The sequence below is a fragment of the Neovison vison genome, chromosome 6 (assembly GCF_020171115.1).
Source record: "Neovison vison isolate M4711 chromosome 6, ASM_NN_V1, whole genome shotgun sequence".
Classification (NCBI taxonomy): domain Eukaryota; kingdom Metazoa; phylum Chordata; class Mammalia; order Carnivora; family Mustelidae; genus Neogale; species Neogale vison.
The window spans coordinates 181213140-181285228 of record NC_058096.1 but is presented as its reverse complement, the minus strand read 5'-3'; positions in this window follow the sequence as shown (position 1 = coordinate 181285228).

Sequence of the window (72089 nt, the reverse complement as noted above, 5' to 3'; positions counted from 1 at the left end):
AAACATGTATAATTGTCTATTGCTTTACTCACATGATATGAATCTTTGAGTACAATCCATTTTTATTTTTTCCAAAGAGATATAAACTTAAGGATTTTCTTAGATATGATAATTCTCAGTATCCTAGAATCACTGAGGTATGATTAACTTCCAAATAAATTTGAGAATTCAAGTGTCAATGACAAAACAGTAACATATGTATGAATTCAAATCATAATATAATTCTTTTATGACTTAGAAGTTTTTTTCATTGGGGAACATTATAAAAATAATGTTAAATCTATAATAAAATGGATACTTGTGTGTTTTTTTTTTTTTTAAAGATTTTATTTATTTATTTGACAGAGAGAGAGATCACAAGTAGGCAGAGAGTCAGGCAGAGATAGAAGGGGAAGCAGGCTCCCTGCTGAGCAGAGAGCCCGATACAGGGCTCGATCCCAGGACACTGGGATCATGACCTGAGCCGAAGGCAGCGGCCTAATCCACTGAGCCACCCAGGCGCCCCGATACTTGTGTTTTTTTAATTTCTGCTTTTTTGAGAGTATGTAATATTTGACTTATTTGTTAAATGTAGATTATCTTAAAAAGATTATGCTGAGTGAAATAAGTCAAGCAGAGAGAGTCAATTATCATATGGTTTCACTTAATTGTGGAGCATAACAAATAACATGGAGGACATGGGGAGTTAGAGAGAAGAAGGGAGTTGGGGGAAATTGGAAGGGGAGGTGAACCACAAGAGACTATGGACTCTGAAAAACAATCTGAGGGGTTTGAAGTGGCGGGGGGGTGGGAGGTTGGGGGAACCAGGTGGTGGGTATTGGAGAGGGCACGGATTGCATGGAGCACTGGGTGTGGTGAAAAAAATAGTGAATACTGTTATGCTGAAAATAAATTAAAAAAAATAACAAAATAACAAAAACAAAAAACATAGTTAATTTTTCTTTAAAGATTTTATTTATTTATTTGACAGAGATCACAAGTAGGCAGAGAGGCCGGCAGAGAGAGAGGAAGGGAAGCAGGCTCCCCAGTGAGCAGGCCCGGTGCGGGGCTCGATCCCAGGACCATGAGATCATGAACTGAGCTGAGGGCAGAGGCTTTAACCCACTGAGCTACCCAGGCACCCCAGTTTATGTTTTAATTGAAAAATAACCCCTAGTACATATAGAAAACTTGGGAGTTTTAGTGCTTGAATTAATTAATTTTGAGGCAACGGTGAAGGAATCCTACTTTGCTTTATTAAAATAGTGCTATACTTTGTTGTGTTAAACTACTGAAACAACAAATAGGGACCTTTGTTCTTTAAATTAATGAGTGTCTTGAGAATAGAATAAATGCTGCTGTCACTGGACTTTTAAAAGGACATTATTTAAAGAAACCCTTTTCGCTAGCAAAAAAAGAAAGGTTTTTTTTTTTGTTGTTGTTGTTGTTTTTTTTTCATTCTCGGTAGATGCTGTGCCTTTATCTCCAGAAGATAAACTAATATTACATGAAAGTACTTTAAATTTTTCACTCAGAACAGTCATGTTGACATAAAAAAATAATACAAATAAATAAATAGGCCCTTCTGGAAACCTGTTGTATATTTTATCATAGGTCTAAGAAAACACGCCTTTATCTTCTTCATTCTGAATAGGAATGAGCTTTCCTAGCCTTGACATTTATCATGCATGTCAGTGACAAAATAGTGAATCACAATTAGGAGCAAAAATATTTCCAAATTCTGAAAACTAAAAAGAAAGTGAGAGTATAAGGCAGATTGAATTAAGTATCAGTAAATTAGGACTGCGTTAGCTGGTAGATTCCAGTTAGACCTAGAACCATTTCCTTCTTTAGAACTAGAAGATTCAGCCATCTCACCTACAATTCATATTGATTCTCTCATTGGAAAAGCTACTATATTCATTATCCTAAAAATCCTATTATCATTCTAGTAATACCAGATTTGCAAAACTAAAACTGAAGACTTGTCCAGCTGCTTTTGGATTTCTAAAGGGAAATACCAAGTTCTATATCACATACTCTGACTCTAATAATTCTCTTTTTTTCTGCTATATGTCATTTAAATATTAATACAATACTACCAAGTCCTTTATTAGACAATAATTGTTGGAATAAGATCCCTAATTATATCAGTATAATCAAAAAGTAAACATAAACTTTTAGTTATTTATTTATTTTTAAAGATTTTTTTTAATTTATTTGACAGAGAGAGGGAGGCAGCGAGAGAGGGAACAAAGCAGAGTGAGTGGGAAAGGGAGAAGCAGGCTGGGATCAGGACCCAAGCTGAAGGCAGGCACTCAATGACTGAGACACGCAGGTCCCCCTCAACACAAAATTTAAAACTTACCTAGAACATAAGTTCTTTTAAAAAAGTTTTAGGTTGGTTTCCAAAATCAAATAGTATTTACTACAATGAACAAATCTCTATCATCCTAAAACTATCCCTTTAATACTTCTCAGAATTCATTAGTCTTCATGGGTTGGGGCCACTATCTTTAACATAAGATGTGAAATTTACTTAAAAATTTTAAAAAAGAGCCAAATATATCCAAGTACCTCTGTGTATTTAATCTGCAAATGAAACTGAATGAGGAAAAGAGCAAGAAATAAGCAACAGCAACAACAAAGAGTGAGAAAGAAATATGCAGAGTCCAAGTAAACTTAAGAGACTCAGATGAGTTTTTCCATTGGGGAATAGGTGAAAGAATTGATTAATTTGTCTCTAGGTTTGGACCTTCTCGGAGTTCTTGATAAATCACAAGTATCCTTATATGATCTGTCAATTTTGTTCACTTTGGTACCCATTCCAGATGCGTATTTCTCTCTTTTATGTGTTCTTATTTTTATTCTTTTTTTTTTTTTAATGTACCTCTGATGTTGTATGGAAACCTTGCATTGCTCTATAAGCCTCTAGTAGAAATGGCCTCTTCTCTTTTTTCCTTAACTCTTCTTTCCTGTTTTGCCTTTAATCTCTCTCCCTGGTTAATTGATTACAATTTCTAAAATCAAGAAACTTGACCTCCTGATTATTAGTAAACCAAGAAAAAAAAATTCTCGGTTGTTCTGTTACCATGTTACCTCTGACAGTCCATGGCAACACCATTTGACTCCAGTCAGTTTCAATAGCATTTGGATTCAGGAGTGATTCTTTGCATCTTTCATTGATTATTTTCTCCAAAGCAGTACAAAATGAAATTTGGTATACATACAGAATCACTGTTTCTTATACATATTCATATAGACACATTATTATGTACTCACATCTTTACATTGTACAAACAACTTTGTAATGAATCTTCTATTTAATTAAATTTATTTCCACTTGAATATTCTACTTATTACTGTTAATGGTCTCAATTCAAATAAAGCACTAGTCAGAATTTAGACCAACTAGTCTTTATAACATTTTTGAGAATATTTAATGTTATAAGTGATCTTGTTTTTATCTAATCTTCTCATGTTTTACACATTTAAATTCAATTTTTTCATTGGGTCAAGCAGAAGATGTGTTCATGCTTATCATTTCAGAAAACTAAACCAAATATTAATGGTCTTCAGGAAAGCCCCATTGTGAATGCAGATCAAGTTATCCACAGTCTGTATCTTCTCTTTATATTCTGTAGTGCCTCTTAGAACCTTGGGAGATGTTTCTAATGTATCTAGTATTTATACTCATTAATGGTAACAGCATGTACTACCTTTTTTTTTTTTTTTTTTTTACTCTCCAGTTCCTGGAACGAAAACATAGAATGCACCAGATAAATTTTAGATGTATGTGTGGATGGATGATTTTAAATCTCAAAACTCAGTTTTATAAGTTTATGCCTTCAAGTCAGTCTTTATTTTTTTCAAACATACTGTGTATCTTAGTTCTCTATTTATATTTAGGAATGAATAGCTGAGCAAATTTAGGAAACCACTGTGGATTTTCTCTTTACATACTGACCTCTACCTCTACTAAAAAACAAGATTGTCAACATGCACTAGCAATTGCTAGTTTTAGTGGTATAAGTGGAGAGTAAGCAGTCACATTCCTCCCTTACTCATTGTAAAAATGATATTGATTCTATTCCATGTTACAACACCCTCTCTAGGAGTCCCTACCTCAGATGTGTAGATGCGTTTCTTTGGAATATGTTATTACTCTGGCCCCAGTGAACGAGAGCACATCTCTACTATCAAGTACAGCTGGGGAAGCAGCATAGTGTAGCTAACTTAGGTACCTACGTCCACCCATCTCTATCTTCTTAACTACCATTTACCAACTCCCAAAGTCTCTTTGGTAAGCAACTCTTATCTGTTCTGTTTTCTGCTGGTTTTCTGAACATTCTGGTTCGTTCATAAATGTGATCTAATTTGTCTTCTACTACCCAGAATGTGTCAGAGTCTGTCTCCTACTAACTTCTTTGCTCCCTTTCCACATAGGCTTAGCATCTGCATTCGCCCGTAGGAAGCGCTCTTTATATTTGGATCGCATTACATTCTTCACTTTTCACTTTGTGTTTCTGCCTGTTGTACTTGTGCATCTATGTTCTGTTCCTAGCAGGCAAACCATTCACTTAGGTTAACAGCTATAACCACCTCTTCAGTTTCAGTCAAAAATAAATTCCATTGCATTTAAATATGACTAATGATGAAAACATCTGCTTACTGAAGGGTATTTCTCATGCTGAAGAAATACACTGTGTATCTAAAGATCCCTCCTTACAGAAGAGCTTGTATGTGGATCTCACTCTCAACCCTTCATATAAATTTTTTAAAAGATTTTATTTATTTATTTGACACACACAGAGAGAACAAGAGAGCACAGGCAAGGAGAGAGGGAGAGGGACAAGCAGGCCCCCAGCAGAGCAGGGAGCCTGATGTGGGATTCCATCCCAGGACCCTGAATCATGACCTGAACTGAAGTCAGTCGCTTAATGACTGAGCCACCCAGGTGGCCCTTCATATAAATTTCTTTATTTAAATTGGCCTTCATGGCCCTGGCTCCCATTAGCTGCTTGTTTTATAATAAAAGATATCACTAACATTTCCTGTGTTTATGCATGCATACTAACATACCTTTCTGAAATTCTTTAAACACTATTAGAGTCTATTATTAAATAGAACTTTTTCCATATATTGAACACTAGTTAGTTGTTCATGTGAATATAAGGGTCACAGTTAGGTATTACACATTTGTCAACTTCCTTTAGAATACAATTTTTTTAAAAAGGTAAGTGAGCTTTTTTTTAACACAGTTCTTTAAACAAATGAAAATGTTAGTCTTGCCTTTGAGAGAAATTTTAAAAATATTTTTATCAAAATTCTTGAGAAAATTATAGAATCATTTGTAAGAAATAATACAAATCCTATAAATATTTTACCTGGTTCTCAATGGTAGTATTTTATAAAACTGTTGTATAATATTACAATCAGAGCATTGACAATCCATTGATAAATACTTCATCTTATTCAGATTAGTTCAGTTTGATTTGTCCTCTGTGTATTCAATTCTATTCACTATTGTCACCTGTATAGGTTTATGTATCTACCATCATGGCAATGTATAGAAAAGGTTCATAAACACAGGGTTTCTGATCTTGCTCTTTTTATAATCATGTGATAGCTTTTTTAATATAAGTATTTTTACATTTTACATTTAGGGAAGGGTCAAAAATCTTTTTGTCACCCCAGTTTCTGTCCAGATAATTTAAATTAATCGTCTCCCTGTTCTTCCATAGAGGGCATCACTACTTGAATTATAGACTCCAGGGTGCTGTCCTCTTCCTTTTTCAGCACTGTGATATATTGCACATCCGTACATCATCAAAGCAAATTGCCTCTTCAATGATGTGTAAGTATAATACATCATCAAAATGGGATGCAGTGATAATGCATTACCCAGAAAAAAATGGCTATCATACTTGACAGACAAGGTCAAGGAGCAAATTCAGACAGCTTAAGCACAGCTCATGCAGAGCATTCTGGGCCTGGAAGTGAGTTTGTTTACTTAGAATAATCTGCTTGAAATGTGGACAAAGCTAAAGATGTATGTGGGCTCTGGTTTGATTCCTTTGGTAAATTGAAAATGAGGTGGTTGAACTTACACTAAAATGACATCTGGATGACATGTGAATGGGTTTCTGTCCACAGGGTGTTTTGAATCATGTGTATTTCTTACTCATTAGCAGCAAATTGTTTTTTAGAGGAAGCTCTTCAACAAGATTGCAAACACCTTCAGGGTAGTAACTGTCTTATATTTCCTTTGTTTCTTCCATGGTGTTTAAAACATTACCAAGTACATGGAAGACACTCAATAAATGCTTGTTTAATGGAATTGAATTTGTAAACACCAGAGACTCGTGATTCTTCTCAACATAGCTTGACACTTGGCTGCCCAGAATCTTTGTATGCTAGGTAGTAAGGGTACAGTGCTAGAATTCACTTGGCTTACTATTCCATTTGCTGCCTACTTTTTTTTTTCTTTTTAAAGTAAAGATTTTTGGCCAGGAGCTATTTTTATGAAGGATTTCATTCTAGCTCATGTGGGATTAAACTTTTAAGTTTGGCTTTGGGTTGTGAGAAAAGTAGAACTCATGAAGGTTGTTCTGCACTGCAAAAAGCATAGGATTTCAGGAAGGGCTGTTTTTGACATTGGCACAGCAGTGTTTTCTCCCCATTTGCTGCCAAATTAGCTTCTTTAAAACATACTGTATTTATTTCTCTACTCCTTGGTTCATAGCAGTTTTATTTCAGTGTCACCAGTGAAGGAGAGCACAATATTTTGTCTAAGAGTGGGATCTAAAAATGAATCCTCTGAGGATACAAGCAATATACGTATTATATGCTGGAAAAAATAGATCATTTTTTTATATTGCTGTAAGACACATATGTCTCAAAAACATACATACTACAATGCAGCAAATATATAGCTCACTTTAGCCAGCTCTAAAAATAACCAAACCAAATTTCTTACAATTGACTCTGACAGTGGGTGTTGAGATAGGAATATATTATACTTGTCCTCTTGGCCAGGGTGGTGAAATAAAGAGAAAGCCTGTGCCAGTTCTGATTGCTCAGGGACTGTTATTTCAATACTTTGTTGATAAAGGTTATGAGTTAGGGATCAGTTAGCAATGTCTGTCAGGGACCTAAGTAGAGACATGTTATATGCTGACTTGTGGAGGGAAAAGAGGTAGAGTAATAAGGCCTGAGCCTAATAAAGGTATTGTACCTGGTAAATTTGGGGTCTATGGGCGAATTACTTAATAAAAATATATGACTGGATATTTTGAAATCATAATATATAATATGTTTTTTTATTATTCTGCTCATTATATATGGATTACAAAATGAAAACAATCATTAAATATTTAGAAACAAAAGGAACAATAACAGCAAATACCTTTAGCAAAAATTATAATCCCAGTCATCCAGAGATAATTTATTGATATCTTTTACATATCTTTGTGTATATTATCAACTTATATGTTACACCATATGTATTATTTAATTTAGTTTCCTCTTGTGTGCCATGGATATTTTTCAAATCAGAAGATAAGTTTTACAAAGCTTTTAAAATATTTGCATATTTGCATATGCATATTTGCATAGTCAATTATAGGAGTTTACCATCATTTATTAAACCACATACTTATACATTAAAGGAGAACCTAACTTTTGTATGTTTAAATTATATTAACACTAATGATGGGTAGATAGAAAGAAAGAAAGAATGAAATACCATTGACACAATGTTGCATTACATTCAGGTGTAAAACAGAGTGACTCAACAACTGTATACCTTATGCTATGCTAACTACAAGTGTAACTATCATCTGTCACCATACAGCACTATTACTTGACTGTGTTTCCTTGACTATTTCCCTGCTGTAACTTTCATCCCCATGATTTATTCATTGCATAACTGAAGTCTTAATCTTCACTCCCCTTCACCTATTTTGCCCATTCCCCCCCCTGCCTGGAACCATCAACTTGTTCCCTGTGTTTATAGGTCTTTTTTTGCTTCTTTGTTCATTTTTTAAAAAATTTCACTTATAAGTGGAATCATAAGGTATCTGTCTTTATCTGCCTGACTTATTTCACTTAGCATAATACCCTCTACATGCATCCATACTGTTGCAAATGATAAAATCTCATTCTTTTTATGGCTGAGATATATCCAGCTGTATACATATAGATGCCACTTCTTCTTTATCTATTCATCTATTAATGGATAATTAGGTTGCTTCCATATCTTGACTATTGCACATAGTGCTGCAATAAACATAGGGATGAATTTATCTTTTCAAATTACTGTTTCCATTTCCTTTGGATAAATAACCAGCAGTGGGATTACTGGATTGTATGGTATTTCAATTTTTTAATTTTTGAGGAAAATTCATACTGTTTTCCACAATGGCCGTGCCAACTTACATTTTCACCAACAGTGCAAGGGTATTCTTTTTCCTCCAATCCTCACCAGCACTTGTTGTTTCTTGTCTTTTTGATACTAGCCATTCAGACAGGTATAAGGTGGTATCTCATTATGGTTTTGATTTGTATTTCCCTGATGATTAGTGATGTTGAATATCTTTTTGTGTGTCTGTTGTCCATCTGCGTATCTTCTTTGCAAAAATGTCTATTCAGATCCTCTGCCCATTTTTAATCAGATTGGTTTAGGAGGGTTGAGTTGTATGAGTTCTTTATATACCACAGATATTAGCCCCTTATCAGATATATCATTTGCAAATATCTTTTCCCATTCAGTACGTTGCCTTTTTGTTTTGTTGATGGTTTCCTTCATGGTGCAGAAGGCTTTTATTTTGGTGTAGATCCAGTAGTTTATTTTTGTTTTTGTTTCTTAATGATCTCAGGTCTCATGTTTATCCCTTATCCATTTTGAGTTTACTATTGTATATGGTGTAAGAAAGTAGTCTAGTTTTCCCAGCACCATTTATTGATGAGACTTTCATTTCTCCATTATATATTCTTCTCAACTTTGCCATAGATTAATTGATCATATAAGCATAATTTATTTCTGGCTTTCTATGGTATTTTCTTGATCTTTGTATCTGTTTTTGTGCTAGTACCATACTAATTTCATTATTATAGCGTCATAGTTTATCTTGAAATTTGGGATTGTGATACCTCTAACTTTGTTCTTCTTTTTCAAGGTTGCTTTGGCAATTTGGGGTCTTTTATGTTTCCATAAAAATTTTAGGATTATTTGTTCTGTTTCTGTGAAAAACTGCTTTTGGTATTTTGATAGGGATTGCGTTGAATCTTCAGATTACTTTGGGTGGTAGAGACACTGTAGTAATATTAATTCCTCCAATCCATAAGCATAATATGTCTTTTTTGTTTCGTCACACTAAGTATATTTGAAATAAGTTGGTTTTAACTCTTTCATAAATCTTCATAAGTTAATATGTTAGATCAAAAGAAATACGAATTTGTGGGATTTCTTTTTCTTTTTTTTTTTTAGGCAAGCGATCATGAGGGGGTTGTGGAGGGAGTGGGAGAGAAAGAATCTTAAGCAGGCTCCACTACCCACCATGCAGCCCAGGGCTTGATCTCATGAACCTGAGATTATGAGCTGAAATCAAGAATGGAACATTTAAATGACTGACCCACCCAGGTACCCCTAAAAGGAATTATTTCAAATTACACTATGGAATGTCTATCACTACGTAGGTCTTTGCAAAGAAACATAACTGATTATGAAAAGTAGGTACAGTCAGTTCTGCTAAACCAGTTATTTTAAAGAAATGAATTTGTTTCAATACTACTGATATATTAAGGGGCAATTTGGGCATAACATAAATTCCATATTTTCCTACTTGCTACTTTTACTTTCTTTGAGAAACCCTAGGTGTATGTGTGAAACAACATCTGATTCAATGAAGATCTGTGGGAATATATACAACATAAGTACGTGCATACCTCAAACATCTGCCAGCTGTCTCAATTCAGCACATGTGTTATGAGCTTTCCTGTACATATCTAGTGTTTCAATTCTGTACTCCTTTCAGATCATCCCTTCCGCACCAGTTCATAGTTCCTCATAAGCTGAGAACCTCTGACATTCACAAGCAAACTTCAGGGGTTTTTTGAAGTATTTATTTATTTTTTTGATGTATTTATTTTTGTAATTATATGTTTCTTAACCATTTAACATGCATAAGTATGCTAACATTTTTGTTTCATATCTCACAAAGTTTATAAGTATTATATAAAAAATCCAAGTTTCCCATAAGCTTTAGATCATTACTTTGTATAGTTATTGCAATTTGTAGGAACACAGAGGCCATATTATAATAGATCTGTTATTGTGTGTGTGTGTGTGTTTGTGTGTGTGTGTGTGTGTGTGTTTAAGGGGACTTTCTGAAATACTGCCCTAATTTAAAGTTTGTATCAGGGGCGCCTGGGTGACTCAGTGGTTTAAGCCTCTGCCTTTGGCTCAGGTCATGAACTCAGGGTCCTGGGATCGAGCCCCGCATCGGGCTCTCTGCTCAGTGGGGAGCCTGCTTCCCCACTCTCTCTGCCTGCCTCTGTGCCTACTTGTGATCTCTTTCTATCAAAAAAATAAATAAATAAAATCTTAAAAAAAATTAAAGTTTGTATCACTCAAGGCTAATGCTGATAAAGGATGGTAGCTGCTACTTTTCACTCATTAAGGAGCCAGAGCTATATATGATTAATTTACCACTTGTGTTTCTTTTATTGTGACTTGCTTAGGTCATAAATATCCCCCTTTTTCCCTTTAAATAGACATGTATATAGACATTTAATTTTTTATTGCTTTGCATGAGCCCATAATATACAATATTACAGAACTATTCTCAATTGGTTAAATAATTAATCCTTGGACAAATGAAGTAAATATTTCCCCAACTATTATAAGAATACCATTAATAATATTTTTATAAACACACATAAACACTGAGTGAAACTTAAGCAGTATAAACCCAAAAAATTCATGCCAAGAGACATTACACTTAGCATACTGATAACTAAAGATAAGGAAAAAGAATCCTGGAAGCATCCTGAGAAAAATGACACCTTGCTTTGAGGAAGAAAGCAGGACAAAACAACAGATTTCTCTTAGAAACCACAGGAGCCAAAAAAAAGTGACACAGTAATTTAAAAAACTGAAAGAAAAGGCCTTTCAACCAAGAATTTCATACCTTTAAAAAATACCCTTAATGATGAAAGGGGAAATCAAGACATTCTCAGATGAAGTAAAATTATTTTATTACTTGCAGACCAACCATGAAAGAATGGCTAATGGAAGTTAATATCTAAACAAAAAGGAAGTGATAAAGCAAGGAAACTTGGGACATCAGGAAAACAGAAAGAATATAGTAAGCAAAATTATTTTAAACACAGTAAGATTCTTTTCTCCTCTGGATTTTCTAAAATATATTTAATAATTAAAGAAAAATATTATAAATTTGTCTGATGTGATTCTAAATGTATGTAAAGAAAATATTTGAGACAAATATTTATAAACATGAGAGAGTAAAAGGCCAAAAAAACAGGGAAATTTTCTGTACTTCACTCAGACTGGTAAAATTACAATAGTAGACTCTAATAAATGCGTATGAATAACATAAAACCCAGAGCTACCCCTACCAGTGAGAAGGTATAAAGTAAAGTGAGAAACAAAACACACAGAGAAAAACAGACAAGAAAAAATAAGCTGGCAGAGGAGCAAGATGGCAGAGGTGTACTAGAAGTCCAAGCCTCAGCAATCAGATAATAAAAAGAAATAAAAGGCATCTGAATTGGCAAAGAAGAAGTCAAACTCTCACTCTTTGCAGATGATATGATATTTTATGTGGGAAACCCAAAGACTCCACTCCAAAACTGCCAGAACTCATACAGGAATTCAGCAAAGTGTCAGGATATAAAATCAATGCACAGAAATCAGTTGTATTTCTATACACCAACAACAAGACAGAAGAAAGAGAAACTAAGGACTCGATCCCATTTACAACTGCACCCAAAACCATAGAGTACGTAGGAATAAATCTAACCAAACATGCAAAGATCCTGTACTCAGAAAACAATAGAGTACTCATGAAAGAAACTGAGGAAGACCCAAATGGAAAAACGTTCCATGCTCATGAATTGGAAGAATAAATAATATGAAAATGTCTATGCTACCTAAAACAATCTACACACTTAATGCAATCCCTATCAAAATACCATCAACTTTTTTCAAAGAAATGGAACAAATAATCCTAAAATTTTTATGGAACCAGAAAAGACCCCAAATAGCCAGAAGAATGTTAAAAAAGAAAACCAGTGTTGTCGGCATCACAATTCCAGACTTCAAGCTCTATTACAAAGCCATAATCATCAAGACAGTATGGTACTGGCACAAAAACAGACATATAGATCAGTGGAGCAGAATAGAGAGCCCAGAAATGGACCCTCAGCTCTATGGTCAACTAATCTTCAACAAATAGGAAAGAATGCCCAGGGGAAAAAAGATAGTCTCTTCAACAAATAGTGTTGGGAAAATTGGACAGCCACATGTAGAAGAATGAAACTGAGGATTTCCTTACATCACACACAAAAACAGACTCAAAATGGATGAAAGATCTCAACGTGAGACAGGAATCCATCAAAATCCTTGAGAACACCGGCAAACCTCTTCAACCTGAGCTGCAGCAACTTCTTCTTAGAAACATCGCCAAAGGCAAGGGAAGCAAGGACAAAAATGTACTATTGGGACTTCATCAAGATCAAAAGCTTTTGCACAGCAAAGGAAACAGTCAACAAAACCAAAGACAACCGACAGAATGGGAGCAGATATTTGCAAATGACATATCAGATAAAGGGCTAGTATCCAAAATCCATACAGAACTTGATTAAATTCAACATTCAAAGAACAAATAATCCAATCAAGAAAAGGACAGAAGACATGTACAGACATTTCTCCAAAGAAGACTTCCAAATGGCCAACAGACACGTGAAAAAGTGCTTAATATCACCTGGTATTAGGGAAATACAAATCAAAACCACAGTGAGATACCCCCTCACACCAGTCAGAATGGCTAAAATTAATAAGTCAGGAAATGAGAGATGTTGGCGAGGATGTGGAGAAAGGGGAGCCCTCCTACACTGTTGGTGGGAATTGCAAGCTGGTGCAGCCACTCTGGAAAACCTCTGGAGGTTCCTCAAAATGTTGAAAATAAAGCTACCGTGTGATCCAGCAATCACACTACTGGGTATTTACCCTAAGGATACAAATGCAGTGATTTGAAGGGGCATATGCACCCAAATGTTTATGGCAGCAATGTCCACAATAGCCAAACTATAGAAAGAGTCTAGATGTCCTTCAAGAGATGAATGGATAAAGAAGGTGTGAGATAATATATCTATATATATGCAGCTATCAAAAAAATGACATCTTGCCATTTGCGATGATGTGGATGGAACTAGAGGGTATTATGCTAAGGGAAATAAGTCTCAATCAAAGAAAGGCAATCATATGATCTCACTGATATGAAGAATTTGAGAAATAAGACAGAGGTTCATAGGGGAAGGGAGGGAAAAATGAAACAAGATGAAACCAGAGATGGTGACAAACCATAAGAGACTCTTAATCTCAGGAAACAAACTGAAGGTTGCTGGAGAGTAGGGGGTTGGGAGGGACAGGGTGGCTGTGTGATTGACATTGGGAGGGTATGTGGCGTGGTGAGTGCTGTGAATTGTGTAAAACTGATAAATTACAGACCTGTACCCCTGAAACAAATCGTATAGTATATGTTAATTTAAAAATATTAAATAAATAAATGAAAATAAACAAATAAACAAACTGGTAGGCATAAACCCTAATGTATCCATAATGACATTAAATGTGAATTGTTTAAATATACCAATTAAAAGGCAGAGAAGAGCAAAGTCAGTTTTAAAACATCAGTTAACTCTGTGTCTTTAGAAGAAAATCACTTAAAATGTAATATAAGTATTGAACATAAAAGAATGGGGTATTACCTACCATACAAACATTGATCAAAGAAGATGGCTAAATTAATATCAGACAAAATAGGGAAAAGGCGATTATTAGACAGAAAGGGTGATATATGTGTTAATCCACAGAAAAGGTCTAGCAACCCAAAAAGTGTATGCATCAAACAGAGCTGCAAAATATATAACTCAGAATATATAATAACCCAAAATACATAACTCAAAAACCAATGGAGCTAAAAGGAAAAGTAGATAAATTTGCATAATAACTGGAGACTTCTCAATAATTGAAAGAACTGTTAGAGGGAAAATTAACAACAGTATAGGGAAAACTCAGCAAAAATTTCACCAACAGGATCTGTATGAAATACACAATCCAACAAGAGCATGTCATGTATAGTTTTTTTGCAAGTGTCCATGGAACATATACCATAAACCATATGTGGGCTATATAACAGGCCTCAATATAACAGGCCTCAACAAATATAAAAGAATTAAAATCATAGAGAATGATCTCTGATGAAAAATGAAATCCAAATAGGAATCCCTAACAGAAAGGTAAAAGAAAAGTCTCTGAACATATGAAAACAAAACAACACACTTCTAAATAATCCTTGGGTTAAAGAGGAAGTTGCAAAAGAAAATTGAAGAAAACAAAACAAAACAAAACAATGAACTATATAAATATTAAAATACAATATTATCAAAATTTGTTGGAATAACATTGATGTGTTTAGAGAATAAAAGTCTCATATCAATAATCTAAGATCACAAACACAACAACCTAAAAAAAGAAAAGCAAAATTAACCCAAAGCAAGCAGAAGGAAGGAAATAATAAAGAGAAGAAAATAACTATATGAAATTAAAAATAGAAAAAGAACAGAGAAAATCATTGAAAGAATGCACACCAAAATTAGAAGTTTAATATCACTTACATATATTAAAAATTAAATAATATGAAAGTCTGTAATAAAGTAGTATATTAATATATAAAAATAAATATAATGTAATATATTTGTTTTATATTTATATATTATATATATTTTATATAAAATATAATAAAATAAATAGTAAATGTTTCATCAGTAAATCTGATGTGAAAACTACACAATGCTGATTAAAGTAATCAAAGACAATCTAGTGGAGAAAAATTGTGTTGTTAAATTGAAAGAGTCAACATAGGAAAGACTTCAGTTTGTCCCCAAAGGATATGTCACTTAACAAAATTCCTATAAAGTCCCAGCAAAACTGCAGACATAGACATTATTTTAAAATCTATGTGGAAAGACAAGTGAACAAAACAGTTATGTAAAAGAAGAAGAAAGTGGGAGGAAGTAGTTTACTCAATTTCAGGACTGATTAATCAAGATGGTTTGGTATTTGCTGAGCAGTAGACACATAGATCAATGCAACCAGACATAAAACCCTGACTCTGATTCACCTTCACACATCCAACTGATCTTATACAAATGTGCAAAGTAGTTCAAAGGAACAAAGACAGCCTTTTCAACAAATGATGCTCAAGAAATAGAATTTTCATAAACAAAATTAAAAAACATAAAAGAATACCTAAGTCTCACACGCTACAAAAATTAACTCACAATGGATCATGGACTTCAGTATAAATGTGAATTCATAAAACTTTTAGAAAACATATAGGAGAAATTATTGGGGCTCTAGAACTAGGCAGAGTTCTTAGATTCGATACTGAAATTATCCATAAAAGGTAAAATAAATTTAAAAACACTTTCTTAGCAGAAGTTCTTATTAAGAGGACAGAAAGAAAAGTCAGAGATGGAAAGAAAATATTTGCAATTCATATATCAATGGATGGCTATATAGAAAATATAGACAATACTCAGGACTCAACTTTCAAATAGCAAACAATCCAGTTAAAAATGAGCAAAAGATACTGGGTGCCTGGGTGGCTCAGTGGGTTAAGTGTCTGACTCTTAATTTCATGTCAGGTCATGATCTCAGAGTTGTGATACTGAGCCTTGTGTTGGGCTCCATTCTGTGCATGGAGCATACTTAAGATTCTCTCTTTCCCTCTCCCTCTGTTCCTCCCCTCCTCTAAAGAAAATAAAAGAATTAACCCCCTCCAACATACATCTATATATACTTGACTCCTGTTTCAAAAGCTGTTGTTTTAGCAGATTTATAGTACATTTTCTGATCTTCCACAATAAAATGTGATTACTTTTCATTTTTTTCTGTTCTAAACAGTTTGCTTCTTGTGCAAGGATCTATGAAAAAATAAAAGGTACTATTCAGATTAGAGTTGTTGCGAAATGCACCGTGTGTATTTATCATACGATGAAGGATTATCATAAATCATAAAAATGTAGTTGTTAAGAAAATGAAAAAGAAATGTAGTCAAAAAAGAAGATTGCATTTGCCTAATTTTCAAAGGTCAGCGTAATACAACATGAACCTTGAACTTTAAAAATTTGGCAAAAATGCAGGCATCGTACTTGCCTAAGATAACAGTTTTCTTTCTTCCTTTCTCTCTTCTCTTCCCATCTCTCCCCTCTGCTCTCCCTCCTCCCCTCCTTCCTGTCAATCTCTCTTTATCTCTTCTATCCCCCACCTTTTGTGTGCTATTCATTCTGTTATAGTAACAAGGTGATGCATATTTATATAGTTTAGAAAAAAAAAACCTATAGGTGATTTAGGTTATTGAACCCTCTGCTTCATACTTAGGGAACTAAAATAAAGAGAAGTCCCATTGCATTTTCATTAAAACATTCTATTATATTTGAGTAAGTCTTAAGGTAAGAGTTGTTATATTCTTTAAAAACTTCTAAATGCCCCCTTACCAAAAGTTGTTGGTAGAATTCAATTTTTTTGTGGTAAACAGGGCTATTTGGGGAAAAGGGTAGGTGAGTATATAAAGATTAAAATCTTTTACATTCTGTTTATGTTATTTGATGATTTTCACTACATTTTACTACATTACATTTGGTGGTTTATTAAATTGTTTAATTATTCAGGATTGGGTAGGTTCCTAGCGATTCCAACCCTCCTTAACTAGCTTAGTAATTCTTAATCTGGTTGCATATTTGAATTACTAAGGGAGTTTCCCAAATCACAACCCAAAGCAACCATTGATTTAACTTTAGAAATTTAATTGTGTTTTGTGCCATAATGACTAAAATGTCCAGTTGTATGTCCACTTGGTTTCAGGCTTAACTAGATCCGGTAATTCAATTATGAGGTTCGAGTGTTTTATCTTCTTTTATGACTCATTTCTGTCCACACGTTGACTACATTCTCTTATAAATAATTTTTTGCATGTGGTTGGAAGTGACCACTGCCGTCTCTACCTCATGCATGGTTCTTAGTGTTCTTAGTGTAAGAATGTTCATGTCTTGTAAAGTCAGATTAGGTGACATGACTGTATGTGAGGCAGAGCTAATGCCATTAATTACATGAAATGGGACAGAGGAGATTTTTCCAAAGACAGGAACCCCGGATGTATCTATTCATTTATTTCATCAATCAGCAGTCAGTCAGTTGGTCAACTTTAGAAGCAGATTCTCTTCAGAGAAATTAATGATGTTTTGTAGAAAAAGTAAAAGCCGTTTCTGTTTATTTTTACTCTTTTTTTGCATTCTTCTCGCAATTATATTTTGAACAGAAAGTTTACTTTTCTTAAATTGATTGTTTTAATACTTACAAAGTGCAGTCTTCACAAATCTTCAGACACATCTCTCTGGTTAATTATGTTTCATGTGTGAAAAAATAATTATGAATACAAAGTGAGCAATTTTTGTATTGTGTTATCTTGTTTAACTGCATATTTGGGTACTTAGGCCTGGTATAACAAAGTACCACAAACTGGGCCACTTAAAACAAGAGTAGTTTATTGTATCGTGTTTTTGGAAGCTTTAAGTGCAAAATCAAGGTGTCAGTTGGGCAGAGTTCCCTCTGAAATCCTTTGGGGAATGCTTCCTTGGTTCTTTATAGCTTTGAATGAAGCTATTTAATTCTTGGCATTTCTTAAAGCTGTATAACTCCAGTCTCTACCTTCAGCATCTCTCAGAGTTCTGTCTGTGTGTATTTTTGTCTCTGTAAGGCATCTTTTTATAAGGACACTAGTCATTTGGGGTCAGGAGCCTACCCTACCCCAGTATGACCTCATATTAACTAATTAACTCTGTAACAACCCTGTTTCCAAATAAGGTCACATTCCATGGTACTGTGGGTTAAGACTTCAACATATCTTTTTTGGGAGAGAGGATACAATTCAGCCCATAAAACTGTATGAAACTGTTATTACATTTTTCAGATGAAGAAATGTGTGTATGTTGAGTCATTTGCATAGTACTACGAGTATCGGAACCAGGATTTCAACAGAATTCCATCTCCAGAATACCAAGCAAAGATGAGTTATTCACCTCACTTCTTGAAGCTGATTACAGTTTTCCTTTGCCTGAGTGTGGTGTCACTGTCTAATATGAGTGTAAGAAAAACCTACCAAACAAGAGCATAGCATAAGGAGATTAGTGCTGAATAGAATCTCTCACACTACATCTCACAAAGCAGATAATAGGAATTTGTTGAATGAATGTTAGCCAACTGGAAAATAAAATGTGATGTAGAAATTTCTACCATATATTTCTTCTCCTGATTGATGATCATCCATAATTCATTTGCCCATATAAAATATGATCAAGATTTATAATAATTATCCTAAAAATCTAAAACTGTGAGGAATCTGTCATATTGTATTACTTTATAAAATTATTAAGATGAATCTGATATAGCTTAATTTTAGAGAAAAATAGTCTTATGTCAAAAATTATAAATAGGAAAGAACAATATTACTGTTATTTAACTAATTGTCAAAATAAAGTAGAACTTGCTACCCTTTAAGTATATCTTGGTTAACTTATCCATATGTGGATGAAAAGAGAGATAAGCTAAACAAATTCTATTTTAGAATATTTCAGAGGTTTATTTTGCCCTATATTTTAAGATATATGAAGAAGATTTTTTAAATTTTATTTTATTTTATTTTATTTTTAAAGATTTTATTTATTTATTTGAGAGATAGAGATCACAAATAGGCAGAGAGAGAGGGAAGCAGGCTCTCTGCTGAGCAGAAAGCCAGATGCGGGACTCAATCCTAGGACCCTGAGATCATGACCTGAGCCGAAGGCAGTGGCTTAACCCACTGAGCCACCCAGGCGCCCCAAACAAAAAAATTTTTTTAAACTTACCTAGCCACCTATTTATAAATGCTTTCTAGAAAGTGTGTGTGTGTGTGTGTGTGTGTGTGTGTGTAGTTCTCAGTTCCTTACCATGTCTGCGTTGCTCTGATAGCCATTCTAGTAGTTGGGGGAAGGGAAAATTAGGAGTGGCACCTGCCAATGTTAGACTCATGGAAGGATGCTTTGTAATACAGACTTAATATTAGGTAGAAGACAGATACAGTTTTAACACAGCCAACTACTAAAATTATACTAAGGATGGGGCTGGAGAAAAAGAAAAGACATTTAGTTTTTGAATAAATCTAGAGAGGACTACTGGAAAGAGATGAAATTCATATGCTGATGTTTCTAAACATACCTATTCAATTTGTTTTAAAAAATTCTGCTGAGTAGATCTGAAGATCTAATTGGCTTTACGAAGTGATTCATGGAATCAGCATCCTATGTAGCAAATAGAGGGGAGCTTCAAGGAGCTGTACAATACAGAAGGTTTTAGAAAGGAGGATGGAACAAAATGTTTTTAGTGAAAGAAAAGAAAGGATTATTTCAGGCAAGGTTACCTTTCCCTAGGAGGAAAGATAGGGGAAATCTTACCAAGCACATTATCTCATTTCGTTTAGGGGATAGAGAAAGCCTATGAGACAGATTTACCTCATTGGTGCAGAGAAGAAATTCCAGATTGATTGGCATAAAGTTCCACTCACTGAAATTAACTTTGGTATGCTGGCTGAAGGGCAAGTGACTCCACTTTGGGCCTTTACTTACCTTTTTAACAATTCAAAGGAAATGAAAGCACTCTTCTAAGATAAAAGGAGAAGCTGGTGATGTGTTAACTGCTACAGATATGGAAGAAAAAGCAGCATTGATGAAAGAAGGATTTTTTAAAAAATTGATGGACTGGAGAAGAGAGAAGTTTCACATAAATAAGACACTTTATGTGTGGTAGAGAAAACAAGTTGTCCATGAGAGATGCTCTTCAGACATGGCCAAGCCTTGAACATTAACCACTGTACCTTTGTTTGACGAATAAAAATATGCTGTCCAGACCCTTGCCACTCAGAGTTGATTTGTAAACCATCAGTACTGGTGTCACCTTGGAGCTTGTTAGAAATGCAGACTCTTGGGCTCCATCCCATGCTTATTGAATTGGAATCTGCATTTTAAGAAGATACCCAGTGCACATTGAATTGGAGATTGAGCCAGGCTATAGAAAGCTAACCTACAGGGTCTGTGTAGAGACTGTTTGGCCCAAGACACAGTACTGCTGACTCTTCTCACCATTTTATTCTCTGTCAACATATTGACTATGGACAAAAGAAGAACCCTGAAACCTAGTTTATTACAGCTTTACATAAATGGCACACTGAAGGAGACTAGTACAGAGGAAAGGAAAACCGGCAACTCTTAAACTTTCACCTCTTTTCAATATTCTTAAAAATTTAGAGAGCTATCTTTTAAAGCACATTTTCTCCCTGGCAGTTAATCTTTGTAGTCCAACCTGTGAGAGGATCTCCAAGACTCCCTCATGCATGATTGAGCTGTACTAGCTGACGGGCTATGAGCCCTGCCATCCCAGCCCACCTCTTTGCTAACCTACTCCCCCATGTGCTTTATTGGAAGGACCTCAAACCTGTGGAAAACAGCTAGTGACTTGACACTGACCATCAAATCCTCAAAGATGCACAATTTACTTTTGCACTTCCACACAGAATTTGCATTTCTAAAGGAGGGTGGGAACAGCATTGACTGCAACCTCGACTTTTCTTCCCAGAAGGAAAAGTGTATTACCAAAACGTGTTAAAGAGGAGGCTTGTACCTATTTCTTGAGATCATAATATTTTGTGTCACTATGTGCCCTGTTGAATACATTTTCAAATCTCTGAGGATTTTGTTTTTATCTTATATCCAGAGTTTCCACTAAAAAGCAAAAAGTACATTTCAGCTCGCTTTCCTGTCCCCTGTACATGGATTAATTTAATGATCAATTGAATGACATGGACATGTATCTCTTTTAAATCTATGTAGGTAGAAAGTACAATTGGGCAGGGCTAATCTTTCAAAAGCAAAATGAAATTTTCAATTTGGAATTGATTTGGATTGTTAGGGGATTAAGCCCTCTGTTGGTAATGCTCTGTGGCTTGCTCTGTGGCTTGGGCAGTTAGAAGGTAAAGGATTTGGGTTTCTGCTTTGTAAATAAATCTGTAAAGTTTTAAAAGGATTTGCTATGTCTTTGGGGAGTTACCATTGTACTTGGTGACTGTCAAGATCTGGCATTTTTCTTCTTGGGAGGAAAGCAAGATGGACCTCAGATCTTTTCCTCAGATTATCAACATCTTTTGAAAAATGAATTGATTCTTTGGCTTTAGTGGCACCTAATGACCAAAGAAAATCAAGAAAAAGGACAAGGAAAAGTAAAGTAAGAATAAAAATTTAGTAAATGTTATGTAGGACACTAAGCAAACATAATAGTATAAGGGGGATATATAGATGCTTGCACAAAAGAAATATCCACTATTTAATTTTTTAAAATTTTGTAATAGTTTTAGATTTATAGAAAAATTACAAAGCTCTTACAAAGGGTTTTTCTCCCCCACCCAATGTCCCCTATTAACATCTTACATTAAGATGGTACCTTTGTTTCGATTAATGTAATAGGATCGATGGTACCTTTGTTTGATTAATATAGTAGTATCGATACATTATTAGTAATTTAAGTCTATGTTTTATTCAGATTTCTTTGGTTTTAATCTGGAGTCCTTTTTCTGTTTCAAGATATGTTACATTTTGTTGTTGGGGAGGAGTAACAATTCTTGTCCCCTCAAGGGTCCTTCTAGGTGGACTAAGAATCAAATTGTCGTGAGACAAATTAACAGGAAAAACTCAAATTTAATAGTCATGCATATGGGAAAATTCACATAGACATGGAAATTCCAAAGATAGGCAAAATGAGGTATATATGTCCATCTGAACTAAGGAAAAGGGGGTCAGGGTCTGGGATTTCAGAGGAAAGGAATGCACTTCACAGGGTGACAGAAAGTACAGATGTTTGATAAATTAGATGTTAGCCCTGTCATATAGATGATCACTCAGATAAAGTTTATCTTTCTTAATAACCCTTATTCTGGGAAAGACCACAAATTTAGATTCTTCTGTATGGTTGAGGAGGGACAGAATTTCCTCTTGAGCCATAGGGTCTCAAGTGCTTTTAGTTTAAAATAATGCACACGCCAAAGTGACACAATCTGAGGGAGGCTGTTCTGAACCCCTTCGTTGTCATGTTTTCTTAAGCGCCTCTTGACTGTGAGTGTTTCTCAGACTTATATTTAATGACCTTAACATTTTTCAGTAACAGTCATTAAGTATTTTGTAGAATATCACTCATTTGACATATATATATAATGTTTTCCACATGATTAGAATGAGATCCAGGTTTTTGAGATAGATAAAAATGCCATGCTCATCACATCATCCCCAGGATAAACGCTGTCAACATGACATCTCTTTTACATTGACCTTGATCACTTGACTGAGGTGATGTCTGTCAGGTTTCTCTACTGTGAAGCTAGTTTATTCCCCTTTACACACTGTACACTTTGGAAAGAAGTTACTATACACAACCCATATTTAAGGAGTAGAGCATTATGTTCCACTTCTTGAGGTATAGGGAGAAGAGTATCTACAAAAATTTTTTGACATTCTTCTACACAGGAACTGTGTTTATTCTCCTTACTCATTGATTAATTTATCTGTTAAATATAATTAAATCACTACTTCATGTATTTTATTATGGACTCATGAATATTTATTATAATTTGGATTATAGTGTTAGATTTTTCTGGGGATGCCTGGGTGGTTCAGTCAGTTAAACATCTACCTTCAGCTCAGGTCATAATTCTGAGGTCAGAGTCCTGCATTGGGCTCCTTGCTCAATGGGGAGCCTTCTTCTCCCTCTTCCTGCCATATCCCCTGCTTGTACTCTCTCTCTCTCTCTGATAAATAAATAAATAAAGTAAGTAAGTAAGTAAATAAATAAATAAAGTAAATGAAACCTTTAAAAAATATTAGATCATTCTGGCTTTGGCCATTGGGGATATTTTAGATGGCTCCTGGAATATGCCATTCTTAAAAGCACAATGGAACAGTGATGAGAAACCAGAAAGTTGGAAAGCCATAGTTTCTAAGGGGCAATATATAGTAAAAAGAGCCTAGCATCTATGGACAAAAGTCTAGTTTAGAATTTCTGGTTGACCAAGCTCTGTTAACCACCAGCAGTAGAATCATGCTTCATGTCAGTGGTGTGGACACTAGGAATACTATTAAGGCCTGGCTGTACTCAAAACTAAGATTAAAGAACGCTTCATCTTTGCTAAAATATATAATGAGTCATTGTTAAAACACACTAAGTAGGAATTCACTCTGCAAATGTGATATTTTATAATGATATCCAATGAGTAGTAAGCATGATTTACCAAGAATAGACTACAAATCTCAATATTGCTTTTCCATAGGATTGCTGATAGAAATGTAACAAAAGGAAAGGAATTGAATAAGTGAATGGACAGGAGGCTTTCAGATATCGCAGAGTTGTGATAGGCATGGGGAGAAGCAATTCAGATTAGCAAAGTTCCAAAGATTCCACTGACAGATCTGTATGGCAAAACTTCATATTCTAAAGAGCAGGAGTTGCTAGGAACCTTTGATGTGAAGAACACTGTAACAAGGGAAAAAATAAAAATAAAATTAAAAAATGCCTTGGGAGAAGCTTTTATGGACTAATGGTATTCCTCATGGGACACGGGTGGGTGAGTGAAAAGTTATAACTTTTATTTATATTTAAAAGAATTTAACATAATTCAACAGAATTCTGTTATATATTTAACAGAATTCAACAGAAGAATTTCATATTTTAGTTTACGAAAACCAGGAATTTATTAGACTGTAACATTGTTTGTTAAATTCAGTGTTTAATTTGGAAATGAATTGTACTAAACGGTCGGGTGCCATATTGTATAGAAAATGCTTTCATGAGTTAAGCCAGTGCTTATTGAACATGAACTTAATCAGCATGTCATTGTCACTGAAACTTTTAGTCTCTACCAATGTTAACTTGGAGTTGGACATGATGGGCACCCAAATGAAGCTATAGCACTTCTTAAGGCATTTTGTGAATGCTATTCATGCAAACTGCGAATAGGTTTTCACCCCTGTAAACTTAACAGTTACTCTAGAAAAGATGTTCAGGTTACCATTTGCCCCAGACTGCCTGGTTTCTACTTTATTGCCACCTTTGTTACAATCCAGGACTCATTAGTTCTTTGCAGATAAGGATAGAATAGTAAATAACATTCAAATCAGTGATACAATGATTTAGCTTTCCATGGGCATGTGCCAAAAATCCGTGTTTAATTATCTTTATAATTTCTTATGCATACAGAGCCTCTCCATCTGCAGTTTCTCTCTAGTGGTAGTAGGGTGGCAATAAAATTACATACCTTACTTCAGGTACTGTTCTAATTACATCCAATATACCCATGCAATCATAGTTTTAAGAAGTAACTTTTGCTCAGTAGTAATCTGTAATTTATAAAGATCTTTCACATGTTTTGAAAATGTGAATCTCAGCCTCTGTACATAGCAAAACAAACAAAAGCAAACAAACAAAACAGTGACATACTTTTTTATATTATTTGTATCTAAATCTCACCAAGAATTTGGAAATTTTAACCTCAGGTTTTTTTTTTTTTTTCAGGGTTTCTCCAAACTTGAAATATGCTTTGGAGATGTATGGAATCTTAAGTAGTGCCAAGATGAACCATGGGCTCTAGGTCAGTGAGTCATCTGCACCAGTTAATAATAAGGCATAATATCAGGGCTTGTGGTTCTCTGAGTTATCTATGGCTTTTGCCTTTATCCATCTTTATTCACTACTTACCCTTACCCTCAAGTCTTACCCTTACCCTACTTACTTACCCTCAAGTCTTCATACCTTTTCTGAATCACCACCCTGGACCTACTATTATCTGTTTTCAACATTCCCCATCATTTTTGCTATGTCTCTGTTTTTGAGACAAGCACTTGGTTTATGCATAATACATTGCCTCTGTTCAGCCAGGCTTAGAAAGAGTCAGGTAGCCATTTTGACTCTTTCAAGTTTGTTCTCAGGTATATTCACCTACTAAACCAACAAGCACAAGCTCATTGAGTGGACAAATGTAATATACAGACAGAGAAAAATAGCATATATATCTGAAAATATAATCCCACTACATATCACTTTATTTGATTTACACAAAATGCAGATTAGGTCTTTTTTGCCCCCCACTTTACAGAAAAATACATTTGGAATTGATGAAACTCACAGAGCCTGTTAGTCTCAGCGTCAGACTTGGAAACTCATTCCTCTGGGACTATATTTTACACAGTCCTTTCCATTTTATCATCCTGCCTCTTTTAGTTCGGAAGTTAATTCTTTCAGTATTCCACAAATGTTTATGAAAGCCTACTATATTAAAAGTATGATGTTAGGCACTGCAGACTAGATATCGGATCATTTTGATGAAGCACCTTCATTTTATAGATGGGAAATTGGGATTTAGGATCATTAAGGGCTTTAACTATGAGCATAAAGATAGTGAGTGGCAGTCACGATTCATAGTCTAAAACTCATTAAGCTCTATCTGGCTTGATAGAGTTTCAGTTTGAAGAAAACATACTTCTGAACTTCGGGGAAATTTGATGATGGTTTAAAGAGATGAACAGTTGTTAGTAATACTGCAAAATTTTACTGTCTGAGATAATATCTTCTGTGAATGACAAGAGGTAAGGTGGAGATGAATGACAAAACCTTTCAGCTGGAGGGATCAAGGGCGCAGTCAAAGAGGAAGTGGAATTTGATTTGGGACTGATGAATGTTTGGGATTTCAACAAGTGGGAATCTCAGCTAAAGATGCTCCAAGCAGAAGAAAGGGCATAGCAAGAAATTCCACAAAATCTTCCTGATGATTGGAAGAATCTGTTTATCATAAATGGAATAGAGAACATCTGAAAGAAAGTGAGATTAAGACTCATAGTTATGATGAGGCACATGTAGCCTCAAGGCATCAAGGATAAGTGAGTTGTCATGGTCTTTAGGAATTTACAAGAATTCCATGTTGTTTTCCAGTTGAATTTGGATACCAAAGTAAATACTTTGTCTTGCCTTTTTCTTCTTAGACCTACTTTCCTTCATCTCTTTAGGGCCTCTCTGTTTATCTCCTTTCTTCCTGACATACTCTTCATCTTCTCCAATCTTTGCTACACATTTTTCCATCTCTGGGTGCAGTGGAAAGAAACAGAAGGTGAGAATTTCTCATGAATTACTTTTCCCTATGGAGAGGGAAGGGGAGACTTTGAACTGATGACATCTTTCAGAGAAATTATATAGTCCCAAGTATATTTCTTCTTTTGGGAGGAAAAATCTGAATGTGTTTCTCAAGTAAAATAAGAAATTGAGATTCATTTTTTTCTAATGTGATTAATGCTGTGTTTCGGAAATGCAAATGAGATGTACTTAGTTTTTGAACACAGGCTAATTTGCACCCCTCTCTTGTTTTCCTCCCTTTTTGCTTTTGTTCTTTTGCGAAACCAAAATTTCTAGAATTTGAAACCTCCATGAGGGGCGGTACTTTATCTACTTTGTTCACTGCTGTATCCAGGGGACCAATATATGTCTTGCACACAGTTCACACAATGAAGCTGGTTGTTTTTAGCTCAGTCTGGATTGTACTTAATGCTCTTTTTCGAAGGTCTAAGTCTGATTGTGTAATCAATTGTTTAGATAAGAGATGCATAAATTAGGGACGCCTCGGTGGCTCAGTTGGTTGGACGACTGCCTTCGGCTCAGGGCGTGATCCTGGAGTCCCGGGATCGAGTCCCACATCGGGCTCCCAGCTCCATGGGGAGTCTGCTTCGCTCTCTGACCTTCTCCTCGCTCATGCTCTCTCTCACTGTCTCTCTCTCTCAAATAAATAAATAAAATCTTTAAAAAAAAAAAAAAGAGATGCATAAATTAATGGAATTAGATAATCCCTATGGCCTCTCCAGGATTAAATAACAAAACTATAATTATACTCCATTAGCTGAACTTTTATATAACAACAGCATATTAAAACATGTTTGTTTAGATTGTTATCAGTAAGGTTGGAAGTCAGCTAAACGAGGAAACAAAACATGGCATCTGATGGCTGTACAAGTCCTTTTATTGTTTCAAATACACTCTAACACCAGGCAAATCATTTACATTTTATGACAAGATGCAATAACCAGCCACCTGTGAAGATAAAATATATTTTTCCAAATAAAATTTCTTCCTAACAAGCTTTATTATGCATATTCCGTTTGTGGTCTTGTCATACTAGCCATGGGTGTCACATGTTAGGCATAATGAAGAGAATTATCTTCAGGATAGTTTTGCAAGAAAAACTATATCCCAAAGAAGGATTTATGCCAAACCAGAAAACGATTTATTATGAATCAAACTACTCTGAATCTTTCACAACAGGACTGGGATTAGAGACAACTAGGAGAGAGTAACACAAATGATCCATCAGAATTCATCTACATTTCATAAATAAGAGTCAAAATAAGTGGTTTCTGTTGGGCTGAAAGTTTCCAGGTAAAGTCTATTTTAATCAAATTAATTCAATGATTAATCTCCTTAAATTAAGGTACATTTCACACTGGTATAAATTCAGTGGTTGCAATGCAGTCAATAATAAAATAACACTCATGGTATCTACATCTCTCTCCCATCCATTTTTCTCCACAGAAGTAGTCTTCTGATTTTAGTTTTTATGAATGTTACATCTATAAAAGAGTGGACAAAGAGGAGATTATTTTCTTTTTACTTGTGTCTGAAAATGTCTTTTCCTTCCTTCTTTGATCCATTCCTCACTCTTTCATTTTCTTCTCAGACCTCCCAAATGTAGTTATCTGTCCATTGCCTTTGTGCATATAGAATAGATGATGAGCAATTTAATAAATACTCTTTTCATTAGTAACAAACTTGATTTTCTCTCTCAGGATACTTTTGGGAGTATCTTTCTATTTTTAGAGTACAGAAATTTCAGGGGCACCTGGGTGGCTCAGTTGGTTAAGCGTGTGCCTTATGCTCAGGTCATGATACCAGGGGCCTGGGATTGAGCCCCATCTGCTTCTGCCTCTCCCTCTGTCCCTCCCACTGCTTGCACTCTCTCTCTCTCTCTCTCTCTCTCTCTCTCTTTATGTCAAATAAATAAACAGTATCTTTAGAAAAAGAGAAATTTTAAAACAATATATCTTGGTTCATTATCTTCTTTTATTATTTCTTTGTTGTGTTCTCTCTGAGATGTTGGACCTTCTGAGTTTGTCTTTTTTAAAGATGATTTTTGTTTTCTTCATGGTTTAAGAGAATTATTTAACATTATTTAAAAGCCTTATAATTAACTTTTGACAATTTTATTTTTATATAATGGGTTTACATTTTTATAGCATACTATTTATATAATGGGTTTGCATTTTTATGGCATACTATTCTTTTTAATGATTGTAATAGGATTTTGAATCTCTCTGTATAGATTATAACTGCAAGGCGAGTGGATGAGACAAAAGGGCTATAATGTAATGTCTGAAGACATATTTAATTGTGGCAATGATTGTTGTTGGCATTAAGTAGGTAGAAGCCAGAGATGCTGCTAAACATCTTACAACTCACAAGACAGACCCCAACCCAAACAAACAAATTTAACTGGCCCCAAATGTCAATAGTGCCAAGTTTTAGAAGTCCTGTTTTAGAGACATTGATTTCTCTTCCTCTATAATCCTTAAGCCCCATGTTGATAGGTGAAAAAGAAGAATGTTTTAAACACTGGAAAAGAATAAAGGTTGAATGGAGGATTACGTGCTATTAGTGTTGAGAAAGGCAAGAGAGGGATCAAGTAGAAGTGAGGTCATGAGGAGCCTTACAGTCATGCTTAGTGGTATGAATTCAGAGCAGAAAAATAAAACAAGGCAATATATGAGAGAATTTCTTGGAAACCTCAGAAGTCTTCAGATGTGGTAATAAGTCTTAATGAGAAGAAAATAGTTTTTTGTGTGAATAAACATTTTAGGGGAGAGGGTCAGAAGAAGCTAGAGCATTTGTAATCCCAAAAGGTCTTTGAGGTACAAAGAGCTGTGCCTGTAATGGTTTCGTCTTGCTTTTTTTCCCCCCAGCTTCTTAAATACACTCAAATTTATTGTAGGTGACACCATATCTACTGCTAAAGTCCATTTGGGTTCAATAGAATGTTAAACATTCTCACAAAAAGCTTGAAGGAGATGGTGTTGCTCTTCTCAGTCTAGAGGCGTATTTTTATTTATGAATATAGAGTCATTCTCTATGAGGTTTTATCTGGACTTGGATACTAGATTATGACACAGGTGCCAGAAGATGTAGCATTCCATGTCTCAGGTAGAAGTGTAATCTGTCACCTTCCCTACCATCCATAATTTTTCAGTCCTTTTATATATGCAGATGCATGTGCCCGTAGGCATATAACTCAAATTAAATTTCCTTCTTTTTCCTTCTTACTTTGCTGATTGGGTATATAATTTGATTAGCAGATATGACTGATGTTTTCTTTTTCCCATGAGTTGTCACAGATTTCTTTTTGAGAGAATTATGAGCAGATATTAGAGATTACAGTTTTCTTTCTTCTCTTTTTCATTGTGTCTTTTTTCACCACCTAATATTTCAGAATTGCATTATGTTAAGCTACCTGTTCCATGCATACAAATGATTTGGATAAAGGTGTATGTGTGTGTGTATTCAGTTGTTGAATTACTGAACTAGTTAATTGGAACAATATTATTTAACACATAGCTTTTTCCAACTCAAAATAATCTAGTTTCTGACATTCTATCCCCTATTTTTGCATCTGGAAAGGGTTCCATTATAGTATATTCTTTGGACTCTTGCAACATTTGCCTGCTAGCAATGGGAGGGTCTGTATAACATCTGATCCTGCAGTATTTTTCACTCATAAACCAGAAACAACTTAAGTCCTATGAGGTATGGAGGTTTAAAGCAAACCTTTATTTAACATTTTGTGTGTCAACATTTCTCCAACTTGACCTGCCAAATGGATTTCACAGCAGATGACTCTGGAACATGAACAAGTGTTTGCTCTTATATCTCAGCCATTAGTGTTGAATTAAAGACTATAAGGTTTGGATCACATAGCAGACTTCGGTGCCTTATGCTGCTGATGCTGGCCAAGAACAGGAGCATCTGAATATTTATATGTTTATTCCTGTGGAATACTGAGAAATCTTTGGACAGTTGACAAATATGTGCCTATACCACTAAACCTAAGGGAACATCCAAGGCACTTACATGTAGATTTTTTTTGGATGGGAAAACTTGATTCTAAAAAGATGTCAGATCAACTGTTTAAAAATAACTATCCTGGAACTCACTTTTTATGAAAATAATCCTCTCAACTGAAGTTTATGGCAAAATATAAGATTTTTCTGTGGAGTGTTTGTGAGAACAGTGAGAGAATGCATAAACATTTCTGTGTATTTCCCATGAGTGTAGATTTTAGCAGGGTCTTTACATGTATTATCTCATTTCAATCTCTAATGACGTATAATGATGCATCTAGTACTAACTTCATCTGGAAACTTCACTTCAGTCTGTCCACTCATATGTTTGCATATGGTTGTTCAATGTCTATAGTTTTACTCTGCCTTAAAAATGAATTTTAAAAATATCTATTATTTCCCATCTCTACCAAAAATTGTTTATTTTAAATCAATTTATCATCACTTTTTTCTTTAGTTATCAAAATAGGCAAATAATTGTTTTCTCTGCTTCCAGATGTGTCCTGTCCAGAATATGTCCTCAACATACTCTCCATATTTAAACTTCAGTGGCTTCTTATTAAACCTAGAAACAGAATGGCATCTGAACTCCTTACTACATTCTACAAAACTCTACAAAATACCTCATGTTGTCAGATTAAGAAAAAAAAAATTAATATGTATATTTATATATGATACAAAATTGTATATTTTATACATTTATGAATTCTAAATATATAAATATGTATATATATAAATATATATAACTCATATATATAAATTCCACTTGTATATATGCATACATATATTATACACACACACACACACACACACACACACATATATATATATATATATGGAGATAACACACACACAGACACATATATATCATTGATTTTCATTAGTTGTAGTCCATAAGTTCTATAAAATTACCAACAACATTGAATTAGCAAATCTGGAACTATTGCTCCTAGGGGAGATGAAGGGTTAAGTCTCTGAGAGCCTCTGGTTGGAACATTTTCATTGAACAATCAATACATAGCCTTGTGTTATGAGTATTTCTCTTGAAAGACACATTATAATATATATATTATATTGTATGTAGATTGTGAGGGTAAATATCAATTATATAAAACATGTATATACTTCAGACTTATGATAATGTAGTATATTAGGCTGTTTTATACTGTAATATACTATATTAGACTGAATTTTACATATATATGTCATGAGTGCAAATATCAGTGGATCAGTTATATATATTACATATATTTTGGCTATGATTCAAATATTGATGAGTCAATAATATATAATTAATATATAAATAATTTTATACATAAATGTATAAAATAAAAACCTATAACATTGTATATAAATACCCATAGTTATCATGTTAAATATAATAACCGATTAGTTAATATTTGAACTCCTAGCCAATAGCATTACAACTCATGCCTGAATGAAGCTTATCTAGCATACATATTTTTCTCCTCAGATACATCACAGCTTTCTTGGACTTAGCAACACTTGACTGAGGACCATGTTAAATAGTAAATTCCCTAACAAAAGCACTAAAATGGAAAAGTGCAAAAAAAAAAAAAGTGACACTAGGTAGACTATGAGAAGAGCTCATATACAGTACGAAAGTTCGTACCAGAACACTGCCTTGTTTAACTTCAGCTGAGAAAGTGCCTGTTGGGTGAGTTAAACTTTTTGATTCTCTGCACTTGTCTATGAATGACTCTGACAGCACCATGGGTATTGATTTGGGGTATTACAGTTAAATATTAGCAAGCAGGTGAATTCACAAAGACAGAATTCATAAATAATGAGTTTCAACTCTACATTAAAAAAAATGCCAACTTAAAGGAATGCCCAGTTAAACTTGAATATCAGAAAAATATCAATTATTTTTTAAGGTTTTATTGCTTTCTGATAGCTTTTTACCTCTCCAACCTTACCATGCTTCACTGTCTGTATTGATTGATTACTTCAAGCTCATTATCTTCTACTACTACTACTACTTCTTCTTCTTCTTCTTTTTAAGATTTTTTATTTATTCATCTGAGAGAGAAAAAGAGAGAAAGAGAAAGCATGAGCACAAGCAGGGGGTTGGGTCAGAGGCAGAGGGAGAATCAGATTCTCCACTGAGAAAGGTACCTGATGAGCAGGCTGGTTCCGAGGACCCGAAGATCATGTTCTGAGCCAACGGCAGACACTTAACCAACTGAGCCACCCAGGTGCACCAAAGCTCATTTTCCTCTTTATACTTCTCTGAAATGTCAAAATTCTCCCTCCTTGGAGCCTCTCACTGACCCCTGACCTCATTTTCAGGCTCTCCTCATAACTGATTTTTTGTCTTTTCCAAATCTTTCCTGATTCCCATGTTTCTTTCTGTCCTATTCAAATTAATTTCCATATGCCATTATTATATTTATCATGGTTTTATTCATATGTGTTTTCTTATTTTTGACCTGCCTCTGTAAAGGACTGCTTCCTCTGAGAATGACATTTATTTCCATCTTGATACATAAGTCTTGTGTAACATCTAACATATTAAGCCTTCTTAAAAGTGTATATTGAAGAATGAATGGTGTAAATATTAAGTAGAAAAGGTATGAGGATCTATAGAACAGAATCCATAGATGCATATCTTAATCTTGTCTACTCATTCTCAAAATATTTCCCCAATGCCTTGAGCATAGGCAACTGTGCTAATTTCTAGAAATGAAGCGAAGAAATAAAGACAAGTTCCGTGTTCTCATGAGCTTATACTTTGCTGGGGCGGACAGAAAGGAGACAAATGAATAATTCACTTATAGCTTACAACATTGCCATGAAGTAAACAAGCACAGGAGTTAGATGGACAGTACCTGGGGAAGTCATCATCCATAGAATGACCAAGATTTCAAATCTTTTGTTAGGGCAAAAAGAGAATCCTTGCAAGATTTCTCCTTAATAAACATTCATACCTGTGTCCTAACTTTCTAAAGCATGTTCTAAGGAGTTTCTCTGGTTGGCTTAATAAATTAATGTGTGGTGAGACAAGACAATGAATAAAACACTGACATTTTGACACCCCCTCTCCAACCACACTGCTACTGTTTCATGGTGTGCTGAATAAATTAGATACACATGTGCACACACATATATACATATGTACTCAGTTAATTTTCACTAGTTTGTAGCGGTGTAAATGGCAATCAGTGATATAAGAAAGCAGTTAAATTCAAAGTAAAAAGTATCGTAATAGTGTCATTTTTTCTAAGGATTTTTAGAGCCAGATTTTAATTTATTTCATGGAACACAAATTTATTGAGCACCAGCATTTATTTCAAGTCAGACATTGTTACAGGCATTGAGAGTACAGCAACCAACAAAAGGAGACAAATCTTAAGTTTGACTTCAGGGAAGTGAAAGGCTCTAAACAAATTCCAATCTTAGGTGTCTGATTTATAGCAGTAAGAACATGATGTATTGACATGTTAGCACTCTTTATCCTCAATGTATTTTTGTAGCTTTAACTAATTAATCCTCATGATACTAAGCAGTGGATAAAGCTTATGTATTAAACATTGCATGTTCTTCTTAAAGAAATGACAATCCTTGTACACGATGTGTCTGTTGCCAGAAATCCACATAAGTATTTTGGTTTTAAACTCCCTAAAGCTAAGAGAACTGTTGTCTACCACTGGAAGTTGACTTTTTCTCTGTTGCTTGGGACTTAGGTATTTTGACAGTGAAATTTCAGAAAGAGCTCCGTTATTTTTAAACCATGAGGTGTTCATTCTCTCCTCAAAGTTTATTTTGGATATTTCTCCCAGGCTAGGCAGGGAAACCTGGATGAGTGTTTGTGAATAAATGACTGTGTCCCTTTAGCAGGTTCCTGAAAGCTCTGCATCTGTTCATGCTCTAGTCCACCAGCTATTCTGATCACTCTCCTACCTATCCAATAGCAATGTTAAGAGGATCACATAAAATGAGGGTACCATTCTCCCTGGAAACCATGCACTGATTTCTCACCGAACCTAAGTAAAATGTACACTCCTTACCATATCCAACACTTTCTTTCTTTTGGCGCCTGATAGCCTTTCCAAATTCTCCTCCTGACAGCCTCCCCCTCTTGCTTTCCATTCTTGTCACAAGGGACAACTCCTGATATTTCAGACATACCAGACCCTCTCCTTGTCATACATTCTCTCTGCCTGGAATGTTTTTTCACCCACTTTTCATATACTTGATATTGCATTTTCCAGGTCTCTGCTTAAATTTTATAGAAAATTACCCTTATTTTTTGTCCCCTCAAATAAGACCTGCTCCTATTCATTGTCTAAGTACACCCTGGTCACTTTTAAATGACATTTATTTTAAATGTTTTGTTATTTTTTTGACGTTTCTTTACTTTTTTTTGCTTTCTCTCAGGCTAACTAGTCTCTACGCCCCCAATAAGGGAAGGATGATTTGTTTTATTCACCACTGTATACTTGGTACTAGCTCAGAGTAGATCCAAGATAGGTCTCAACCATTTCTTAAGTATTAACTGAATGAATTATAAGTTTCAGTATAAGTGCTTAGAATCTCTAACTACTTGCTTAATTAAAGAAAAGATCAATAATAACAGGTTGAGAAGAACTGCTTTCTCTTGGTTTTTGCCATCATTTGTCTCTCTTTGGCCTAAACCAAGTTTTTCGTTTCTAGATAGTATCCCTCACTTGTAAAATACAAATGATGGAAATATAATGCATGTGAACATATATAATAAAAGTCAGCAAGTCACATACAAATATGAGGTGTCATGAGATATAATGAATAATTACATTTTTAAAAAGTGGGTAATTACCTAGATCCTTATTTTTTTTATCCTCACATTTTGTAATAGACTTCCAGTCCTTTACTAAGAGAGTACACAAAATGGAATGAGTGAAAATAAATACAATCTTTGTGATCTTTTTTGATTTTCCATCTCAACTTGGTGATGCCCTTCTTTCCATTCCGCCTAATGATCATACTTCTCCAATAGTTTAAATAACATGAAATTGCAACATAAGAGATGATAAGTTATTATTAATTTATTAATAATTATATAATTTATAACAATCATAAGAAATTAAAGAAAATTTAGTTTTACTCTTTCCATAAGTTTTCTCATTTATGAATAATTAATATTAATTGATTTATAACCAATAATATAATATTTATTAATATTTAGTATTTGTATAATATATTAATACAGTATATAATATAACATATTATATACTAATAAAATATATTATATAGTTATTAATTAGAAAACTTATGGAAATAGTAAAACTAAAATTAATGAAAGCAGGGGTTTTTTTCGCCCTTATTTCTTTTGACACTTTTGAAGACTACTGTTAGTTATTAGAGTGGTATAATTAATCCTGAGTCAATGAAATATCATTCATTGTCCAATCATAATGTCTGACCAATGGAATCATTAATGCATAGTAGTAATTGCTGGTATTTGCACTGCAGGTTTTTCTTTCATCTGAAATTGAAAGATATTTAGGAAGAAAAGAGATGAAGTACCTGTCTTCTCAAATTACACTATTCTCTATCTCAACCAGGGATTTAGTGAGGGGGAAGCCTTATGGAAATCAATTAAAAATTAGAGGAATGTGGCTCTTTCAAGAAAATTAACTTACCTTTCTTGTTTCTTCCCACTACCCTATTAGAAATATAATTGACTTGATGCACAGGTCATGCCAACCTCATTAAACCTGTTAGCCCATAATGTGCAGGATCACAGATCTAAATGTCTTCTTTTAAGCTCCCTTATGCCATATACTTGGATGCTACAGAGTCTTGCTTGTGGTGGGCTGTGCTTCTTGAGGAGGCTTGGAGGCCATCTGTTTATTCTGGCATGAGTTTCATTTACAAAGTTTGAGATTTGGTAGCAATTTGTTTTTAGTTTGTTTTCCAGTAATTAAAAATAAAAATGAGCTTCATTTTCTGTTTGTCTCACATATATTCCATTATTTCCACTTGTAAAACAGAAGCTCTCTGGGGTAATCGTGTCTTGAACACTATTGATACAGGTGGAGTCTTCATCATTTGGGGCTGCTCTAACAAAAATACTGTAATCTGGGTAGCTTAATAGGCATTTATTTGTAACATTTCTGAAACCTGGGAAGTTCATAATGAAGGTTCTGACAGATCTGTTTTCTGTCCAGGACACTCTTCCTGTTTTGTAGACAGCTGTCTTTTCTTCATATCCTTGCATGACAAAGAGCAGAGATTGGAAGCAAGCTCTTTTGTGACTCTTCTTTTTTTTTTTTTTTTTGAAGATTTTATTTATTTATTTGTCAGAAAGAGAGAGAGAGAAAGCACGCAAGCAGGCAGAGAGGCAGGCAGAGGCAGAGAGAGAGGCAGGCTCCCTGCTGAGCAAGGAGCTCGATGTGGGGCTCGATCCCAGGACCCCGGGATCATGATCTGATCCGAAGGCAGCAGCTTAACCCACTGAGCCACTCAGGCGTGTGACTCTTCTTTTAAGGACACTAATCCCATTCATGAGAGCTCTACTCTCAGAACCTAATTAGCATCCAAAAGCCCTACTTCCTTATACCATCATACTGGAGGTTAGGATTTCCATGTGAGAATTTTAGAGAGATACACATATTCAGTCCATAACAGGTTATCAGCATCCAGGTGAGAATTGCAAAGTCCAACTAGAGATGAAAACAGAGATAACTGCGACGCCTGGGTGGCTCAGTTGGTTAAGCAGCTGCCTTCGGCTCGGGTCATGATCCCAGTGTCCTGGGATTGAATCCCCCATCGGGCTCCTTGCTCGGCGGGGAGCCTGCTTCTTCCTCTGACTCTGCCTGCCATTCTGTCTGCCTGTGCTGCTCTCTCTCCCTCTCTCTCTGATAAATAAATAAAATCTTAAAAAACAAAACAAAACAAACAAACAAACAAAAAACAGAGATAACTTGTTGGAAAAAGGTGATCAAGCTGCCCAAACTCCATTGGGGAAGCCAGCTGGGGGTACAATCAGGGAACGGGTCAGCATCAGCAACCAATGGAAAGTGTAATATTTGAACAGCAGAAGCAGGGAACCTAGTAGCCATGAACCAATTGAAGGTCATAAGAACACGTACTGAGGGAGAATAAGATTGCCATGAAAGTAGGCATTTGATTCATTCTCGTTCTAGACAGATTTTTATAGTTTATACTTTTTTTTTAAGGTTCAGGGTCTCCTTTATATTAAAACATTTCAATTAACTGTGAAGAGTCAGTATTCCAGGTCCTACTTCTTGTGTTGGTTTTAGAGTTTCCTTCTGTACCAATTTTCAGCAGTAGCCCACAGTGATTGGATAGTGGGATTTTGACACAGAAACTTGAGTATTTAAACATCTTGAAGAGATTCCTAAAGACAGTTTCTTGGTATTATAATAGCATCAGGCCACAAGCAGTTACACAGCACCTCAGATTCTTTAAAAGAAAAAAAGTCCTAATTTGTAGGATTTGCCTATAGTAAATACAACATGGCTGATTTAAAGTTACCAAAAGTTAAAATTTCTTAATATTTCACATTGGTGCTTTCTAGCTGATTCAAGTGGGCTCTAGCAATTGCCTGTTACATAAAGCTTTCAGAAACAGGCAGGAAAATGACTTATCCCACATCTCCAGATGGTAAGACAAAGTTAACTTCCAATGCTTTATGCTCTGGATTTGAGTCCATCTTCCCTTGTTGGAGAATTTATTCTTACATGTATGTATCCTCTTTTTCTTCTGCCTACATTGGTTCTTCTCACTCTGCTGACTCATTCTCAAAAAGTAATAAACATTTTCTTACCATCATTCATTCTTAAATAATAAAAAGCCTTCCTTTAGCCCCACATTTTGCCATGACCCACATTTTCTACTCCCTTTTCTAGCCAAACTTTGTTTTTGTTTGTTTGTTTGTTTGTTTTTAAAAGAGTTTATTTATTTATTTAGCAGAGAGAGATCACAAGTAGGCAGAGAAGCAGGCAGAGAGACAGAGAGGAGGAAGCAGGCTCCCCGCTAAGCAGAGAGCCCAATGTGGGGCTCCATCCCAGAATCCTGGGATCATGACCTGAGTTGAAGGCAGAGGCTTTAACTCACTGAGCCACCCAGGCATCCCTCTAGCCAAACTTTGTAAAAGAATTGTACTTTATTGCTATATCCACTTCTCACATCCCAGAGATTCAAATATTAGTCATCAGTATCCTCCACACTGCCAAATGAGTAGTCTCATTTTTATTCTTATCTTACTTAAACTTTTAGCAGTTTTCAACATGACCAGCTTCACTATCTTCTGGAAATCTCTTCTTCCCTTCATTTAACGGACACTAAACTTAATGATGACTTCCTATCTCTATGATCTCTTCTTCTTGACATCAACATTCCAAATATTGGAGGTTTCTATTATTCTTGAATCTCTCTCTCTCTTTTTTTCTTTATCTACATGCTCACTGTTAGGTCTCTAATTCAATATAAATGAAATAAACTGCTAAATCCTAATTTTTGCCCTCAATTCTTGACCTCTCCTCAGAGCTCTAGAGTTGTTTACCCAACCTAGCACTTCCATTTGGATGTCTCATAGGCATGTCAAACTTAACATGACTTGAACAAAATTTTTTGTCTCTATCAGATGTTGGCAAACTACAACTGTAATTATAATCTGAACCTCAAATAATTCTAAGTAAAAATTTTTGGAACACGATCACCCCATTTGTTTACATTTTGTGTATAGATGATTTCACACTATAGTTGCAACCAAGATTGTGTGATCTGCAAATAGTAAGATATTTACTTTCTGGCCCTTTGTAGTAAGTTTGTCAACAGCTGGTCTATACACCCAACCTGTTCTTCTCTAAGTAAGTCTTTATCTGAGTGGATAATATCACCTTATGTTTCATTTCTCAAGTGAAAGTCTCATAATTATACTTAATTTCTTTTTTTTTCCGCCTTACCTACTACATTCAATACATCAGCAGTTACTATGGACTTTATATTTAAAATAAATCCCAAATATTTCTATTTTTAAAATTCCCAGTGCAATCACTATTGAATGTTGCCTGAAGCACCAAAACAACTTCCTCTTGGTTTCCTTACTACTTGGCTGCCCTTTGTAATCCTTTTATTTTTTTTTAACCCCCTTTGTAATCCTAATAGTCTTCTTAAATTATGGAAAAGTCTTCTTAAATCATGTATCAGATAGTCCCTTCTCTCCTTAAAAATTTTTTCAGGTGATGCATGAAATCTCTACTTCCTACCTTATATAACTTTTGTATCAGTTAGATTGTTCCTCCTTCTGTAGCCGGCTCTCTTCCCCTTCCTGTCCCATGCATTCCCACCTCACTGAGCTGTTGCTACAGCATGCTCTTTTTACTTCTATGGCTTTGCATTACCTTCTCCCTCTGTCTGGGGTTCTCTGCCCCCATGAGTGCCTCCCATTGTTAGCTCCTTCTCATCAGTCAACTTTCATTTTAAATGTGACATCCTTCAAGAGACTTTTTTTCTTAATCACTCAACCTACAGCAGCCACCAACGCCCATGCTTCCATAACACCAATTACTATTTTAAAATTTTCTGCAAAGCATCGTTTACTAAAGGGAATTGTTCTTATGTATTTGTTTATTTACTACTTCACCCTGTCTCTCCAAAATAAAATGTAATTTCCTTAAGAATAGGAATCTTTTATGTCTTGTTCAATTAAGCATCCCTATTGTTTAGAACAGTGCTTAATAGTGCTGGTTGAATGGATAAATACTCAATTTAAGTATTCTGAAGTGGTTTTGTAAGGCCATCTTGAAGGATGTAGGCGAGGTTAGTTTCCTTAGACTAAATATGAAGGCAGAAGGCGGAGATGTGCATTGTATTGATTTAAGTGACATACATATCCCTATTAAAGAATTTGTTTGTTTTTACTATGTATCTTCTTAAATATTTATAAGCATAAAATTGGTTATAAATTCCTGTATTTACTCCTCATGTAAAACAAATAATATTTTAATGTAATTAAGACATTTACTTGTTGGAATATTTTTGCTCATTTCTATCCAGCTCAAGATCTTTGAAAGCAGGGTCCATGTATAAATTTGCTTACTAATGTATCATCTGTGCTTATACATTGTATGGGACACAGATGGAGCATGGAAAATGTCTGTTGTAAATTAGTGTTGGAAAGTAAATAAAGGCATGATTCATGCCATCAAGGGAGTTGTCTAGTAGGATAGACTTAAAGATGCAAATCAGCTATCCATCCATTTTTTGAAAAACTCCTCCAATGAACTCTGAGCTTCCACATTAATAGTGAGTATCTGTTGATATTAACCATGCCACATTCCTGAACACATTATAGTAACTCCTTTAACCCTTAACTCAAACTTAAGAAGTATATGCTATTATTATTTTTTTATTAAGACTATCTAGCCATAGCTAATGAGTAGCAAGAGCTGGGATTTGAAGTCAGTCTGATCGTATCTAGAGGCAGAGTTCCATTGCCTCCAGTTAATCAGTGAGTGGATGATCCTACATTGTTAGCAGCATCCGGGGTCTCAGAATCACAAGTTATATCCCATTAGAGTAGAATGGATTTGACTTATTAAGGTTGCATTTATTTATTTGTTTGTTTTAGCGCACTTACCTGCATGCATGAGCAGGAGGGAACAGAGGGGCAGAGGGAGAGAACAGATCTTGAGCAGGCTCCACGCCTTCCACACACACCAGGGACCCTGACATGGGACTCTAGCCTTGATCTCACAATCCTGAGATCATGACCTGAGCCAAAATAAAGAGTCAGAGGCTTAACTCACTGAGCCACCCAGGTGCCTTTAATGTTGCATTTTTAATAAAAGAATCCACTCCTACTACCTGATATAGTGGCTGTAGACAGGTTTTTTGTTTGTTTGTTTGTTTGTTTTTTAAATTTAAGTTACTTACAAAATATTAAAGGTAAAAAACTTTAGCAATACTCTGGACCTAACCCTTCATTTTCAAATGAGGAATCCAGAACTCTGAGGAGATTGACGTCACACGGCTATGTAAGTATCAAAACTGGGAGAAGAAACTAGAATCCTTTTGTTCTCCAAATTTGGCTTGCATTTAATGCCAGGGGAAATTTAATTTTTTTTTTCCTTCCTGTAGCAGAAAAGAAGCAAGTAACCTAAACATTTTTGTTATTGTTGTTCTATTTTTCTTTACTTTTAGGATTATTGACAGAATATGGCAATCTGCTTGTTGGTTCTTAAAAACATAATCCTTCTGTATCTTTCAGATGATCCAGAATGTTTTTCACTTATGCATGCATGCATCCACTCACCTTTTCATTCATTCATTCATTCATTTACTTATTTATTTATCAAGCATTACTTGTACAGTATGTGCAAAGCACTAGACTAGGTAAGTGGGAAAGAAAGAATTATTCATTGTGATTTTATTCATATTGAGTCTATCTTCTCTTATGTTTGATTTTGTAACTTGTCTAAAGTCCTTTCAAAGGCATATAGTTTCTATTTCCTATGTTTCCTAAATGAATAAATATAAAACACACACAAGAAAAATTATAGCATCAATGTGAAGAGTTGTAGTTGACTATAGCACTTAGCTATTATTGTCTTAAAATTGCTTTGTTTCTACTTCTCAATATTATTAGCTAACATTGAGTAACTAATATATAGCAAGCATTCTATTAAATGCTCCATGTATATTACATAATTTCATCTCAAGAGTTCCACAAATAAATGTTTTATTATCTATATTTACATCTTTAGATCACATTCTTAGTAAATGGTAAAGCCAGGATTTAAACGAAATGAAATTTTTCTAGAGAGTGTATGCTTAATTGCATCATCAAACTGTCTATAAGTTGTTAGCTTATATAGAATACTGGGTGTGGTGAAAAAATAATGAATACTGTTTTTCTGAAAATAAATAAATTGGAAAAAAAAAAAGAATATATCCCAAAACTTTGGCAGAGAATGTTTAGGAGTCTGTGAGTTATTTTACACTAAAACTATGAAAATGCATTTTTTTTTCTTATTTTGTTCTAAATAATACCTTCACCTCCCTTTTGTAGGATTTCAGGCAAATTCTGTCCAGTTAGTGATATAGACATGAACACCTTAGAGGACACTTAAACATTGTAAAATATTTGTTTTTCTCCTTAAATGTAGTCCTATTTTAGAAAATGGTGTTGCAAGGTTGTACTTATTCCAGTTCTGTATCACTTTTCAGAGTCCTATTCTGTAAGGGCTTTAACAGCTCAAGAAATGTTATGAGTAAAAATGGCTGTTCTCAGCTTGGCAAAAGATTGGAGAAGGCATAAATAGCTGTCTACTCCCCTGATTTATTCCCAACTCTGGCACAACTGAGGCTCAAATATATTAGAAAGTGGTTGGCTGCAGTGGTGTTATTAAATTCTTTGTAGGATGCAAGCATTGCTCATTGGATATTCTTGGGTTTGAGTTTCATTTCAATGGCGCACACACACACACACACACACACTTTATATATATATATAAAATTTCAATCTCTTGGGTAAGGTTTAGTTCAAACAACTCCCATTATGCCTAATAGACATAGTCTGTGAAGTGAAGTATTGGTGAATTGACCTACATTTTTAAGCCAAAAAATATAAACTTCATTGTATTATCAGGAGACATACAGTGTCAGTTATCTACACAATTGGCAGTGTTAAGTAGTTGTACTTTGAAAGATGAGCGAGTCTATAAATGTAAGATAGATGTGACTACATTTGGACTTTCTAAAAGAATTGTGGGCAGTGCATGCTCAGAAACCGCCTGCTGCTTTGGAAGTATACTTTGGAGTTGATGGTTCAGGTTGCAGATTTTTTTCTAGAACAATACAGAAGTAACAAGGATTTGGCTTGGGATAAGGACATTTTACTGTCCGCTACCAACTGCTTTCTAAATACTTACTATTCTTAAATGCAGTATTCATACAATATGTAAGAAATAATGTGGTGCTGTTTTATTTACATTGTGTATATAATGTGAACTCAAAAATGAAACACACCTGAACTCTGTAACCTCCCCACCTACTCGTTAGAGAGGCAGAGTTGAGGTGACTCGTGGGATTCTTGACCTCATTTTCATTTTTGTATTTCATAACTTCTGGCCTTCTGTTCCTTATTTGCATAGACAGTAGTGTCCAATAATTAGTCAACATATTGTACATTCTATAATGGCCACGTAATTAGCATCCCCTCTGCATTATTTCTGACCCCTTACAGAAAGCATAGAGATGTTGGTCACTTTAAACATGAGACATACAACTTTGGAAATTATAGGGCAAATGGAAAAATTATAATTTATACTGGCCCCTAGATTTATTGCTTCTGTTTTCGGAAATAAAAACCTAATTTCCTATGAGTCATTGTTTGTTCACTTATTTTTCAAAGCTCTTTGAAATTAGAAAGATATTTAGTTGCTTACTCTTACCTGATTATTTTTTTTTTCCTGGAGGGGAAAGTAGTGCAGATTTGCAATCCATTAAATAATACTTAATTTATTCTTTTATCTGAATGTAGAATTAAATGTCACTTTTAGTTTTTATCCATGTTTATTCTATTTTAGAGCAATGTTTTCTCAAATCCCTTAGTTACCTTCAGATAAGCTACTTTCCAAGGGATATGCATTAACTCCCTTAAAATCAGGGATATTATGTGGTAACTGCCTTAAGGGCATCTCTGAAGCACCTAATATTTTTGTGAAGATTGATTTAGATGAAGCATGATTACTCTTATAAAATACTGATATTGACTAATTATTCCTGGTTTTAGGACACAGACGTTTACCATGACATATCCTTGTTCCCTTTGTTGCTAGAGGTATTGCCGTAGACAATAAAATAAGTGAAATCAGAATTTGTTTCTACTGCCAAGTTCCATCATCTATCATCTAAAGTGCACTTGTTTTTTGTCATATTTTGCTAAGAAATTATTAGTGCTGGTTTGACTGAATTAAAATATGTCATTTGTATCTGAAATAGCAAAATGAAATCCTGGAGGAATGATGAGTTGCTGGAAAGATAATTGGAATGAGTAGATTATGTTAATTTATCATATTAAGAAATTTATTTGTATGCTTCCAATCTCTAGTCATATATACTGGCTCAAAATGTAATGACATATGCACCTCTAGTATTAGATTTCTTTCAAGAAAATGTGTTTTCATATAACTCTTGTTTTATGACTAAAGGAAGAATAAAAATATGTATTTCCAGTAACTGAAAGTAAGCAAAAGGTCAGTTTAAGAACATCCTCCATGCTTATGTGATTAATTCTAAATGATACGTGTATATTAAGTGGGGACCATATAGCAGATTTAGAATTCTAAAGATGCCCCCCCGCCCAAGATTTATTTTCTGTTTATTCAATCAAACACTAATCTAGCTACACTGTATAGAGATTTTGCAAATGCAATTAATATTACTGATCAACTCATCTCAATTTAGGGAGGTTGTTTTAGATTATCTGGGTGGGTCCACTATAACCACAGGGGTTCTAAAAAGCAAAAGACCAAGGCAGATGATTCAGGCAGAAGACATGGGGTAGAGACAGGAGGCAGAGAGAAAAGAATCAGAGTGATGGAGAGAGCACAAGTAGGGGGAGAGCACAAGTAGGGGGAGGGGCAGAAGGAGAAACTGGGAACTCAGTCCCAGAACTCCAGGATCATGACTTGAGCCAAAGGCAGACACTTAACAGACTGACTCACCCATGTGTCCCATCACCATTGTTGATTTTGAAGGCAGTTGTAAGTAGCCTGGAAATGGGCCTTCGAAACGTGCAAATGACCCATGTCAGACAGCCAGTAGTGAAGCAGACACCTCATTCCTGTGGCTGTGTGGCACTAATGGAATTAGTCCAGCCACACTTTACCTGGACTTGGGACCCTACAGAACTATGAGATCATACATTTCTATTATTCTAAGCCACTAACTTTGTGGTAATTTGTTTTGATAACAGGGGGAAAATAATATACTATGTTTATGCAACTGAGATTCTTAAGTAGGCAAACGAACCTCACATATCTTTCTGGAGAAGGTGCACTTCTTTGCCTTTCTACCTCTCTAGTGATGTGTCAAACAGTAAACTGACTTATGGAAAAGGACCAAAAAAAAAAACAAAAAAAAAAAACAAAAAAAATGCCAAGTAGACTTTAAAGGGCCATTCTTATTTCTGTCGAGACTGTCAAGACCAAGTCTTTTCAGTATTTTTAGCAAGTATACTGGAGCCACAGTGACCTTTTCAGAATCCACATCCCATCCAAGGTCCCACCTTTCCCACTGACCCTCTTCCTTAAACCCTTTCAGTGGTTTCCTTTTGCTCTTAGAAGAATAGGAGACTTAAAAAAAAAAAAAAAAAAAAAAAAAAAAAAAGTCCCTGCCTGGTGGGGCATTTACTTGCCTCTCTGAGTTCATACTCATTTCTCTAGGATTTCTCCACATGCATGCTTTCTTTGTATCTGTACCCCTTTATGTACTTGATGTGAAAGCACTATAAGTAGTTAATAGGATGAGCTCTGGAGTTATATTCTCCTACACTTAAGTCCTGGATTTGAATTGGTACTTCTAAGTCTATGACCTCAGATGAAATACTTCTGTGTGCCTCAAATTTCTCATGATATAATGGGGAAGATTATAGTACCAACCTTATTAGTCTACTTGGGCAATCATAATAAAATACCAGACTGAATGACTATAACAGAGATTTCTTTTCAGAGTTCTAGAGGCTGGAAATGCAAGATCAAGATGTCCACTCATTTGGTTCCTGGTGAGATTTCTGTTTCGGACTTGCTGACAGCCACTTTCTTGCTGTGTTCTCACAATCTTGGTCGGTATGTGTGATAAGAGAGAGATCACAAACTTAATTTTTTTTTTCCTTGTAGGATACCAATCTTATGGAATTACCACCCTACCTTTATTACCTCATTTAACCTTGATTGCCTCCTAAAAGCCCTATCTCCGAATGTGGTTACATTGAAAGTTTGGGCTTTAACACATGAATTCAAAAGCGACACAGTTTAGTCCCTAACACCTGCTTTAGAGGGTTCTCATTCACAGAATTTACTTACTTAGGTCACTTCCATTTTCTGCATGTTGTTCGTTTTTTCACTGACTCATTTAATGAGTATCTGTACCCTTGAATAAGCATCTATGGAGAGTTCTGATTCCAGACATAAGCCATCTTTAGATGTTTAGATATTTCTCTTCTCATTGGGCCAAGTAACTATACACCTGTAGTTATAAAACATAAACTAGTGCATAGCTATTTTTTAAATTTAACAAACATTTATTAGGTACTTACTGAGTTTCAGAAACCAAGGATATATAAGCAAAATATATTTGCTTCTCTATTCTATTACTTGTATGTTTGATTCATATAAGTAAATTCAGCAGTAAACATAGTAAATTTGGCCAAATGTCTAAGTATTGATAAACTAGTCACTAGAATTATTTTATTTTATTTTTTAAAGATTTTATTTATTTATTTGACAGAGAGAGATCACAAGTAGGCAGAGAGGCAGGCAGAGAGAGAGGAAGAAGCAGGCTCCCTACCAAGCAAAGAGCCCAATGCAGGACTCGATCCCAGGATCCTGAGATCATGACCTTAGCCACCCAGGTGCCCCTAGAATTATTTTAACCAGTAGAGTTAGGTGGACTTAACCGGAATTTACTCAAACCTTTACACTAGAAGAGTGTTTTGTTTCATTTTAACACAATTAGTTTTGGAGGTTTATTATAAACTAGGCATATTAAAGAATTATAAGAAATATGCACAGTGTATGGAATATAATGAGTGTTTTTTGCTTTTGTTGTTCTGTTTTTAGGTTTTTATTTTTAAATGATTGTTTGATTCCTACAAAGTGCTGATAGTTTTTCTAGGAAACAGGACATATTAGAAATATGACAATATTCAATTCTAATAGAAGAAAGGAATGTACAACAAATAAAAAGCACATAGTTTAATATCAACCAAGATGGCTGCTAGTAAAAATAGAAAGTGAGAAAACAGAAAGTGGTAGAGACAAGTATGGTTGCTGAGCTACTTTTGACAGGGGATAGGTGGAAATATAGGAAAGGGGACAATTAGTTTATCTCCTAGGGCACAGAGGTTGAAAAAGAGCTTGCCCAAAGCCAGGGGTCTCAAGGTCTTTTTACCCAAAAAACATCTTTCTCTCTATAATCATTGTAAGTTTTCTTTCTTAATTGAAGATATGTCAGAAAACTGGACTTAATAATTAGGTTCAGCATTAGGTATACCAAAGTGATGAGTTGGTATTATAAATATTTATGTTATTTTGTTCTTATTGCCGCCAAAAAGCACAATTTAAAAAATTCTCCCTGGTTGGGTTGATATCACACATGAAACAGAATCTCAGAGTGTACTTCTTTCTATTTTCTTTTGCATTAATTGCCTATTTACTATAAAACTCTAGTTAATTTTCACTGTACAAAATTTTGCAAGTGTTTTTTTATGTGTTTAATTACATCAATTAATTATTTGCATGATTTAACGGCCCATAGGCTACAAAAGAAGTGATCATTTTAAAAGCTTCATGTTGCTGACTACTTCTGAAGCAAAATTGGAAAAGATTCAACTTGGAGAATGATTGATTTCTTAGTGATGTCTTTCTGTTAAACCCAAGATATTTGAGAAAGACATGCTGTAATTTTTCCATTGCATAGTTAACTGCCAGATACCAACATTTTAAAAACTTGAAGGTATTAAAAGGAGAATTGTGTACCAACAGTAAAACTTCACAAATGTCCTACAATTTCTGTCTTAATAAAATAACTTTTGAACGTCTTAATGATCAATGGGAATTCAGAGCTATTTTATTCAGTGCTTCAGACAACTGGAGAAAGCGTCATTTAAATTGCAGGCACACTATGTTTATGAAGAAAGTTCTTCAAGAAATGTTTACTGTAGTGAGCATTCTAATGATGGCTATGCAAATACTAAACAGCCTCTACAATTATATTTCTGTTTTCTTTTCAATACTGGATGTTTACATTCTTAAAGCATCCCTGATCGATAGCTTTTATTGACTTTGTTTTCCCCTTTCTCAGCTGTTCCTTTACTTGTTTTGCTTTCTGCATTTCCTCATATGGTGTTTTATTTATTTGTTTATTTATTTATGTATTTATTTCATTGTTGATGTTCGGGGGGAAAGGTTGCCCTCTTTTTTTAACAGCTTGAATTATCAGCAGGCACTAAGGCTTAGCGCCAAGCAAGGAACACACAGACAAGCTTATTTTTTCCAGTACTACTTTCAACCTTGAATACAGACCTCTGGGTAATGTCACACTGGATTCTTGCTGAATATTTGCTGAGGGCTTCTTTTATGCTTGTCTCAGCATTGGTTTAAAACAAGATCAGGGATAGGAAGAGTCAGGCTGCTTTCAAAAAGGTCTTTTCTCACTTGCCCTTTCTCTTCCAGACTGTTCAGCAACTCTGGCTTTCACGAATACTAAGCTGTGTCTTGACTCTCTTGATTCTGTGTGTGTATAGACTTGGTGATTTTAAAAATTTAAACATGACACATAAATTCAGTATGACTAGCGTCAGCCCATAATCTCTATATGCAAGTCTCCAAACCTGGTCTCCCTAGTTTAATCTCATCAGAGAAAGACAAGAACACCAGCATCCATTCCTTATATAATCCAGAAAACCAGGAGTCCACCTTGACATCATCCTTGTCTTCCGCCGTGTAGTTCAACAAAAAATTCAGTTGCTCTTCGTTCTTAAACATCCCACATGCATACCCGGTTCTCTCCATCTCCATGGCGGTCACCACTACTTTAGACTAAATGTTCACCGTCTCTTGTCTGGAGGGAGAAGCTTCCTAAGTGGTTGATCGGCAGCCACTTTTGTGTCTCTTTTAATTGCCTTCCCACCACATTTATCTGAGGAAATACGTAGTGATACCACCTGCTTCATCCCAACGTGAAACACTTCCATGAATTCTCATTACAACTAATAAGACCTATAAAATACTATGTTTTAGCTCCCTTTTACAGTCTCAGTTCAACCTCTATGTCCCAACCACCCGTTTGGTTTCTCAATTAGGCCATGTCCCTTCTATTATAAGACCTTAGCTCATACTGTTCCTTCTACCAAACACTCTTCCATTCAGGCACACACACATACACACATGCATAAAATCAATTTTTGCAAAATTATTTCCTTCTTATTCATGTTTTAGATTTTGGTTACAATGGATTCTTCCCTGAAAAACACTTACCAACCTTCCTAACTACATCAATTTCTCTCCTATGTAACACATTGCATTTTTAATTTTATATTTATTTCTAGGATTTATTAGGTTCTGGGCTGAAGTTTTTATGAAGGTAGACTCCATATTTGTTTTTGTTTAATATCTGGTCCTTGACATTTGGCTTATTGTTTGATATAATATCCATTACATAGATATATATGGAATAAATTAATGGATTTTCTTTAGTACATGTAAAAGAAGTAGAACGTCTTTTCTACCTAACATTTCTTCATATATTTGAGGAGAACCATCATGCTTCCCTTTATGACTTGGACCTTCTTCAGGAATAATGACCTTCATTTATTCAATCAATCTTTATATCAAATGCTTTTGTCACCCCTTATAATCTTGATCATCCTCCCTGAGTACGCTTTTCATTGTCAAGGTAAAATATAGATAGCTCTGAAAGTGACACCCCCAGAAATAAACCCAATACACTAGGTAATATTTTTTTTTCTGTACATATGTCTCTCAACTTCCCTGTTCATTCAATTTTGTAGAGAATAGAAGATTAGCTTATAAAGTAGCCATCCTGGAACCATTATTAGACTAGCCACCCTAATCTGTTTTACCAGGCAACGTTTATTTAATTTTTCTGAACTAATTCCCAATTTGTTTTAGCGTACAATAGTTCTGTCTTATCCACTTTGCTTAGCTTCAACTACAGTGAACTTACAAATCCTATCACAGAATAGCTGAATGTAAAGATCTTTTGTTTTGATCACTGTGTTTTTGAGATGAGGAAATGGAGTCCCAAGAAACTAAAATTATGTGTCTAAAGCTCTGGGAAACTTCAAAGTTAGAAGTGAAATGTAGCTCTCCTGATTTCTAGCCCAGAAAAAATTTAAAGATGTAGCAAAGATAACTAATGATTAGAATAAAATCTAGGAAGAGTTTTAAAAAAAACTGTTTCCTTTTTTGAATTATTTCGTACCTCTTTTTTACCCACTATTCAGGAGTCTGTTTCATTTTGTCTGAGTTGGAATCTGGCTATCAGTAGGAAGAAAAAAAAATCCCATAGTGATTCTTTTAATTATCCAGTCGATAGAACTACTGTACTAAACAACTAGTATTTTAGTAAGCTACTATTATAGTAGCTATTAAAATAATGATGATGGTGATGATGCTCGTAATTAGACACAAGAGAGAAAAGTCCCTCAATACTTGTATAAAAGTGAAAACATTTCTAAATTTTAAAAAAGTTTAAATATATAGCACTATATGAACATTTAGGAAAACCATGTTTCTTCTTTAAGCTGGAATCCCTCTATATTAGTACCCCCTTTGATTTTCAGTATTTTTGTTGTTTCTATGATTAAGAGGAGTCAAACCTCCCTTTTCTATTTCTGATCATCCCAGCCGCCAATTGTGAGAACTTATGCCACACCACCCATATGTTCGTCTCCAGATGGCTAGCCTGCTTCTCTCAGTTCTCCCACCTGCCTGGGCCAAAGACATGCTGTGCTCAGAATCCCATGTATAACATGGAAGATGCTGGTGCCTGCTGTCATCCTCACACTGTCATGTCCATGGCTTCACAAGAGAACACGGGAAGAGAGAAAGAAAGAGAGGCAGGAGTGAAGGGAAAGAAAAGAGAGTTAAAGGAGGGGAAAGAGATGAGAGGGAAGAAGAAAAGGCCAGTGAAGAAGGGAGGAAGATGTTACAATTCAGTAAGAAAAGTGTATATTTTATGATGGTCCATTGTTATTTTGTCAATTTAAGGACATTAATACTGTATGCTTAAATATAAAATCAATGTCCTTTAAATACTGTCATATGAAACAAAACACAAATTCTTTCTTGTTCTGACATCAGAACTGCTGCTATATTGAACTGGCCCTGGAAGAGAATGATGGTGGATAAAAAGCTTCAAGTGGTTTTCTGTTGTTTTCTATGAAAGACAGCCCATGCATTTGTGTCAAGTGTCTCATATACATTGCTAAGAAATAACACCCAAGATATAAAACACATGTTGCTGACGTATAGCAGCATCATGTGTTTGAGTTGCAACTCAGGCAGAAACTCTAGGATAAAGGAGAGATGACAGAAATCACAAAGGGGATTTCCTCTCTTTTAACTTTATTTCCCCACTGCTTTTAAGTCCATTGTTTCTGCAAGTATCATCCTCAAATAACTTCTGTCAGAATCACCTTGGACAGTCAAAAGAGAACCATGCAATAACTGGGGCTATTATAAAAAGATTAATGCCCCAAAGCCTCTCGTTCTCAAGTAGGGTAAAAGCCACATGCCATTATGTAGAGAAGAGTCTGAAGAGGAGTGAAGAGGAAGAAGGGAAACTAGTTAGAAAGCAATTACAATAATCCAGGGAAAAGATAATGGAGGACTGGACTAGGGTGGTAATGATGGAGTTGGGAAGATGTGGGTGCATTCTTGATGTAGCTTGAAGGTAGAACTACAGAATTTCCTTATCAGTAGGACCTGGAATGACACAGCAAGAGATAAATCAAGGTTAACTCAAATTTACTTGGCCCTAATAACTGACAAACAGACCTGCCTTTACTTGGGATGTGGGTGAGTGTACATGTAGAAGGTTTTGTGGGGTATGAAGTCGGGACAGATAAGGAGGGTTTTTTGTTGTTGTTGTTGTTGTTTTGTTTTTTTGGAATACGTTGATTTTTAGTTCCTGCTGGAGATTTTCATTAGGAAATCTGGGCTATTGTCATCATTGATATTATTTGAAGAAATTAGATAGGATGATTCCCCACAGGGAACAGGTGTCATAGTAAGAAATAAGGAGATAAAGGACTGTGCAAGGAATGAGACACTACTATTAAGAGTTCTAGGAGCTGAAATGAAGCCATCAAAGGAAGTTGAGAAGGAGTAGTCAGTGAAAAAAAAAAAAATACATGGTGTCCTGGAAGGTAAGTTAAACATTCCAGGGATGTCGGGGTGAAAAATAAATCCAAAGATTAGTGGAGAGAGCATACAATTAGACATATTATTAATAAAATGAATAAGATTATTAATAAAAGGAATAGTTAATCCCAATATTATTAATAATTAATTATACAGCTGAATGTAAAATATAAAACTAAAATAAATGCTACAAAAGAAAGGATGATATTTTATTACAATAAATAATAACAATAGTGATAGTGGAAGATATGATCTTGAGATCATTATGCAGTTTAACTAGTGAGGGTAAAAGAGAAGGGGTTGAGGTATTCCAACCAGAATGATGGTATTTTCAGTGGCTGAGTGTGGAAGAAAGCACAGTATGTCCAAATAAAAGGGAAGATGTATATGAAGTGTATGCATGTGCATGCACACACAATAAATTAATTGGCAGCTTAGATACAGGATTATGTATGTTTAGGAGATTTCTTGAGAAGCACCCAAGGTGAGAAGTACAAGCCTTTGTATTGGAATGCTTTTGGCTGCAAGTAAGTAAATACCTGAATAAAACATTACTGAAAGAAAAGAAGTTTACTGATAAATCTCAAAAAGAAGTGCAGAGAGAGGTAATTCCAAGGAAGTTTTTAGTGACTTTTTGGTATCAGCTCCAGGTAACTTCTCTATGAGTCTCTTAATCTTCCCTTCACAGGCATGAAATGGCTGCCACACCTCATAGCAGCAAGTGCTATGAAATGTCTGAGGCAAGAAAGAATATGCACGGACTTCCTCTTCACATATGTCTTCCTTTCTATCAATTAATAAAGTATTTCTCAGATGATTTCTGCCGAGTTCACTTTAGTGTAACTGAACAGAACTAGGATAAATGGCCGTCCCTAGCTGCAGTGGGAATTGGAAACACAAGTTTCTGATGATTTTAGATTAAATTTTGAAGGCAAAATCATGGTATGTTGGTAAATACTTAACAAATGACTGTTGAAAGGGACCACATATTTGTCCGGTTACAAGGATATTATAAATTTCATTGCTGTCAAGGATGTGTAGCTAATGATAATAGTATGTGCAATATCCTTTATTATAAATTCCCATATATCTAATTGATTCATACAGATTATGTTCACCAAATGTTTTCCAAACTTTACATCTGTATTTCTATATTAGGCTGTTGTGGTAGCTCATGAGCTAGTTCAGCATGAATGTTAGTTGGTAATTTCATTCTAGTTAATGGGTGATATGAAAGTAAAATAACAGTGAAGGTGTATGTCAGAATTTCACCCATTTTTCATTAATGTGAGGACATCTTTGCTAGATCTTTTTTATACACAAAGTGCATGTGCTTTTAAAAATCCTGTTGCTTTATTATCTACCAGCAGGACTGCCTGTACAGATCGGTGGATACTCAGGGTGTATGTAGGATGCAAGGACGAAGTGGTGATTGGGAGCCTGCTTTGAAGGAAAGGGGGTGGTCTGGAGGCCACGCTCAAGAGTCCCTCAGATTTACTTCTATAAATAGGTAGACCTTGTAAAGGAGACACATCAAGCCATGGCCATGTCACCAATAAGAATAAGAAATTCTTGGAAATCCAGCTGCCTGTCAAAGTTGAGGTCCAGTTTCTTCATCATGTGGTCAAGGATACCAGGGTCTTTGTGATTCTTTGTGAAGGCAGCCAGTTCTGTATTCATGAAGGTAGGGAACTCTGTCTTCGGAGCTCCTTTCCAGCACGATTCTGGAAAACAGCAATCAGAGACCTGATACACTGCTCAGCCTCAGTAGGCCTGGATGTTTTTGCCTCGTCTGTGTGGAGCAGGTACAGAAGCTGTTACCAGTTGGCAGTGGTGCTACTTTGCGAGATCTTTGAATACCAGAAGGATGTTTCACCACTATGTGTTCTTTTCATAACCTAACAGCTTTGAGATGATGTATTTCTAAATTTAATCCACATTATTAACATATTTATATTACTCTTTTAAGTCTAGATAATCAACAAAGCAATGCATCATGTTTTGATTTATAGCATTTGCCTATGTTTATGCTGGAAATACTCCCAACACTGCCAGTTTTGTGCTACCAACATAACAGCAGTGAATGTAGAGTTGAGAAGAGGTATGCAGTAGCATACCATTATGTACAATTTCCATTCTACAGATGCAATAAATGTAAATCAACCCAAAAACGTAGATAATAGTACGTAAGGTACTCAGAATTTTTTATTTCTTACTATCTTGTTTTTAATGTAATTTATTGAGTGTATGTAGTTTGATATTTGATAATGTATGTGTTATAACCAGTTTTCAAGATTCCTGGAAATTGGACAATTGGCTCTCACAGGCCCCTGTGGATCAGGTCCACAAGAAGGCATAACATCAGCAAGGAGGAAGAAAAGGGATGCTGTAGAGTTTGCAGATTTTAAACATTTTGAGTAAAATACAACAGTATGAGTGTTTTCACTCCCAGTTATGTATAATAATTAAGATCTGTTACTTAGATGATCCCCTCAGTATTTTTTAGATTTATTAGGGAAAAGGACATCTTTGAATCTGTTTTTATTTTTCTCACCAACTTTTCCTACCACTTCCTTACTTCCATAGATTAAGAGCAAATATAATATTGATTTCCACCACAGACAAAATATCCAATGAAAGGCAAAATAAAACTGGACTCAACTGAATTCTCTTTTTAATGCCTGGTTGATTTTAAGACTCTTAGATAATGAATAGAATAAAAAAAAATTAAAGCTGTCCTGAAAAGAGATAGTTGAGTCCAAGCCCCTGATTTTGTATACCTGAAAATAGAGATTTGGGGCACTTTGCCTTATGTTACCCAGTAGAGGCAGAAAAAAGAAAAAAACTCTATGCTCCTGATTGAAAGGTCATGCCTTTTGTACTGCTCTACACGAAACCTTAATTCCTGGACCATCTTCGTCAGGGGAGTCTTTGGCACATTCCTGGGGTGTGAAAGGAAAGGGCTGTCCCATCAATCAGGTCTCCCTGTCTGGCCTGTTAAATCCACCACTGGCACAAGCACAGTGAAGTTCTGTTCCAGCTCATTGTGCTAGAAATAAACGAAGGTCTCATAGCAGCCATTATAGTCTAATTACATTTGACAGCCAACGTGACAGGTTTTGTTTATTTGTTTGTTTATTCTTTTAGTGGTTATGGCTTAGAAAAAAAAAATGAATCACACTGTCAAAACCATCTTACCCTTCAGGGGTTCTCTCTTTGCTTCATTTAAAAGTTTATAAAAGCACCTATTTCTAGCATGCATAATACAGGGAACGGTTTCATTGAGAAGTCTGTATAAGAGTGCGTAACTTGTGTGACACTCAGTGATGGTAAGCTGCTTCTGATACCCTGTGGTACACTGGACAAGGGCACAAGAATTCTGACCCTCATATAGAAATCACATATGAAGATTTGTGTGTGTGTGTGTGTGTGTGTGTGTGTACGTGCACGCAAACAATTATTAGGCAAGATGTTATTTTTAATTTTTTAAGCAGGAGACAACGAATGTGTCTAGAAAATTTGGGCAACATTAGACATAAAACTATAAAAGGTTCATAATGGTGCTATAACTATAGGATGATTAACAGATTACATTTGACCTTCCCTTGATTTATCTTTCTCCAGGTCACTCACCTTTCTAGAAATAGCAACAGCATACACTCTAATGTGATATGACAAATAGAAATTGATCACTTTCATATAGAGTTACTAGCTGAAGATCTCTGCTTTTTGTACTATCTAATTCTAATTTTACCAATTTTTCTAAGACTATTGATATGTCCTAAATGGTTCAAAACAAAGTAATAAGAACTTTGTTGAGATCCAATTCCATATCAGCATATTAAAATTATAATTGAACCTAATAAAATAAAGTATAAAAAATCCAGGAAGGAGAAGATAGAATCAAATAGTGATAGTAATCTGTGTGAGAAACTTTAGTTGGTTGCAAGTTCTTCCTGAGTCATTGTTGGGACAAGATTGCAAAGAGCGTGAGTGTGAACATTTTGAATCTTGCCTTCCTCTGAGAAGTACAGGTGAAAGCTTCTATTAGCCTCACTCTATCCAGACTGGAGATTTATACCTCGAGTGTCAGCTTAAGCAATACCTATTTTCATTTTCTATGGCTTTCTATAAATTAAATTTCACCTAGATATCATTGTGACTCAGTCTGAGAGTTGGGGACTGTTGTATTTGCTCATTCATCATGTGTTTATAGTATTCTCTCTTAGTTATGTTTCTTACTCTCTGTCCCTATATGGCTGTCTTATTGATAATTGGTTATGACACTATTTTTGACAATGTGTAGAGATATGCATTTTATACATGTTCCCTTTTATACACTTTAATATACATAGCTATTTCCAGAACTAAAACTTTCTAGTTTAATGAAAGTGGACTGTGATTAGCCATAGGGAGAACATAGTGAAATACATAGAAATTGAGTATACTTGGGTGAAAATCCCCAGGAAGACTTTGGTGACTTTGTAAATCACTGTCAGGTATAGTTGGAAGGATAAAGGAGAACTATTTATGTGTGAGAGAAGAGAAAAATTAGCGGGTACTTCCTGACTAGAATAATTATTCATAAAAAGAATTGTTAAACTTTAGAGAAATATCAGTGGATAGGAATTGTGAGTTCACAGATTCTGGTCGCTTTAGAAAAAATGTTTCTAACAGATGGAGGTATTCAAAGATGGAATATGCTGTTTTACAATCAATATCCTTCTTCAAGAGGTTTTCAAAAGGAACTGAAAGATAAATATATTAAAAGTTTTGTAAATGGGACTGATTTATCAGATATAGGGTTACAATAAGTAGGTTTCCCTAAGATTTCTTTGAACTCAGAGAATCTGTGACTCAGTGGTATATCATTGATGACTTCAACATTCACATCCCAAACACCTGACTATATGTAACTTTATTCAAGATGATGAAGAGACGATGTCATGACCTTCATTTAGCTTTCTATTAATTTGTAATTGCTTATCTAAAACACAACGATGATTGACAAGTTATGCTCAGGTACTATCCCTACCACTTGTTAACATTAATCACTCAACCTAGAAGAATAAGTAGTGACTATTTACAAACCTATACCTAATTTTTTATCTTAATTTTCCCACCTAGGTTTTCATATATTTAATAAGCATATAGCCAAGTCATTTATTAAATCATAAAACTTAGATATAGATTTAATATTGCATAGCCTTTACATAGAAATGTTTAATAATGGAGAAAGATGTTTAATCAACATGTTGAATGTGAAACCAATTCATAATTTGAAAGGTCAATAATAAAGGACCATCATCCATCATGATTTAATCAATCATATTTTATTAAGAGCTAATCAAAAATAAGTGAGAGCATTCACAAAAGGACTAGTTCATAATATTTAGGCTTCTATTCTTAGACCATCACTAACCATAGTATTCATGGTATTAATTACATAGAGTATACCATTTTTCTAAAGGACCAACAAAACTCCTTAAATATCGACAACACTAAGATTAGGCTTTAGAAATGTAAAATCAAAGGCAAGTGTCTATGAGGTCCAAACTTCTTTATGAGAGTGTCAACATATTAGGAACCCCCCCACAAAGATAGATATTATGTTATGTAACTCCAAAGGGAATATCTCAGATCCTAAGTCCATTACCAGACTTCATTGTCCTGAAGCAAAGCCATTAATATTCTTCTTTTTCAAATACTGTTGACTGCCAAAGAAAAATTGTGAAGATGCCCCTTAAGCCAAAATATGTTTGTCATCCTGTATCATTGTTTCAATCACCACTGTGTCTATTCTGTCATTTTGCGTGTTTCTATAACTCAAGTTAGCTCATCTATTATTGTTAAGTAGGGGTATAATGTCAGTATTGTGCAAAATTTTGTTGGTTCACATGTGGTTTTCCCAAGCAAGACGAGTGTTAATAGTGTTATAGATTTCAGCAGGAAAGAGGAAAAGACATCATTTCAGCTACTGCCCTGGCAGCAGGAGCCCTTGCAGAGCATTCCAGTAGAATGCAAGCAGGCATCCAGACAGGCTCACCATCAGTTTTGCTCAATTAGTAGCAAGTTACACTTCCTTCCAGGTCCATATTATACCATCAGCCTTGCTGTCTGAGATCTCTATTTCTGTGTTTCTTCAGTACCTGCCATATCTTCTTAATTTTTTTTTTGGGGGGGGGTGCATTACTGAAAAAAAAAACATGTGACAGATTTAGTTACACTAATCTAACTGCTTTGGCAATCCAAGTTAACTCCACAGGTAATTGGTACTGTTTCTGTTTGTAATTCAGTTAAAAAACTTAAGATTTGCTTTGTCATCTCCTGCTACTATCTAGTATATGAAGTCTTTCAGTGACACATATCATTATAGAGAAATATCTCTTCTGTAATAGGCACAGGACATCTAGAATTGAATAATACACAGTCTCTGCCTTCATGCTGCTCAGAATTTGGTGAGAAGAGCATGTAAACTATGAGTTTTAATACAATGTGATGAATGCTATTTTCATATGAGCTTTCAGATCTTTAAAGGCCCAAATATGATGAGGTTACTTTCAAGCGGCTCATTCCATGTTAAGGAAGTTATGATATCAGGAACTTATTATATAGAACAAGAATTCTCTTTCATTTATGCAATCAGTAAAAAATTATTAGACAACTTCCATGAATGAGAAACTTTTCTGGGCAACTATGATTGAATCAACAAAATACACAAAAGGAAAAATGAATCTGTGAATAATTAAAATAATTTCAGATGCTGACAAGTTCTCCAAAGTTAAACAGGATATTGCATAAATACTCCACAGGCTAGTAATGAATGCTCTCCTTTGGTGAAGTATGGGTTTCAGCTAATAGAGGAAAGGAGGAAGAGTTTTGCAGGCTGTAGAAACTAAATATGGAAAGCCTCTATGGGAACAGTTTATTGCGGGGTTAGAAATGGGGACACAGAGGCTGGTTGGGAAGGTAAGCAGAGGTCAGGCAATATACTGGTCCTTAGTAATTTGAATTTGATTCTAGATGAGAGAGGAAGCCTCTGCAATCCTTAAAGTAAGAAAGGGATATGAGACAATTTATGTTCTGAAAATGTTAGTTTAACTCGCAGCTGCTGGATTGCAAAAATAGAAGCAAAGATCAAGTCAGACAATTAGAGGGGACTCAGTGAGGCTTCGTGGTGGTTTGGTGAGGACAGAGGACACGATGAGCAATGGAGATGAAGTAGGTACACCGGGATGTGGTTTGGTGGTGGGATGAGAAGGACTTGCTTATGGTTGGCATGTGTTGGAGATGAATCAACAGCAGTCAGAGAGGTCCATCAAATAAGCATCAGTAGGTTTCCACATTTCCACTACCCATTTTGTTCCTTTACTCTTCATTATTGGAGGCTTTCAACCTAAAGTTAGGTGACAACTTTCTGCAGCTATTATAGAAGTTTTCCTGCCATCGTCTGTTAGTATGTTGGAGCAATATCACCTTCAAAGAAACATCCATCAAGTCATTTGTAGATGGGACTTTTTAGGGAATATTATTCATTTAACAGGATGAACTAGTAGGGAAGAAATGTGTATCAAATGACATACTTTTCTGTAATCTATAGGACCAAGTCAAAAGCCCTCCATTATTCCTCTCTACACCTTCAGATTCCCTTTCCCAAACATACATCTCATACTTACACACATATACTCTTCAACCTTCAACCTCCCTCCAGAAAAATAAAATCTTCAGTAAGCACTCTAATTCAAAAGTAATAGGCAATGAAAAAAATATTGATTATACTAAATCACCAAATGCAAATGTGGTATGAGAGGATAAGAATGTTTGGCTAGAGCTACAGTATTATAAAATAAATGATTTGCTAGTCATTGAAGGCTCTTGTCCATGTAAGTGAGTAGAAATATATAGTATTTGCTTATTATCTCCAACCCAAGTAGTAAATTATCACTGAAATGGCAAAGACTGAAGTGGACATAAATTTGGGGTTTGCTGTGCTGAGGAGTTTGCAGCTTGGTATATATTTCAAAAGCCTTTGGAGGCTACCGATCATCATGATATGCAGCCCAATGCTGCAGATAAAGTATAAAGGTGATTTCTAGTTTGAAACTTAACCAAGGTTCCCCTGGCTTACAGTTAGAAAATTTGTTTTCTCTACTGTAGAGTTTACTGATTTCCTTTATTTCTTTTAAGCTTCATATCTGTTGCTAAAATATCCAACTATTCATGTTTTATTATCCTCTGGGAAATAATTTTAGAAATTAACCTCTCCACCATTTATTTTTCTTTTGATTACAGGTTGATTGATTCAGCAATTATCTATAAGTTGTACCCTGTAGCAGACACTCTTCTAGACACTATAGAATGATGAATGAAAGAGATGTAGATTCTACCTTCAGCGTTTATCATCTAGTGAGGGTTAGAAAGGTCATGGAAAAGTAAATACATATATAATAAATTAATTGTAACAGGAGAGATAACAGAGGAGAATAATTAAACCTGCTTTACATGAAAGTCGGTTTGCCTAAGATAAAATACGTAAGCATATTGGGGTTATGGATTAGCTTAGTCTATTAGGTGCCTGATTTTAAAGAGAATACAGTTGTGAGTTTAATCTTTGGATGGTCCAGTTAGTATTTTAGCTGGTGGTGGCTATTATCTTGTAAATAAATTGTTGTTTAGCATGAGGAAGATGGGATGCAGGGATTACATGGCTGAGTCCAGTCCTATCACTACTTCTGGTGAGAAGATTTAAGTACATGACCTACTGTTGATGGCTTAGTAGTGTCATCTTAGCAAGCAAAACAAGTTTCATTTTCTTCCATTGTTAAATTACAGATTGAGCCCTGTATGTTTGCATTCTTTTGTCAAAGGTGCTCTACTTATGTTTCATTGGCAAGGTATTTTATCTTAAAAGTTAGCTGTAGTTAATTGCTTTCTACCATCCTGGCAATGCCATAGAGTGCCATTGTCTTGTCCTGCTGCTGCTACCTTAGCTGCCTTCTGCCCCAAATGGAGTTTCTCATAAAGTAGACTACGGAAGCCACATCCAACAGTATCACAGAGGCATGATACTCTAAGACAATGTAAGACACATGGGAGGGAAATATGACTGGAAACTATATTCCCTGGTTACTTTTAAGAGCCTCACTCAGTTTTCAGTGTCTTCTGGTGATAGTATAGAACTTTTTTGGATCAGTTCTATTTCTCTTCTATAGTACCCTTCCCAATGGGAGAGGGAAGAAAACCTTCATTTTTTTTTTTTTTTAGATTTTATTTATTTATTTGACAGGGATCACAAGTAGGCAGAGAGGCAGGCAGAGAGAGAGGAAGGGAAGCAGGCTCCCCACTGAGCAGAGAGCCCGACGCGGGGCTCGATCCCAGGACCCCGAGATCATGACCTGAGCTGAAGGCAGAGGCTTTAACCCACTGAGCCACTCAGGTGCCCCAAAAACCTTCATTTTTAAAATAAACTTGTGTTGAAATATAGTTTATTTTATCTGTGCTATCAATTATCTTTTATAATTTTTGAATATTTTAACCCATTTGCATGTGTATCATGTGATTCATTTAGGAGTCTGTGTATTCTCTTTAGTGCTCTGATTTCTATTTTAGGGAACAAATTGCAGATCCTTTGTATTTTAATCATCAATTATCCTACTCAGTTGTTTCAAGCCCTCTGTAAACTAACCTGGTATGTGTCTCGCCCAGTTTAATCATTGAGGAGTTTTTGAAAACACCAGGATTTCATTAGTACTCAATATAATATAGATTGGGCCAGTCTTCCACCACTTTGTGCTCATTATTAAAGCCTTAGTTTCTGATGGTAAGTTAGAAACAGAAAACTGATGATGCTGGTTAAACAAATGCCTAATGAGGCAAATGGAAATGCCTCTGGGCTCTGAAAAAAATCCAAGTGGCCCCAGTGACAGAGTATCACACTCGGCACTTTTACTGTCCATCTAATGACTCTTTCGAGCTGACTTGAGAGGCATAAATAACGTGTAGTGTATTACATGAAACATGGAATTTTTAGTATTATAGGTAATTGTGTTTATCAACCATTAATATTCTGAATTTCAATCCTACTGCATTGACACATTTCATAAAACAAACATCAGAGACAGCAGTAATCTTCAGCAAAGAAACCATTCATTGAGTATGAAAATTGTGATATTCAATAATTGACCTGAAATTCCAGCAGAGATAGATTGACACTCCAAAACCATTGAAATGGTGACAAGGGATCTGGAAGACAGAACTCTCCTAGGAAAACATATTCTTTAATGTTCTTATTAGTATGAATAGAGGATATAGTATCCTGTGTACCACTGGAGTCAGGTCAAGGATCAGGTCAGTTGGCTCTTTGCTGGTTGTAGAATTCTCAGGGAGCTGATGGCCGTTTTGGTCTAGTATTGATGAGTGATGCAGAAATTACACTAGATGAGAAGTAGACACTTGTTCTACTATATCAGTGTAAGTAATCCCATCTCTTGTGAAGGAAATAGCTTGATCAGTGCCCTTCATTAAGGGCAAATATTAGTTTTCTGCTATTGGAGCTATCATGTCAGATATATCCCTGGTAAGTGGTTATATGTGTAAAGAGTTACATACTCTTTCAGTGTGTTAGTTTCTTGATTTCTAAAATGGACAAGTAATCTGATAAGAATTAGGATTCTTTCATGTTCTAAAAAGTTTATGAGTCTAAGAGTCAATGGTAAAATGATAAGATAAAGTGTTTTTATTACATTTTGAAATATGGTGCCCTTCTTTAACACAGAAACAAAGGGCTTGCTCTATAACCAGGTCTTAGTTTGTTAGAAACATAATTCCAGTAGCCTTTTCGGATTCTTTGTTGGCTGCTACTGAAGTTGATTAGCATAGTACTTTTAGGCTGTAGGGGCAACTCTCTTGCCCAACCACTATAGTTAGATTGAATAGATGTGGAGAAGCCTAAAAGGAAGAAATGGGTATGGACATGTGTTTTCAATTTTCATTGATTTGAAGTCTCTTAAGGTGTATGAGAATATTTCCTCACCAGCCCTACAATTAGATGATGTATAAATAGAATTTTGAGTATTCAGAAAAATGAAGTTAACAAGCTAAACAGAACAGTGTGCCTTGATCTAGAAAATATACAAACATCAGTAAAATTCAATTTCATACGTGTTTATTGAGTACCTACTAATAGTAAGGGATTGATGTTGAAGCTTTTAACTGGTGGAATATACAGAAGCTTTTAACTGGTGGAATATACAGAAATGCATTAGAAGATAATGTAGACTATGAGGGGAAAAAAAACATTAAGTGAAAGAGATTAACGGCAAATGGAAGAATTGGGCAGAATTTAAGAAAAGAAAGCATTTGAGTAGATATTAAAAATGTATAGAATTTCAGTAGGAAAGTAATAAACAAAAAGAAACAACACTTTTTGTTAATGTATACATGGAGCTCAGGTTAAGTAATTGGGTGCGTATAATAATTTATGCTTTGAAGCTTATCTGTGACACCAAAATATAGTAGGAATAGGAAAAAAATTTTTTTTCAACTAGTGGTTTTGATCTTTATGCAACTTCAGTAAATAGACACACACACATACACTTTAATTAAAAGTTTGGATAGTGGGAAGTCAGGATAAACTGTTTTTATGGAAATTCAGGCAGTAGACTGATTCTATATCAGCTTGCAACCAGGAAGTACATGAAATTCTCTGAGCTCTTGGGAGTAGATGTTGCAGAGGTGCATGTATGTATGGGAAAGGGAATATTATTTTCTATCAGCTGGCTCTTTTTTTATTATTATTACTGTACTTGTTTTGCTTTATTATTTTTTTAAACTAGGCTTGTACATGAATTTTCTATTAGAAAGCTCTCTTTAAGACCCCAAAGTAGACACATGTTTATAGACAATGAAAAAGTCTGGGTTTATTTCAGAATTGTCCTCTCCAAGGTTCTAGCACCAAAAGAAAAGGGGACATCCAGATTCCAAATCCCTGGTCCAAATCATAGGACAGATTTGTAATTGGCTGCTGGCAGAAAGAATTTGATGAATTCCCAGTCTTCTGGAAGACTTAACCCTGTGGAAGAAAGTCTGCCCTAACCATGCCTTGTCTTAGCACTCATTCAATTTTTAACCCTTTTTAACTTACTGAAAAATATCTCCAATGATTCTCTAACTATCAGATCTGCAACCTTATTCTCAGTCACTCTGAAGCATGAAACCAATTAAGTTTCCCCCACTTCCTTGGTTCTCAAGATATGGCATTCTGTTTTCTCCTGTTACTAGTAAAGATGATAGTTACCATCTCTTAATCCGCTGCACAGTTTAGTTAGAGTTTTATGTGGATTATCTCATTTTATCCTCATAACTCACCATAGGAGCAGACCCTTTTGTACTTTGCATTTTACAAAAGACAAAACCAAACCAAACCAAACAAAAAACAAACTGGGATTTGGAGATGTTGCATAGTTATCTGAAGGTTTTCTACTATCTCTAATTTTTTCCCTAAAAATTCATAATTTCCTCAGTTTCCTTATTTTTATTTATTTATTTTTAAGTTCTTGATTTTTCTTCTCTGACTTTACCTATTCTCTAAAGCTTAAGTAGTAATCATGAGCAAATAATTTCCAAATTCATATCTCTAATCCCCCACGTGCCTAATAACTTCTAAGAATGCCAGCCAAGCTCAGATTTCCAAAAGCTTCATATCATTACATCAGCTAGAATAGTGTTTTTTGTTTTTGTTTCTCCTTTGGTAGTCAGTATGCATTCCCTCACCTTTAGGCAAAATAGCTCCAGCTTTGAGGAAACCAATTCTGTCTCTGCTGGCTATAGTCTGGCAGGATGTCAGTCAAGGTAGCCAGCCCTGTTGCAGCGAGATGGTTGCTGCAAGACCCCCTTAGTTCATTTTGATCTGATTGACACAAAGATAAGAAATAGTAGGAGCTGATTCCTTCCAGATACTTTATCTGAAAGAGGTAGTCTAGCAAGACCTACAGACCCCTTGAGCTGCACTGGCTTATGTCTTTTCTAAACCTCCTCTTTCTGTCTCCCCTGAGCCTGCAGTCTTGTCTGTATTCTTCCAGTTAATCTTTTTCTTCTTATGCCAGCCAGAGTGTTTATGTTCCTTGCAGACAAATGCACATACACATGCATGCACACACAACTAATATCCTCAACTATTGTTTATTTAATATCTACCATGCAAGAGGCACTCTGTTAAACAGAGGGGTATGAAAATGAATACTTTAGAGTCCTATGAATAGGCAACTGTCATTTTAGTGAGGAGATAGATATAAACAAAAGATATCATTATAATGCAATGTGTTGGTGCCAGACCTTACAGGCAACTGTGAGGCATCTTTCTAAAACTTGTACTTCCTAAATTGCTGTCTGAAATTTGAAAACCAAAACTAGAGACAATAGCCCAGAGAAGCAGCCATGTGTGATAGATAAAGGTCAGCATGGGAGCCATCAAAACATTGAAGTGGTGGGGGTGGGGTGGGGTGGGAGGTTGGGGTACCAGGTGGTGGGTATTATAGAGGGCGCGGCTTGCATGGAGCACTGGGTGTGGTGAAAAAATAATGAATACTGTTTTTCTGAAAATAAATAAATTGGAAAAAAAAAAGACCTAAAAAAAAAAAAGAGTTCAGGTGTTCCACATTCTCACAAACTTGGAAAAAAAAAATAACAAAATCTAAAAAAAAAGTGCATTTGTCAGAAGATGTGTTGATCACTGTTGGAAGAGTAGATATGTAGAAGAAGAAATTGGAAGTTTCCGTGTAAGCATTGATCAGTGGAAAGAGTTTCAGTGAACTTCCAATGTTGTGAGTGGTAAGACTGAGGAATCTAAAGTCAGGTACTACTTGCTCAAAGTCTGCAGAATTGGCTGAACCTTTCTAGATGTTAATTTCTTTATATCTAATATAGAGATAGCAGCATTGACTTTACCAGCTTACTGTGGGGATCAGATAAAATAATTCATTTTACACAAAATGCCTATTGTGTGTAATTTAATATAAAATATTAATATTTCTACAATATTTATACTATTATCAAATTGATGTTCTTTTTTTTTATTTTCTTAAGTGTTTTTTTTTCCCCAATTTATTTATTTTCAGAAAAACAGTATTCATTATTTTTTCACTGTTCTTATCTCTATTATGAGAAAAGATGTTCAGGCCTCTCAAGCCCAGTGCCATGTAACTAACATTTGAGTTATCTCATTCCCTTACATCTGATGCTTTGTTTGTGAAGCAACCTTCTGTTGCTAACTGGCGCTGTACATAGGCTTGCCTTGAGGTAAGAATTACTGTGCTCAGGCCAATTAGTATCCCGGGAAGTTCTATTTTCACACATAAACTGAGTATTTGCTTTTTTATACATCAAACTTAGGATTTTGGCAAATGAATGTCAGCCTTTCTCCTAAACTCCTAAATGTGGGACATGCTGTGATTGACATAAACCCTGGGGTCTTATAGAGGCATTTGGGTAGCCTAAGCCTCAAAAAAGTCTTCTTAGTAATTCATAGGAGTTAAGAAGATCAAGGGGATGGTGAAGGACTGATTGCTAAAACAGTGCAGGGCAGATAGAAAATTCAGTCACATCAGGCTATGAAAACAAATGGTGATGGGAGATGAGTGTTGTGTGGGGTGACTGTAAGTACTTCAGGATTGCTGCAGAGAGAGGTAAAGGTGGGAAACTGTGAGAATCTAAGCAAAACCAGTGGTATGGGTTGAATTATGTCTCCTCAAAATTCACAGATTAATGTCCTAACCTCCAGAATCTCTGAGTGTGACCTGACTTGAAAGTACATCTTTGACTGTAGTGATCTTAAGTTAAACTGAGGTCATTAGGGTGGGCCCACATCCAGGATGACTGGTGTCCTTACAAAAGGGGAAGTCTGGACTCAGAGAGGTAGATACGAAGCCACAGGGAGGAAGGCATCCACAAGGCAAAGAAAGGGACCTGAACAGATCCTTTTCTCAGAGCCCTCAGAAGGAATCAACTCTTCCTATACCCTGATTTTAGATGTCGAGTCTCCAGACTGTGAGCCAATAACCTTCTGTTTTTTTAATTCAACCAGTGTGTGGTACTGTTTTGGCAGGCCTAGCAAATTAATGCAGACCGGATTTTAGACATTATTATGTCTAAAAGGAATTTATACTTTCTCTTTTCTGTAGTAGGAAGGCATTGAAGTCTAATTTATCTGATATGAGAATCGCTACCCCAGCCTTCTTTTGAGTCCCATTGGCATGAAAGATGCTTCTCCACCCCTTCACTTTCAGTCTGCGTGTATCTTTAGGTTCAAAATGGGTCTCTTGTAGACAGCATATGGATGGGTCCTGTCGTTTTATCCAATCTGCAACCCTGTGCCGTTTTATGGGTGCATTTAGGCCATTCACATTTAGAGTGATTATTGATAGATACGTTTTTATTGACATCGAGTTACCTTTGAAGTCTTTCTTGAAGAAACGTGTGATGTGACCTGACTTGGTATGTGTGTGTTTCTAGATAATTATGATGGCTCTGGGAGGAAGGATTCAAGGAGATGGGATGCTCAAGTGAAGAGCTTGAGTTAGGAAGCTGTTAGGTTATTTCAGATGAGTTACTGTTATTTGCAGTAGCCTAAGATACGTTTTAATATGAGAAGAATAACTGTCTACGAGGGTAGTTGAGTGAAGTGCAAATGGGGTCACACTGGAGCCAGACTCTCAGGGTGTATATTATACTTCTGCCCCTTGCTAGCTCTGTGAACTTGAGCAAGATACTTAACTACTCTGATCCCAGTTTCATTTCTTTGAAATTTGTCTATCCACAGCAGCCAACAGTGTTTCTAAAAAATAAACCAAACTTCTCTTTCCTTTTCCCTGTTTAAAATAACTTTCACTGAAATCTGAAGGAGCCCACAAGCTGGGACACCTGGGTGGCTCAGTCAGTTAAGCAGGGTCCTGGGATCAAGTTCCACATTGGGCTCCCTGCTCCCCAGGGAATCTACTTTTCCTTCTGCCTCCCCTCCCCAATCTGTCTCTCATGAATACAGAAAATCTTAAAAAAAAGAAAGAAAGAAAGAAAAGGAGCCCACAAGCTGAAAGGAACTTTCTTTCTTTTTTACATATATAAATCTCAAAACCTCAGCCCAATTCTCCTTTCATTGCTGACAATCAGTTTCCAATTATGATAGATTCTACTTTAAAAGCATCTTTCTTTTTCTTCTCCCAGTCTTATTAGGATGTAATTGACAAACTGTATACTTTTGAGGTATAAATAGGTGTAAAGTGTGATGTTTGAGATATATATGATGATTATCTGTAATTAAGTTAATTAACAAAGGTCTTTCTTGATTTCTTCTCTTTTACATTGCCATCTATATGGTCAGTCTGTTCTTAGTCACTCTTGGTTTCCACTGGTTAAGTGACTCTATGCAGTAATGTTCTCTGACTTTCCAGTATCTGTTGCATTAAATACAGAATGTCTTTTGTGGCATTCTAGGTTGTTCATTTGTGGTTCTAGAATACCATTCAGCTTGTCTCCCACTCTCCCCCTTTGTATTCCATCTGTGTCGATCAAATTGGGATTTTCTCACTGTTACCTGACCTTGCCCTGTTCTCTCCCAATTCACGTTCTCTTTCTCCGTTTTCTTCTGTTAGTCTACCCAGACAGTAAAGCTTTCAAAAAGCCATTTGCAAACTGAAATACTTTTTTTGTTGTTGTTGTTTTTCAGTTGTGTATAACAAAAATTTACTTCGGCAAACTTGCATGAAATTCATTTATTGACATAAAAAATTGGGAATTCTAGAAGTTGTTTAAGTTTTCTCTGAGTACTAGAGAAATGCCTCCCTTTACCTCTCCATCCTGGGAAGGAAGGAAGGAAGGGAGAGAGAGAGAGAGAGAGAAAGAGAAAGGGAAGGAGGGAGGGAGAGAGGGAAGGAGGAGGAAACCTGGTGCTGCTTAGTCAATGGTAGAACCAGACACAGTGGTCTGAATATGCCATTTAAGCATGTGCTAGATTATTTACTGGTCAAATATGTATGCCATTCCTGCATGGATGCCTTTTTTTTTTTTTTTAATGGATGCCCTTTAATAGTGTGACTTTACTGAGCCTCCATTAAAAGAAATTTTCCACCTTTTGAGTCTGGGCTGCACTCACTTTGAACAACACAGTGTACCAAAACTGACAACTCCTGAGACCTGTAGATGGTCTTTGAGGTCTTTGAGGTCCTATGTGGTTGCCCTGGCCTTGCCACATTGCTGCTTGAAGGACTATGTAGAGACAGAGAGATCCAGCTCTCTGGCTAGCCCAGTAGTCCCAGTTGAGCCTAGGCAACCCACCTGCTGAATGCTACTACATCAGCAAGCTCAGGTGAGGTCAACAGAAGAACCATTCAGCCAACTCACAGAATCATGAGAAATTATAGTTTAGGCTACTAAGGTTTAGGATGGGTTTTAACATAGTAATAGAGAACTGATGTGTAGAGCAAGACCAAGCTCACTTTCCCAGGTGAGCACCAAGGAGTGTTCTTTAAAATATTCTAGTTACCAGTATTAAAAGTATGTTGTGGAAATAAATCCGAATTAAGACAAGCAAAGGCTATTTATTCAGAGCTTGCTATAGTAAGGGTGTCAGCTACCATCACTTGCATTTAGCTGAGTCTCAAAGGCAGGCAGAGGAGTGGGAAAGATTTCAACAGTGGCAAAAAGGGAGGAGTTCAGATGTGTCCTGACTGGAAGCTGTAGTCAGGCTAACAAGAAGCAGAGTGTCCTGTGTGATTGGTTAGAGCTGTATTTGGCTTTCTCTGTTTGTTTCCTCTAGGAATGGGGTCAAAAATTAAGGAAGCTATCAATTGTTAAAAATTTACAGACCTTTTTCGGGGTACCTGAGTGGCTCAATGGGTTGGGGCCGCTGCCTTCGGCTCGGGTCGTGACTCCCAGAGTCCTGGGATCGAGCCCCATATTGGGCTCTTTGCTTGGCAGGGAGCCTGCTTCCCTCTGTCTCTCTGCCTACTTGTGATCTCTGTCTGTCAAATAAATAAATAAAATCTTAAAAAAAAAAATTTACAGACCTTTTGAGCCATTTGCTAAAGGGGTTATTCTTTTGACTCCCTAGACTGGTTTCTTAGATGGTCAGTTGGCTTCTACAATTATACTGGGCTGGTCACAGCAGACGGTGGGGCAGGATTCTATGTTTATAAATGTTGTCATTATTGTCTATTTGAATATTCCATTTCCTGAATGGTTTTCTTTTTTTTTTTTTTTTTAAATAAAATATTTCTCCAAATTGTTCAGAACATGAGGGCCAGACTGGGTTTAACTAAGATAAACCAAACTGTGGAAAGAAAGACCCTGTGAAGTGTCCATTAAAAGGAAAAGGTATGGGTCAGCAGAGCTTGGGTTTTGAATCCTTGAGGGCAAAAGGTATTACAGGCAAAACAGTAAAGGCAAACCTTTTAAGCTGAATATTATAGAAAGTCAGGAGGGCAAGAGAAAAACGTATTTCTGTTCATGTTATAAAAGCTGTTAGAGTTCCAAGCTAGTGCCACTAAGAAGCCTCTTTCTAAAATGCAGACACTTGAAGTGAAAATAAAACACTAACTCCTTAACCTGCATTATCGTAAACCATTTCATTAATTTTTTTAATGAAGGGATTTCAGTGAGGGACTGAAACTTGCAGTAAGTTTTGATGGGTTCAACAGAATTGAAAAAATGAAATACTTCTCTTAATTCACTTACCAAACCATACTGAGCACCTGCAACATGTTTCTCATTATTTATCAATGAGAAGGGAAAGTGGATAGGTTCTTCTGGTGGAACTGGTAATCAGGCAGTCTCAGGGACACTAAAACATGCATACAAAATCCTAGGATATGCTGTATAAAGTGCTTAGTGTGATGACAGGCAGTAGGCCCTGGGAATAGGAAAGACCAGAACGTTCTTGTCTCCAGTCAAAAAGGTGGGAAACAACCTCATAGAGTATGTACTGGTAAAGATGAATCTTGAAGAATAACATCCCATGCTCTTAAAAAATTAAGTTCTAGGCAAGTTCAGGAGCAAAAAAGAGATTTTGGGATCCCAAATGCAAATTAGTAAAATTAATGATAAAGAATAATTGGGGGCGCCTGGGTGGCTCAGGGGATTAAGCCTCTGCCTTCGGCTCAGGTCATGATCTCAGGGTCCTGGGATCGAGTCCCGAATTGGGCTCTCTGCTCAGCAGGGAGCCTGCTTCCCCCTCCCCGCCCCCGCCTACCTCTCTGCCTACTTGTGCTCTCTCTCTCTGTCAAATAAATTTAAAAAAAAAAAGAATATTTGTCTGGAAGGTAGGGTTTGATTAAAGAGCCAAAAAAAAAAAAAAAAAAGGAAAGAATAAAGTGAAGAAGAAAACTCAAGGAG